Source organism: Salvelinus namaycush, chromosome 31 (genome assembly GCF_016432855.1).
Source record: "Salvelinus namaycush isolate Seneca chromosome 31, SaNama_1.0, whole genome shotgun sequence".
Lineage (NCBI taxonomy): Eukaryota > Metazoa > Chordata > Actinopteri > Salmoniformes > Salmonidae > Salvelinus > Salvelinus namaycush.
Window position 1 is genome coordinate 25446075 of NC_052337.1, and position 72089 is coordinate 25518163.

The 72089-nt window shown below is 44.2% G+C and overlaps 1 protein-coding gene and 2 long non-coding RNA genes across 3 annotated transcripts; 1 reads left to right on the plus strand and 2 right to left on the minus strand.

Moving 5' to 3' along the window:
* Positions 1–16245: 16245 nt before the first annotated feature.
* LOC120025678 (WW domain-binding protein 1-like) lies at positions 16246–24234 on the plus strand. The gene is made up of 4 exons (XM_038970238.1): positions 16246–16507; positions 17409–17511; positions 17761–17928; positions 18193–24234. The coding sequence occupies exons 1-4, from the start codon at positions 16445–16447 to the stop codon at positions 18672–18674; spliced, it is 816 nt and encodes a 271-aa protein (XP_038826166.1). The 5' UTR covers positions 16246–16444; the 3' UTR covers positions 18675–24234.
* Positions 24235–26158: 1924 nt separating this feature from the next.
* On the minus strand, positions 26159–29514 carry LOC120026050. Its single transcript, XR_005473057.1, has 3 exons — positions 29430–29514; positions 28259–28695; positions 26159–27852 (listed from the first exon to the last, which is right to left on the minus strand). It is a non-coding gene; the product is annotated as an uncharacterized LOC120026050 (long non-coding RNA).
* Positions 29515–29605: 91 nt separating this feature from the next.
* On the minus strand, positions 29606–32170 carry LOC120026049. Its single transcript, XR_005473056.1, has 3 exons — positions 32003–32170; positions 29843–29945; positions 29606–29716 (listed from the first exon to the last, which is right to left on the minus strand). It is a non-coding gene; the product is annotated as an uncharacterized LOC120026049 (long non-coding RNA).
* Between the last annotated feature and the right edge of the window lie 39919 nt (positions 32171–72089).

The window sequence follows — 72089 nt, forward strand, 5'->3', positions numbered from 1 at the left end:
CCCAACACAAAACAAGCCACCTATATATGATTCCCAATCAGAGACAACACAAAACACCTGCCTCTGATTGAGAACCATATTAGGCCAAACATAGAAACAGACAAACTAGACACACAACATAGAATGCCCACCCAGCTCACGTCCTGACCAACACTAAAACAAGCAAAACACACAAGAACTATGGTCAGAACGTGACATATACACTGATTTCACTGTACTTTGAGCCAGCCTACTAAACAGACAGCAGATTATCTAGCCACATCCTTGTGACATAGCTAATATCAAAATGTATTTAGCTTAGATACCTGAGCAGGTAACAATTATTAGGACTAGCTAAGTAAATTGAGAGACCACAGGTGACTCTCTGTTGGTTTAGGTTACCTTATTATTGCATGAATCAGATTAAGCAGTACTCATTGGTTTAGATAGCTGATTGCCAATCACAAGGTAAAAAATAGTGTCCATAACATTTGAAACATTGTTCTTAGCTAGCTATAGCAAGCCTATGCACCACAGTAGCACGACTGATATGATTTGATCTGACAGTTACAACACAGTAATGAGTGATTTGCTTGAATGGCAACAAACATATTCTGCCAGGTTCAAACCTTATTGGCAGGTGCAATAAGCTGTAGTTGGCTAACGTTACCAGTTAAGTACTGCGCTACCTAGATAACGTTTTTGTATTTTTTTATTGAACCTTTATTTAACGTTAGCTGCGTCTGTAACGGCTCTCGTTGGTAGAAGGAAGAGTGGACCACTGGAGGTCTGGAGCGTAGAGCTGGCACAACGCGTCCTGGCTGAATACCCCCTGTAGCACGGCAAGTGCAGGGAGCTGGCACAGGCCGCACTGGGTTGTGCTGGCGAACTGGGGATACCGTGCGTAGAGCTGGCGCAGGATATCCTGGGCCGAAGAGACGCACCGGAGACCAGGAGCGCTGAGCCGGCACAATCCGTCCTGGCTGAGTGCCCACTCTAGCACGGCAACTGCGGGGAGTTTGCACAGAGCGCACCGGGCAGTGGATGCGCACTGAAGGCACGGTGCGCAGAGCCGGAAAACGTGGCACTTGAACCGTGACCAACTCCTCATTGTATTTAGAGGGAGTTGGTTCTTGTTCACCCCTTAGTTCCGTTCGTTCCGCTCGCTCCGCTCGCCAACCCATGTGCCCCTCACAATTTTTTTTTTTTAAGCTGCCTATCTTGCTTCCGTCCTTGCCGTGACTCCTGGTATCGCCGCCGTTACTCCCTCGCTGCTTCCGCCTGTTTCCACGGCAGGCTCTCATGCCCTGCCATTACCTCCTCCCATGTCCATGATGTCCTCCACAGCGGGGCACGCTGCTTGGTCCGTTGGTGGTGGGATCTTCTGTTACGGCTCTCGTTGGTAGAAGGAAGAGTGGACCAAGGCGCAGCGTGGAAAGTGTTCATGATTTTTATTTTCAAAAACCACTCAAACAAAATAACCAAAGTGAAAACGAAAGCGAACAGTTCTGTCAGGTACAGATACGAAACACAAAACAAGATCCCACAAAACCCAAAAGGAAAATGACAACTTATGTATGATCCCCAATCAGAGACAACGATAGACAGCTGCCTCTGATTGGGAAACACACACGGCCAAAAACAAAGAAATAGAAAACATAGATTTCCCCACCCGAGTCACACCCTGACCTAACCAAACATAGAAAATAATAAGGAACTCTAAGGTCAGGGCGTGACAGCGTCACACTTACTTAGGGATAACTGGAGTATTTCTCCTGTCTTATCCGGTGTCCTGTATGAATTTAAGTATGCTCTCTCTAATTCTCTCTCTCTTTCACTCTTTTCTCTCTTCTCTCGGAGGACCTGAGCCCTAGAACCATGCCTCAGGACTACCTGGCCTGATGACTTCTTGCTGTCCCCAATCCACCTGGTCGTGCTGCCGCTTCAGTTTCAACTGTTCTGCCTGCAGCTATGGAACCCTGACCTGTTCACCGCCGGATGTGCTACCTTGTCCTGGACCTGCTGTTTTCGACTATCTCTCTACCGCACCTGCTGTCTCTAACTCTGAATGATCGGCTATGAAAAGCCAACTGACATTTACTCCTGATGTGCTGACCTGTTGCACCCTCGACAACCACTGTGATTATTATTATTTGACCCTGCTGGTCATCTATGAACGTTTGAACATCTTGGCCATGTTCTGTTATAATCTCCACCCGGCACAGCCAGATGAAGACTGGCCACCCCTCATAGCCTGATTCCTCTCGAGGTTTCTTCCTAGGTTCTAGCCTTTCTAGGGAGTTTTTCCTAGCCACCGTGCTTCTACACCTGCATTGCTTGCAGTTTGGGGTTTTAGGCTGGGTTTCTGTACAGCACTTTGTGACATCAGCTGATGTAAGAAGGGCTTTACAAATACATTTACATTTACATTTACATTTAAGTCATTTAGCAGACGCTCTTATCCAGAGCGACTTACAAGTTGGTGCATTCACCTTATGATATCCAGTGGAACAACCACTTTACAATAGTGCATCTAACTCTTTTAAGGGGGGGGGGGGTTAGAAGGATTACTTTATCCTATCCTAGGTATTCCTTAAAGAGGTGGTGTTTCAGGTGTTTCCGGAAGGTGGTGATTGACTCCGCTGACCTGGCGTCGTGGGGGAGTTTGTTCCACCATTGGGGTGCCAGAGCAGCGAACAGTTTTGACTGGGCTGAGCGGGAGCTGTACTTCCTCAGAGGTAGGGAGGCGAGCAGGCCAGAGGTGGATGAACGCAGTGCCCTTGTTTGGGTGTAGGGCCTGATCAGAGCCTGAAGGTACGGAGGTGCCGTTCCCCTCACAGCTCCGTAGGCAAGCACCATGGTCTTGTAGCGGATGCGAGCTTCAACTGGAAGCCAGTGGAGAGAGCGGAGGAGCAGGGTGACGTGAGAGAACTTGGGAAGGTTGAACACCAGACGGGCTGCGGCGTTCTGGATGAGTTGTAGGGGTTTAATGGCACAGGCAGGGAGCCCAGCCAACAGCGAGTTGCAGTAGTCCAGACGGGAGATGACAAGTGCCTGGATTAGGACCTGCGCCGCTTCCTGTGTGAGGCAGGGTCGTACTCTGCGAATGTTGTAGAGCATGAACCTACAGGAACGGGTCACCGCCTTGATGTTAGTTGAGAACGACAGCGTGTTGTCCAGGATCACGCCAAGGACCAGGACGACCGTGTAAAGGACAGAATGAATGGGGCCATATATCGTGATATTTTGAGTGAAAACCTCCTTCCATCAGCAAGGGCATTGAAGATGAAACGTGGCTGGGTCTTTCAGCATGACAATGATCCCAAACACACCGCCCGGGCAACGAAGGAGTGGCTTCGTAAGAAGCATTTCAAGGTCCTGGAGTGGCCTAGCCAGTCTCCAGATCTCAACCCCATAGAAAATCTTTGGAGGGAGTTGAAAGTCCGTGTTGCCCAGCAACAGCCCCAAAACATCACTGCTCTAGAGGAGATCTGCATGGAGGAATGGGCCAAAATACCACAACAGTGTGTGAAAACCTTGTGAAGACTTACAGAAAACGTTTGACCTCTGTCATTGCCAACAAAGGGTATATAACAAAGTATTGAGAAACTTTTGTTATTGACCAAATACTTATTTTCCACCATAATTTGCAAATAAATTCATTAAAAATCCTACAATGTGATTTTCTGGAATTTTTTTTCTCATTATGTCTGTCATAGTTGAAGTGTACCTATGATGAAAATTACAGGCCTCTCTCATCTTTTTAAGTGGGAGAACTTGCACAATTGGTGGCTGACTAAATACTTTTTTGCCCCACTGTAGATCATAAGTCAGACTGCCAGATGGTGAAGCATGATTCATCACTCCAGAGAACGTGTTTCCACTAATCCAGAGTCCAATGGCGGGGAGCTTTACACCACTCCAGCTGACTTTGGTATTGTGCATGGTGATCTTAGGCTTGTGTGCAGCTGCTCGGCCATGGAAACCCATGGCCGAGTCTCAATGTCAACAGTGAAGAGGCGACTCCGGGATGCTGGCCTTCTAGGCAGAGTTCCTCTGTCCAGTGTCTGTGTTCTTTTGCCCATTATAATCTTTTATTTTTATTGGCCAGTCTGAGATATGGCTTTTTCTTTGCAACTCTGCCTAGAAGGCCAGCATCCCCGGAGTTGCCTCTTCACTGTTGACGTTGAGACTGGTGTTTTGCGGGTACTATTTAATGAAGCTGCCAGTTGAGAACTTGTGAGGCGTCTGTTTCTCAAACTGAACACTCTAATGTACTTGTCCTCTTGCTCAGTTGTGCAGCGGGGCCTCCCACTCCTGTTTATATTCTGTTTAGAGCCAGTTTGCTCTGTTCTGTGAAGGGAGTAGTACACAGCGTTGTACAAGATCTTCAGTTTCTTGCCAATTTCTCGCATGGAATAGCCTTCATTTCTCAGAACAAGAATAGACTGACAAGTTTCAGAAGAAAGGGCTTTGTTTCTAGAAATTCTGAGCCTGTAATCGAACCCACAAATGCTGATGCTCCAGATACTCAACGAGTCTAAAGAAGGCCAGTTTTATTGCTTCTTTAATCAGAACAACAGTTTTTAGCTGTGCTAACATAATTGCAAAAGGGTTTTCTAATGATCAATTAGCCTTTTAAAATTATAAACTTGGATTAGCTAACACAACGTGCCCATTGGAACACAGGAGTGATGGTTGCTGATAATGGGCCTCTGTATGCCTATGTAGATATTCCATAAAAATCAGCTGTTTCCAGCTACAATAGTAATTTACAACACTAACAATGTCTACATTGTATTTCTGATCAATTTGATGTTATTTTAATGGACAACCATTTTTGCTTTTCTTTCAAAAACAAGGACATTTCTAAGCGACCCCAAACTTTTGGACGGTAGTGGATATATAAAAAAAAGTATTTGTATAATCTGTCATTTGTTGCACCGCCTATTTTTTAATTTTATTTAATTTCTATTACATTTTTTTATACTTTGTTTATTGAATTTTCAATACCAGCATTTAGAAAATAATTGCACTTGTAAGTTATTTGGTAGTAATTGTCACGTTCCTGACCTGTTTTCCTTTTTCTTGTATTTATTTAGTTGGTCAGGGCGTGAGTTGGGTGGGTTTGTCTATGTTTGATTTTCTATGTTGGGATGTTTGTGTTCGGCCGGGTATGATTCTCAATCAGAGACAGCTGTCAATCGTTGTCCCTGATTGAGAATCATACTTAGGCAGCCTGGGTTTCACGTGTGTTTTGTGGGTGTTTGTCTTCCGTGTAGTAGTTGTGCCACACGGGACTGTTTGTCGGTTTGATTTTCTATTTGTTATCTTGCTTCATATAGTGTTCAGTTCGATGCTAATAAATTATGGACACTAACCACTCCGCGTATTGGTCCGATCCTTCTCGCCTCTCCTCGTCCGAGGAGGAGGAATATGAAAGCCGTAACAGTAATATAAAACAACACATCAAAGACAACACTATAGCAAAACATAGAGAGACAGACATAGAAAATACAATAAATAAATAAATAAAATAAAATACAAAAGAAACAATAATACAAAAATAATAAAAAGGATAAATATATATTTCGATACAGTTATAGGTCAACTAGAACAGATAATACCGTCCTTAACATCCGAGATGTCGTGTATGCACATACCAGGCCTCTTACATCACCAATATATAAATATACATCACTCTGGAACTGCAGGGAAATGTAGTCATTTAACAAAAGAAAAGAAGGGAGCCCACATTGCATAGAATTTGTTTACAGACCCATTGAGTGTGTGTTCAATTTTTTCCAACTTTATGCAATTCAAAACGGATTTAATCCAAAGAGCATGAGAAGGGGCTGCAGAGGATTTCCATCTAAGTAAAATTAATCGTCTCGCTAACAAAGTGACAAAGGCAATTACATTCTTATTCATTTTGGTCAATTGTATTGTGGGTAAGGAAACCCCAAATAGTGCAATAAAAGGGTCTGGCTCGATCTGTGTGCCGCTTAATTCTGAGAGTATGTTAAAGATGTCTTTCCAGAAACCAACAAGAGATGGGAAACACCAAAACATGTGTACATGATTAGCAGGAGACTGATTACATCGTACACAAATAGGGTTCACATCCTTTGTGAACTGTTCGATCCTGTTCGTGTCCATATCTGACTATACCTTTGATGAGGGGGTTGGAGCGAAGTGCTATTGCAAGTGGTTCTATGGCGAGGGCAAACAGTAAGGGACTTAAAGGGCAACCCTGGCATGTCGATTGTTGCAAAGGGAAGCAATCTGATTGAGTGTTATTAGTCCTGACAGAGGCTTGAGGGGATGAGTACAGAAGTCTTATCCAAGTCATGAATTTAGAGACAAAAGCAAATTTATTTAGAGTGTAAAAAAGGTATTTCCATTCCACCCGATCAAACCCTTTCTCCGCATCCAGGGATATAATGGCTTCAGAGGTATTAATAATGATTATATATAATATTAAATAATCGTCGAAGAATGAGTGTCTATTTTTAATAAAAACCTGTTTGATCCAGAGAGATAATTGATGGGAGGACTGTTTCCAGATGCGTTGCCAGAAGTTTGGCTAGAATTTTAGTCAACATTTAGCAGGCTAATTGGACGGTATGATACGCAGTCAAGAGGGTCTTTGTTTTTTTAAAGAATAAGACAAATGGTTGCCTGAGTGAGAGTCTGTGGGAAAACACCATTTACAAATGCTTCATTGTACATTTCAATTAGAAATGGGGATATTTTGGAGATAAACTTTTTATAAAACTGTGCCGAGTAGCCGTCAGGCCCTGAGCTTCTCCCAGATTGAAGGGATTTGACAGCATTAGACAATTCTTCAACAGTGATTGGCTGCTCTAATTTTTTTACCAAATCCCGGCTGACCGAAGGCACAGCAAGTGAGTGGAAGAAATCATCCAATTCCAATGTATCCGCTTTACTTTCAGAAGTATATAGAGACTGGTAAAATCTCTTGAACTCATCATTGATCCCCCTAGGGTCTAATGATATCCCAGACGATGTACGAATTTTAGGAATCTGAAATGATGAGGATAGTTGACGTAACTTGTGAGCTAATAATTTACTGGCTTTATCTCCTTGATCATAGTAAGTGCTCCTAGACTTGACAAGCAGTTCAGTAACCTGGTCTGTTGATAATGTGTCAAATTCTGCTTGCATAGTTAAACGTTCCTTATAAATCTCCGGGGATGGTGAAACGGCATAAATGTAATCTAATTGGGCAATACAGCGTGTTAACATAGATAGCCTATCCCTTTTCAGTTTGTTCTCATGTGCGGTGTAGGAAATAATTTCACCTCTCATATAAGCTTTCAAAGTTTCCCAGAGAGTAGATGCAGAGATGTTTGGGGTTCTATTTGTAATCATGAAAAAGTTGATTTGACTCAAAACAAAATTGACAAAGTGTTCATTACTGAGCAGTTGAGTAGGTCGCAGATTGTCAACATTTTGAAAGGCTACTTCCATAGCAACAAGGGCGTGGTCAGATACAACAATTGGATTATATGAACATGACGATATGGAATGGAGGAGCCTGTCATCTACAAGGAAGTAGTCTATGCACGTAAAAGTGTGGTGAACCGATGAGAAAAAAGAGTATGCTTTTCCAGCTGGATTAAACATTCTCCATGGATGTGAGACTGTAAATTCAGACATAAAGGTTCGTGTTTCAGTATGATATGTTGGATAAAGGAATAAAGACAGACACCAATGTCAAGTTCAATAGCCTTGTTCATGCACTGTACAAATCCCCACACGCAGAGTCCGAGGAACAGTCCGGCTAGTCGATTACCTATCAACATCCGCCACCAACATCCACCAGGTAATAACGTTGTGCAACTCTCTGTAGGCACGTGCCCAGCCTCCAAAATCCTGTGTGGTCTCCAGGCAGCGGTTTCATCCTTATCGTTTCACCCACCTGCAGCTGGTAGGTCTCGAGCAGTCCGGTCGTAGAAGCACTTAGTGAGATGCTTTCTGTGACGCAGTTTGTCCGTGACGCTGACGCAGGGCTCAAGTAGCTTGTTAGCTACGGGGATGGTATGGTAGTCTTCAGACGTCTGGACAGAAGGTGTTGTGCTGGGCTGCTGTCCATGTTTGCGGTGGGTGTGTTCCTCCACTGTAAGATCGCTTTCCATGGGTCGTTGCTGTCACGCAAGGCCTTGCTTAACAAGTTTTTTGCAATCTTGACAGCTGATTCTGCCTTGCCATTTGCTTTTGGGTGTCTTGGAGAGGAGGTCACGTGGTCAAACTCCCATTCTGAGGCGAAATGCTTGAACTGTGCAGTGAATTGTGGGCCATTGTCCGTGATTACCTTGTCAGGCTGACCTTGCCTTGCAAACTGCGCCTTGCAGCGCTTTATGACCGTCTCTGCAGACAAGTCAGGGAGCAGTTCAATTTCCCAAAAGTCAGAGTAGTGATCAACAATGAGAAGATAGTCCTTTTGTCTGTGGCTGAATAAGTCCATGCTGACGATTTGCCAGGCCCTTGTGGGCAGTTCGTGTGACATCATGGTTTCCTTTTGCTGTTCATGAGCGTACTCGTTGCACATGCTGACAAAGTCTTTAATTTCTGCTTGCATGTTTGGCCAGTATAATGTTTCACGAGCCTGGCGGTAGCATGCGTCACCTCCAACGTGACTGGAGTGTATAGGTACGCATCTCTGGACGTAGTGATTTGGGAATAATGACCTTCTGACCTCTGAACAAGACGCCATTTTGCACGCTGATCTCGAAAGGTCCAGTATTCTCTCACTGTGAAAGGTGTCTCCTCTTTCAGGTATGGCCAACCTGCGAGAGCCATGAACTTCAGTGACTGTAGGTGTTCGTCCTTGTCAGTGTGTTGCCTGATCTGGGCTAGGCGGTGATCTGTGACGTTTAAGTAGTCTGCCTGATTGATCTGTTGAACATCTTGTTGTTCCTGCTGTAGTGAACAGATGGCATGCCGCTGATAGACAGTGCCTCTGCCTGTACATTGCCTGTACATTGTGCTGTTGCCCTGCTCAGTGTGTCGCTGATGTACATCTCTGGTCCTGGCTTGTAAATGACCTTCAGACTGTAGTTTTGCAGAGTCAGGAGCATGCTTTGAAGCCTCTTGGGCGTGTTAAGGAGAGGTTTACTGAATATGTCAATGAGTGGTTTGTGGTCAGTTTCAGAGGTGACCAGCTCTCGACCATATAAGTAGTGATGGAAGCACTGGCAGGAGAAGACGATGCTGAGGCACTCTTTCTCAATTTGTGCATAGTTTTGTTCGGTAGGGGTGAGCGCTCTCGAGGTAAACGCAACGGGCTGGCCTTCCTGCATAAGGCAGCATCCAAGTCCCCTTTGGCTGGAGTCGCACTGGATTGTGACAGGCTTCGGGACGTCGTAGTAGTGCAACACTGGCATGGATGAAGCCAGATATTTCATCTCCTGCACTGCGGCCTCGTGCTTGGTAACCAGTGCCATGGTGTGTCTTTGTCCAGCAAACGGCGCAGAGGCTCACAGCTTGCTGATAGGTGTGGCAAGAACTTTGCAAGATAGTTTGCAAAGCCGATGAGACGCTGTACTCCTTTTGCATCAGACGGGTTTGGCATGTTGAGGATCGCTCTGACCTTGTCTGGGTCCGGCTCCAGACCTTTTGCCGAGAGAATGTGGCCATGGAAGTGGACGTCTTTCACCTTGAACTGCAGCTTCTTCAGGCCAAGACGAAGCTTAACTGATCGGCAGCGCTCCATCAGTGCCAGGAGCTTCACATCGTGGTCGTGTTCTGCTTCTTCGTCTGTGTCACCACAGCCTACAATCAGGACATCATTGGCGATGGGTTCAATGCCCTTGAGCCCAGCCAGTAACTCGTGCTGCTTGCGTTGGTATACCTCAGGCGCCCCTGAACCACCAAACGGGAGCTTGAGCCAGCGTTTCCGACCCCAGGGGGTCCAGAAGGTAGTCATGAAGCTGCTTTCTTCGTCCAGCTTGCATTGAAGGAATGCATCTTGGGCATCCACCAAGGTGAAAATCCTGGCCTTGGGAAGCTTGCAGAGGACATCCTCTGGTGTCGGCATGATGTAGTGGGATCGTTTCAGTGCTTGGTTCAGATGCTTTGGGTCGATGCAGACCTCAGCTTCTCTGTTTTTTTCACTATGACCATATTGCTGATCCAGTCAGTTGGTTCAGTCACAGATGTCATGTGGTCATCGGCCTCATACTTGTCCAGCTGGGCCTTCACAGCCACTTTCATTGCAATGGGCACATTGCGAGCAGCACACTGGACTGGAGTGATGCTCACATCCACTTCAAAGTGTACCTCCCCGGGCACTGATTCAACGGGCATGTTGAATACATCGTCATATCTGCTGAGTAGTTGTTCTTTGGACAGGGGTCCATGCTGGACATGCTCCACAATGTGCAGGTCATTTGGTACAGTGAACTGCATCAGTCCAAGGCGTTCGCATGTAGAGCCTGAGGGGAGAGGATGTTGACTGTTTTTCACAATCTCAAACTCCAGCTTGTGTTTGCGTCCCCGAATAACACATTCGGTCTCAAAGGTGCCCATAGAGCTCATTAGCTCTCCTGAGTACAACTTAAGTCTAGTTTCGCTGGGCAATAGATGTGTGTCAGGTGCCAGATTGATTTTGTCTTTGTAGCTCATTACGTTGCATGTAGCACCGGAATCCAGTTGACATTGTTGTTGCTTATTGTGTAATCGTAGTGTCACAAACCATTTCTTCCCTCTTGAGTGTACAGCCCCAATGGATTCATGCATGTAAATGTCACTTTCACTGTTCAGCTCTGAACATTGAGTGACATCATCAACACAGTGAATCTTGCCCTCACTCACCCTTCTTCTGCTTTTGAGACACACTTTTGCAAAGTGATCATTAGTTCCACAAGCTCTGCATGGTTTTCCGTAGGCAGGGCAGTGCTCTTTGCCACGTGTGTATGTATTCCCACAGTATTTACATGCTACGGGGCTCTCTGTGTTCACCGTTAGTGTTGAATTACTCTGCCTCGATTGGTTTTGTCTATATGTCTGCCTAGCAACAGCGTGAACAGTATCAACGTCGGAGTGTGGAGTTTTGATTTCCATTGGTCTCATTCTCATGTCAGTGACTTCAGCAGTGCGGCACATTTCAATGGCAGTTACTAATGTTAAGCCTCTCTCTCTCCGTAGACGCCGGCGCATATCCTCATTTGCAATTCCCAGTACTATTTTGTCACGAATCAATTCATCTATCAATCCCCCGTATTCACAAGTGGCAGATTTTTCTCTCAAACGGGTTACAAAGTTGTGTACTGACTCACCCTCTTCCTGTTTGCAGCTTCCGAAACAAACCGCTCGTAAATGACGTTTCTGGCGGGTTTGAAGTAATTCTCCAATGCATCCAATATAGCATTTGCATCACACTGTTGTCGTGCTGTGAGGGTGAGATTGTGCAGGTAGATATGCATTCGCTGCCCATTAAACTCCTCAGAGTTGCCGCTTGTACCTCGTTGGGTTTCTCATGTAGACTGGTCGCCAGCGCATAGTCCTCGAATTCATCCCTGAAGTTGTCCCAATTAGTATTCCAGTCCCCTTTGAGAACCATGGGATTTGGTGGCGGAATGTTCGCTGCCATAGCGATGGAATAGGATATTTCTTTGCCTTCAGTCATCGAGGTAGGTAGTGATGCTAGCCAGCCAGCTAACAACGAGTTGATCAGTGTTGTGACTAGAAGTAGGAAACGGCGTGTGTTCGCATATGGAACGTAACCGCGCCTATACTGTACTTCGCTACAAAAATAACAAACGTGTGGTTTTCGAGCCACTTCTGATACTATGTTTCAGTATGATATGTTGGATAAAGGAATAAAGACAGACACCAATGTCAAGTTCAATAGCCTTGTTCACTCATTGTACAAATCCCTACACGCGGAGTCCGAGGAACAGTCCAGCTAGTCGATTACCTATCAACTAGACTCCGTAACAGTTCGGACAACTCTAGCTGAGGTTGATAAGGCAGTAGGTTTAGTGGAGGATCGATCCAAATGTGGGTCTAACCAACAGTTAAAGTCACCACCTAAGATCAACATGCGGGAAGACATATCTGGGAGTGTAGAGAAAACCGATTTGAAAAAATCACCATTGCCCCAATTAGGAGCATAAATATTAACAAGAAGTACCTTTGTATTGAGCAGCCTACCACTGACAATTATGTATCCACCATGGGGATCTGCGATCACATTAGAACATGTAAAAGGTACCGATCTGTGAAGTAAAATAGCCACCCCTCTTGTCTTACTCTGAAATGAGGAATGGAACACCTGACCCACACATCTGCACCTAAGACTTGAGTGTTGTGATACCTTCAGATGAGTTTCTTGGAGAAAGATGATGTGAGCTTTCAATTGATGAAGGTGGTGTGGCACCTTACTACGTTTAACTGGGTTATTTATGCCCCTGCAGTTCCAAGTAAGAAATTAAAGCCATTCCCTCCAGCTGGATGGGCTACACTAGGCTGAGTCATGTCTTAAGAGAGAGAGAGGACGTGTAAAGGACAAGGTACAATGTAAACTGAAGATCTTAGTTGAACCTAAAAGCGCAAATTTAAATAACAAAGACAAGTGACGAGGCACAAAAAACATATAAAAACTATATACAAATAAAGAGGGAAAAACTCCTTCCCTCACAACCTCCCTTGCCAAAGCATCTCCCCAACTGAGATGCAAGCAAAACCCTGAATACAAAAACAGTTTAGAGCAAAGCATGATAACTCTTACTCTGTGCTACCTGAGATTTGTGACCATTTAACTAGAGTAAGCCAAACATACATAGATTGGTCCCCAGCAGAGTCTAAGGAAAACTAACCTCGGTTAAGAGAGTTTTAACAGCAATACCGGTGGTAAAACTACGACTGAACCATGAAAACAGACGGATATTGGCATTAGAGGCGGCAACCTGGGTTGGAAATGAAAAAATAAAAAAAGAGAATGACATTCAAATGTCGATGAACCCAGCAAAGTTGGCTTCGCTAGCCAGCCATTCGGCCTGCTAACTAGCCTGCTAAGAAGACCAGCTAACCAACCATTTGTTCCACACCATGCAGTACAACAGCCGCTTTCACGTTCTTGTTGATGAAATCTGCCGATAAAGCCGGGTTCTCGAATCTGTGCGTGGAGCCATCCGGTAAAGTCAGTCTCAGAACCGCAGGGTAGATGAGGCCGAACTTCACGCTCGGGCAGGCGCGTAGCAGGCGCGTAGCAGCTCCAAAGCTAGCCCGCTTCTTAGCCACAGCTGTGGTGTAGTCCGCAAATATCGAGACTCTTTTACCCTTATAGAGGAGAGGGGATGCTTCTCCTGATCTCCTCAGTATGTCATTGCGGACGGGAAAGAAATGCACCCTGATGACAAATGGTCGCGGAGGTTCTCCATCCCGGGGTTGGCTACGCAGAGTGCGGTGGGCCCGGTCTAACAGTGGCTTGTCCTTCAGACCGAGCAGCTCCTGAAGCAGCTGGGCCATGGGGCCATGAACTCCGTGGGTCTTGGGCCCTCCACTCCCTCCAGTATTCACAGTAGACTAATGTTGTTCCTCCGCATTCTACTTTCCATATCTTCGCATCTATTGTTGAGGTATGCCACCTTAGCTGTTAATGAGCCAACGTTAGCCTCTAGCTCGCTAATGCGAGTGCTGTGGTCTGTAGCACCTCGCTCCAACTCCGATAAGGCCACTCCGTGTGCGTCGAGCTTATTCTGTATACTCTCAATTGATTTTTTAAGCTTGACTTTGACCATTGATATCTCTGACCTGAGATTGGTAGAGAGAGAGTCAAATTTGCCGAAAATAGCGGTTTTGAGGGTGCCTCTCACGGATTGTAGCATCTTCACAGTCAGTGTTTCCGTGGGGCCGGCATTAGCAGCATCCGGTGGCGGGGGTGAATCAGGAGAGGGCGCGGGCTTGCTGCGGCCTGCTCTTGCAGACTCCGTTTTTGGCCGGGTAGACGACATTACAAACTTACATTTCTCAAACTTGATCTGAATTGTTTAGACGTCTCTTCAGATGCCTGGCCAAACAGAAATATATACAATTTCGCAAGGTTAAATATATACATTTAGTTACTAACTCAGGAGAGATAGGGAAATGCGTTCTACATCCTTGGCTTCCAACAGCGCCCCCCCCCCCCCCCCAATATATTTTATTTATTTAACCTTTATTTAACTAGGCAAGTCATTTAAGAACAAATTCCTATTTACAATGACGGCCTACCAAAAGGCAAAAGGCCTTCTGCGGGGACAGGGGCTGGGATTAAAACTTAAAAATAAAATATAAATATAGGACAAAACACACATCACGACAAGAGAGACAACACAACACTACATAAAGAGAGACCTAAGACAACAACATAGCAAGGCAGCAACACATGGCAACACAACATGGTAGCAACACAACATGGTAGCAGCACAAAACGGTACAAACATTATTGGGCACAGACAACAGCACAAAGGGCAAGAAGGTAGAGATAATAATACATCACACAAGCAGCAACAACTGTCAGTAAGAGTGTCCATGATTGAGTCTTTGAATGAAGAGAATGAGATAAAACTATCCAGTTTGAGTGTTTGTTGCAACTCGTTCCAGTCGCTAGCTGCCTCGAACTGAAAAGAGGAGCGACCCAGGGATGTGTGTGCTTTGGGGACCTTTAACAAAATGTGACTGGCAGAACGGGTGTTGTATGTGGAGGATGAGGGCTGCAGTAGATATCTCAGATAGGGGGGAGTGAGGCCTAAGAGGGTTTTATAAATAAATGTAAACTAGTGGGTCTTGCGATGGGTATACAGAGATGACCAGTTTACAGAGGAGTTTAGAGTGCAGTGATGTGTCCTATAAGGAGCATTGGTGGCAAATCTGATGGCCGAATGGTAAAGAACATCTAGCCGCTCGAGAGCACCCTTACCTGCCGATCTATAAATTATGTCTCCGTAATCTAGCATGAGAAGGATGGTCATCTGAATCATGGTTAGTTTGGCACCTGAGGTGAAAGAGGTGCGATTATGATAGAGGAAACTCAGTCTAGATGTAACTTTTGCCTACAGCTTTGATATGTGCTGAGTGAAGGACAGTGTACTGTCTAGCCATACTCCCAAATACTTGTGTGAGGTCACTACCTCAAGGTCTAAACCCTCAGAGATTGTAATCACACCTGTGGGGAGAGGGGCATTCTTCTTACCAAACCACATTACCTTTTTTTGGAGGTGTTCAGAACAAGGTTACGGGTAGAGAAAGCTTGTTGGACACTAAGAAAGCTTTGTTTTAGAGCATATAACTCAAAATCCGGGGAGGGGCCAGCTGAGTATAAGACTGTATCATCTGCATATAAATGGATGAGAGAGCTTCCTACTACCTGAGCTATGTTGTTGATATAAATTGAGAAGAGTGTGGGGCCTAGGATCGAGCCTTCGGGAACTCCCTTGGTGAAAGGCAGTGGCTGAGACAGCAGATGTTCTGACTCTTTGAGAGAGGTAGTTAGCCAGCCAGGCCAAAGACCCCTCAGAGACACCAATACTCCTTAGCCGGCCAACAAGAATGGAATGGTCTACAGTATCAAAAGCTTTGGCCAAGTCAATAAAAATAGCAGCACAACATTGCTTAGAATCAAACGCAATGGTGACATCATTGAGGTAAAGTGCTCTTAGCTATAATTTGGTATTTTTTACATAGTAAGTATTTACTAATACCTATTATTTTGCTGAACTTTACTACAGCACTAGCATTTTTTTTTATATATATAAAGAACCCAAGATAGACCATAGCCTATCGTTTTCAATAGGCGCAAATGAATCATAGTGGGCAGAACAAGCAAAGAGGTGGCAGAGCCAAACACGAGCTAGCGAGATCCTATTGGCGCGTTCTAGCATTATTTGCATATTTCCGTTAGGGGAACGTCTACTCTGTGAAGTGCGCGTGGTCAATAACTACGTTTTTAAATACTTTGGCAAATGGTAAAGTCTACAAAACTTAGTTCACTCTGTTAGTAACATATTTTAGTTCTTGGGAGCAGAAAACTCTATTGAGATCAAATATTTAATCGATGAGAAAATTAGCAGAATGTCGGCCAAAATCCATATCGCTCAATCTTCTCTCACTGCCGGCCACTGGGCTTCCTTTCATGACCATATTTGGTGGTGAGTGGAAACGCCAACCGGATGCTTCAGATTGAAACATCTGGCTCATTGTTCTATCTCTGGTACTAGTTTAAATCGCACCAGTTGCACAAAAGTAATGGTTCTCCAGTTGGTGTTGTATGGACACAACACCGCCCTCAAGTGGCTGGTGCAAAATATAACTTCTTTTCTGGTTGAGAATTCAAACGCCTTTCGACAGGGACAAATTATGTCGCGTACGTAACGGTTTGAACTAGCTGTTCATTTCACAAGTTCTGGATCAACTGCTATATGATTCCCGTCGTGTTCTCGGCCAACAACGGGGAAAGATGCCACAGAAAACGCTGGGATCCATTGTAGGTCTGCTTTGCACCGGGACCTGGTTGGTACAGGTAAGCTGCAGTTTGCTTTCATAGCGCTGTAGGCGCTTTCGACCAAGACCGTGGATCGCAGCTGGAAGTAGGCCTTCTATTGTGCGTTTTTTGTTTCCCCACAAAGGAACTTGGGCATGGCTCGCTAGCAACTCCAACTTTATGTGACGTCAGTTTGGCCAAATCGAGTGTTTCTTGATATATTTACACAATGTTTATAGCTTGAAATACTTATACGATATTATCCGAAATCTTACCATCTACCAATTTAGCTGCAGCTCAACATCTTTCAAGACTAGCTTATAAACTAGCCACAGCTAAATATATCGTTAGCTAACGTTAACGCTTTCAAACATTTGTAGACAATACGGCGACATATTTTGTTATACAGTAAGTGGCCACAATTTGAAGTATATAAAACAAATAAATAACATCAATAGCTGGCTGTTAACTAAAACCCGTAAACAAACATAGCTAGCTAACATGCTAAATGACCAGTTAACGTTAGCTGGCTAACTGCGTTTTTCCTGTTATTTATTTGTTGGCAGTGATGCATAGCTTGCTGTTACCGTCGTTAACTACTGGCCAAACATGTTTAGCTAGCTTACCTCTGTAACGTTAGTACCTAGTTTAAAAAGGTAGTTAGCTAACATTTTAAAACTAATTTGTGAGGTCATTTGGCAGCTTCTACTATGACATGGTTGTATCATCATGAAATGTCACTTAGTTCAATGCAACACCTATTTAGATTTTCCAAACATTGAATGCGCTTACAATTTTCAGTCCCAGTGAAAGTAGGTGCAGCACATTTTGTGCAGTAAATGCCAATGTGAACTTATGTCAAACAGTTGTGTGTGCATAATGCATAGCTTTTCTCATTTGTGTTGTGTAGGATGTCACTGAATAACATGCCTGTGTTTAGGGAAAGGAATTCTGTTTTGGAGTGAACAATGAGCAATACCGGTGTGAGATGGGCTACTGCTGCGGGGAGACCGAGTGCTGCACTTACTACTATGAGCTGTGGTGTATGTTCAGTGTCCTTTATTCTCTCCTCTTCTGGCACCATTCAGTCCCTCTTCCCCCGTTCCCATATTTATTTTCTGATGATATTTCCATGACTTATTCTTCATGATAGTAATCTCTGAATGTGTCACTTTGTTTCATCGAGTCACTAATTTAACATGTTTTGGTGCTGAAATCAATAACGTTGAACCTAATTAACATAAGCTGAAATGATTTGATGGAGAATGTAACTATGTGATTGTTTTGTGTAGGGTTCTGGCTGGTGTGGACCCTCATCATAATGCTGAGTTGCTGCTGTGCCTACCGTCACCGTCGGGTCAAGATGCGGCTGCAGCAGGAGCAGCGCCAGCGCGAAATCAGCCTTATGGCCTATCAGGGAGCTTCTAGTTCTTTCATCTCCCCTCCACCCCTCAACTTGAGTGAGTCTTTTAAACCCCGCGGGACACTTATTGCCCCCATCTGCACTGGGCTGGATGCCTCCAGACCCTACAGCCCTGAAATTACTTCACCACCTCTCCCTCTGAGTTAACTGTTTACAGTAACTAGGCCTGGTAGTTGGAGATGGTTCTTAGCAGATTCAGAACCACATCTGACAATTAGTTAATTAGTTCAACACCAGCTAACCCTATCTAGACTGGTAAGATGGTTGACTCGTGTTTTTTTGTTGTTGTATTTACTCCCAGGGTTCTGGACAGACTGCAAGCTTCCTGACTATGAAGAGGTGGTGGGTCATCCCCCGACTCCCCCTCCGCCTTACTCCGAGATCCCCCCAGAGACCACCCCTCCCATCCTACTGCCCCCCATCCAATCAGAAGCTGCTGTGGTGCTGGAGCCCCCAACAGAGGACACTCCAAGAGAGGAGCAGGCCGCTAGTTCCTCAGCAGACCAGGAATCCGCATCTGCTCCCAGCCAATCAGAACAACCGGTGGAAGAAGAGCTGCTGACCCGGCGTAGGCATGTGACTGGCGACTCGGGGATCGAGGTGTGTGTGTGCCAACTGGACGAGGGCTCTGGGCCGGAAGAGGACGAGGAGCAGGTGTGTCAGGGGGCCAGGGGGGACTGCTGCTCTGCCTCTGAGCACCACCACATCATCAGACACAAAGAGAGAACCCCAGGGCCTCAGCCCAAGGGCCAGACCGCCAGCACCGGAGACCGCCTGGTCTGAGCTCCACCACCAACCACCCAGAGGCTGCTGCTGCTGCCGGATGTGCTCTTTAGGGAGGGAGAGCCCTTGTCATCATAACAATAACCCAGACACCACCAGCAAATGAAATGCCCCACAACGACTCACCAAATGAACCAGGTTGTCCTGCTCTTTGACATGCTTGTCAGTTATGATCCATAAAATGATGCCAATGATGACAAAAAAGTTTATTTGAAAGATGTTTCGTTTGGCTATTGGTTTAATTCTTTAATACCCATGGATGGTCCCTCGTCTGCTTTGTTTAGTTCTTGCAATGGTGATGATGAGAAAATGCCAACTTCTAGAGATCTACCAAGTGGCAAGGAGAGGTGCTGATGCTGGCACAGAATTGACTACATCTACCCACCCACTTGTCCCTCACTCTCCCACCCAACTGTCTGGCCTGGACATTTTTCCTTTGGTCCTTCTAACATTTCACCTCTGTGGGGACAGGGCAGGATGGCATACCACCATGGTCACCAATCCCTAGGCCCCAGCACATAGGGGCCAAAACATAAGATGATGCTACCAGACACAGTCCTGACCAGGGGATACAAACTGTTACGGATAGAACTCGTTTTGTTTTTGCAGGGGTTTGTGTGTGTACTGTGTAATCTAGGACACAGCTGAAAAGTGATGTCACCCCTGAGGTAATCTTAGCCTGCATCTGGTTTCTTTGTGGAGTGACAGCAGGGCTATTTGCATCCAGAGAAAAGGCTGGGAAGTGAAGATGTGCCTGTCTCTTATAGCGTCTCTCTCTGAACTGTGTCCCAATAACATCAGACTCCACCCCGCCTACACCCCCCTCTACCCATCCCTCATATCTCCACCAGTACTCCGGTCAACACTTGGCCAGACTGAAAGGTATTGAATGGACGTTTTGATGTGATCTCTTGTCTGACTGGCCAAGTGAACTGAAGACGTGACAATATCCCATCGCTGTGCCTGCAACTTGGTATCTATAAAAAGCATTGTGGTGGTCGACCGTGTATGTGTTTCCCAGACCGGCGGTGAAATAACGTGGCGTGTGTGTGGTGGGGTCAGCAGTATTTTGAAGGACTGACAGTCTCACCGAGCGGTAAGGGGTATGTTGTTGGGATTAAAAGTACAAACCAGAGGAGGGTGGGAAGACTGAAGGTTCAGCAGTGTAGTACTTTGTCCTGTATCATTTTCTTGTCTTTTTATTACTTCTCTAAAACCTGCTTTAGCTGAGGCCACTATAACCCACATCAATGGCAAAGAATCTCTTATCCAAGGGATGCTGTGAGTGGAGTAGTGTAGTCTTATTTAGTGTATCCTCAGTGTCCTGGCCCCCGGTGTAAGTTAGTGCACTCAACTCACCAGGCTTTAGACCACTTTTATATATATATATATATATATTTTAGAGGGCATGAGTAATTTGTGTAGATGTGTGTAGGTAGATGTGTGTTCTGATTCGTCCTGTCAGCAACGGTGTGTTTTCGGGCACGTGTTTCATATAGTCTACTACTCCCAGGCCATTGGCCCCGAGCTGAAAATGATGAATCGCTGCTGTTTTTACCCAGCAGCAGCCGGATGGTGGTACTCGGACGGAGTGAACCAACGTTTAAGTATAGACACCATGTATCTAGTTTCATCATGTTATGACTTTGCACTGGGCCTGCAATGTGCTGTTGCATACTCCCTTGGCTTGCAGTGGTGTGAACATTGTAGAAGCAATGTGACAGATTTGTGTTGGTATTTTCCATTCAGTGGGATGGGGTTGGCTTTGCTGTGTGTGCAGTGTTAGTGCAGCTGCACACTGTTATGATAAACCAGTGATGTGCGTTGCTTGCCCAGCATGTGTCGAAGCGTAGCCGTAGAATCGGGGAGTGTGAGTTTTATTCTTCCGTTCCACCTAAAATAAGAAGCACAAAAGTCCAGCTGCCTTGGGTGTGTGTTTTAAATGGCAGTGATAGTGATATGATAGTTTTATTTAGGGTATTGATTTGCTTTCATGCAGCACTTATTGATCAAGTAGGTTATGGACTGATGCACTGTTTATTATTTCACTGCTAATGAAAAAGGACAGACTCAAAGACATTAATTTCAACTATCAATCAATAAGTTGTCTGTCTTCAAGTGTTAAGTCTTGACACTATAAAAGTAATGATGGAAAGTCAGGATAGTCATGCACTCAAAGACTCACCTGCTCACATTAGGACACTAACATGTTTTTGATAAGACACCATAAGTTGCCTTGGTAGGTTGCTAGGGAACAGACATGACATGAGGCTCAAGGTGCACCACAACAGAGGGGTATCCTACGAAGCAGGTTTGAGGAGTTGGTGAGGTAACTTTGGTAAACCCTGAGTTCAACTCACGATATCCAGTCATACGAAAGTGGCTCACATAGAGATCCTAGTATTCTAATTCCTGATTCTATGGTGGCTCAACTTTGAGCCAGGTACATTTCTATGGCAACGAATCCTTCAGCACTAACCTGCTCTGGTGTAGGCTAACTCCACTTATCATGAATGAAATGACTGGGCTGTGAGTTGAGGACCATGAAATCAGATTCCCTCCCACTTGCAAAGATTGTGTCATCATCCCCTTCATTTGAGGGAGATGACTGATTTTAAATATTATCCATGGTCGTAGTACAGAGGAAGCCTGTGATGTAATGTGAAGCTGGTTAGCTTTAGAAAACCCTGAGTAGATCTAGCTTGCTTTGTAGGATACCCCTCAGAAGGCATATGAACACTCATTTTAAGTGCTCCTTCTGAGGCATAAGGAAATAAATGCCTTCCTGTGGCATGGTGGTAAAATGTAGTTAGGGACAGGTAGACTAAATGTGTTTTGGTGTCTTGTGTTTGAAGAGTAGGTGATTATATTCCAGACTTGTGCTTTGGAAGAAAGCTAAAATGTTTGAGCCCCCCCATGTTTGAAGCATGGTGTGCATAGTTTCTTCTAGTCCAGAGGAGTCCTTTTATACAGATGGAGTCCGAAGTGTAAAATTATCTCAGAGTCTGACATATCGATCGGCTCAACTTATTCTAGAATGTGGTTATGAGTTGCAAGAAATGTATCCGAGTGAAACCACAAGACGAGATCATATGTTGTAGAAACTGGCCTGTAGAATAGGCAACATTTAATAAGTCAGAAAGCTTGTGTATGTCATTTAAAAATGCCATCGGCTTCTCCCTGGTTATCTGTGGTTATATTGATCACTTTTTCTTTTTTTTTCACCCCCATTTTTCTTTAGTTATCATTATTTTTATTTCAATGATATGATCTAGATAAGTTTGATATTTGAACTGACCTGAAAGGATGTTAAATTAGTACCAAACAAAATGATGTTAAGAAATCCTTTGTTATAGTTTTTCTTGTGCTCATATGAGATGTTTGTTTTTTGAATGGTTGGGGGGGGGGGAAATGACAAATGTAGATGCTAAAGTGCATTTATTTTTATGCAATATAGATAAATTAAGATTATTATGGTGAGAGGGTGTTTCATGTTTCTGAATAAGAAAATGGGGACCCATAGTTTCAGTCCCATTGCTCACTACTTACTGGGCAAACTCTTGTTTGGCTTTCAAATGTTTACCTAGATAAAGGGCTATCAGTCAGTCATGGACAAACACCCATCCATTTCATTCATCTGCTCTGTAATTTTCCTCTTACCTACAGTTGCAGACACCGGCGATATGTGAACGTAATTCTTTGGACATCTGTAGTACTCGTGTGAATAATGGCCGATTTTGTATATTTTCAAGCATCTTTTGCCTTTTTGTTCCTTGTTCGCTTTTGTTTCAATGTTCACAGAGGTGTGTGAAGCTCTTATCCCTCGCTCGGTCTCTTCTTTCTCTCAAACCCCCCCCCCCCCCACCCAGTCCCCTATGGCCTCTCACCATATACCAGCACAGAGGGCACAAGCTAGGATCAGTGTCAGGTTGGGTATGTGGTCCCTGATGAGGTAACTAGCCCCAGGTGTGATAGTGATGGGGGCTTTAGCCATGGCTCATTGCATCCCTCTGGACCATGAGACACCACTTCCCCCCCCCGGGGGCTCGACCATACCGAGCGTGGTAACAGAAACTGCGTGGCAACCCACACCAATGTTTGTCTTTGAGGTGGGGTTTTGCCTCTGCATATATCATCCTTAAGATAATGCAGGAACAATTACCTTTTGAGATTGTTTGCCTGTACCTAAACAATTACTGTACTCAACCCACACGTGTTGTCTCATACACTCATACATGCGATCCTATTGTCATGAATAGAAAAACATTTTTTTTTAATGGGCATCAGTATTTGGCATCTTTGAGAATCTACCATTAGCACCAGTGCCATCAGTTGTCAGTTTCATTTACCTTGCTCACTACACCAAAGGCCTCCTTTCACCCTAAGTTGTTCCCCTCTTTTCTGCTCCATGCGCCTCTGTAATGTACTGTAACTGACTAGCCTATGCAAAAAAACAAACCCATTGATATATATGCTGCAATAACTCTTCTGTGTGGTTGCCAGTACAAGCAATATTACTCTCAGTACATGTCGCAAGTGTACCTCAGTTTATATTTTGTTTTTATTGCTACTATGGTGTGTTTCGTGTGTATGCTTTGAAAGTAAATGTGTATATCTACATGTTACCTCTTGGTGGGTTGGGGAGAAAAGATAAGCCATTCTAGTTAAATTTGTCTTTTGTTTCTGTTAGTCTTTAGTGACATGGATAGAAGTACAGTCTGCTGTCATTCTGATCTAAGAATATTACTCCTGCTTATTATGAAGAAAAAATACATCTGTTTAACTTTGTAAACTAAAGGTGTGTTTAGAATTATTTTTGTTGTATTAATGCTATTTAATCTCTCCTCAGACTAATATTATTCTGTTTGTCCTGTGGGTACCTTTGCCACTGTTCCACCCCTTGTGTATTGCGCTGTCATGGTGTATTTGTAAACAGTGACATGGCTTGTTTTTATTGTATTTGAGACATTTTCAGTGACTACTTAACAGTTGCCTTCTCTCCTTGATTGCCCAACCTTTTGATATAGAAGATAGTGAATGTGACCTTTTTATCAAGTATGGAAGCCAATCTAATCCCAGTGCTAGATAACCGAGTGGAGAAAATGATCAGGTCTCTTAAATGGGTTGTTTAGGGTACACCTCCGCTAGCCCAGGAGTTTGTTTTAGATGATCTCTCACTAAGGGGTGGGTTGCACTTGTAATCATACATCACCAAGGCAACAATGTACTCGCAACATAATCTAAGGATGCTCTGTTTAACCAACATGTAACCCAGATGTTTCTTTCATTTCTCCCTCAACCGTAGATAATGTCAAGCGGATGTTGTGGCTGATGCGTCTGTAGAAAGACTTTGCAAAAACAAACACCCACACTAGAGAAGGAAGCGGTCGACCACAATCAAACTCTTTCGTGTTCTTTTTCCTATTGAGATCAAGCCCCCCAAAAAATAAAAACACATTTGTGGTACATTTGAATGCTTTGGTTTAGTAGGGGGTCTGCTGTGTACTGTTGGGTCATTTGGATTTTATTTTTGTATAATAAAACAAACATTGGCACTGTTGTTTGGCTCTGACTTACCTTTGTTGAATGCTGTACTGTTTCTCAAGCCTATAGTGTTGACATTGATGGACTAGCTGAGGGCATAACCTACTCCCCTCAGCCGGAGGGGCCCCACCCAGGCATCTGAAGCAGTTGATATTGATCTGGAGGAGGAGCACAGAAGGGCAGTGTGAGATGATGCCGGAAGCATGCGGCTGTCATTATTGATGAGTACCCCAAGGCATGGCCTCTTAACATGCCCTTCTTTAAGGACAAAGACCGTCACAAATATAATAGTCCCACTTTGCCTGAAAGGCCTGGGGCAAAGCTTCAAGTTAAAAATGAGTGCAGAACAAGCAGACCTTGTGATAAGTAAACTAACCATGTGTTTTATCATGATATACAATCACATGACTTGTGAAGAGTATAATACTGGTATTTCCACTGCAGCATTACTAGACTTGTAGGGTTAAACATTACCTGCCATTTGGTTGAAATTAGGCCAATCTATCCAGAAAATACACTTATCTACACAGTACATCTCTGAATGGTCACTTCCATGTAAATAACCTACAGTACCATCTCCAGAGCAGAAGTCCAACAAGTAAGGAAACAATGACGTCACTAAAGGTCGTTCTTTAATGGCAACAAAAACAAGTGTACCATCAGCATAGTAAAAAATCTCCCGTATTTTACGTTCCTCAGTGGAAAGATGTCAAATAGCGGGCGCTTATATTTGTCCTGTTTCACACATGTAAAACATGTTTTTCTTTGCATAGCCCACTCCTGAGACACCCGTCGACAGCAACACGGGAGCAATTAAGTTTAAGTGCCTTGCTCAAGGACATTTGTTTTACCTAGTCGGTTCAGGGATTCTAACTAACAACCCTTCAGTTATTGGCCCAATGATCTAACTGCTAGGCTACCTGCCACCCCACACTGAGACAAGGTGGTTTAACAAGAGGGATAAAAGGCTGCATTGGCAATTGATAGCAGTGCACCAAGGTCTTCAAACGTTCATTTGGAGACAAAACACAGGGTTCAGTGTGAGGCTCAGTGAGTTTATATCTCAGAACATGTGGAATTATAATGGATTGCATCTACAGTATCCCATTTCCAAATTATCCCTTTCAGAGCAGGGATCATATCATTCCTTAAACTTATTGAAATGTTATTGGTTGCATTCTGAGGTCAGATCTGGGAGAAACTGCAATGTACACTTTGTTCTGGAATCCATACTACTGGCTAGGGCTATTTGGTAATATGACACAAAACAAAAAACGATACAGAAAAGCAAAGTGTCTGAACGTTTTGTCGACCACAGGAAGACATGAGATGCAGCAAAGCCTCACTTGTGCTCTCTTCCGCAGTATCAACCAACCCAATACTTTGTGGAAAGTCCCAAACTCAGACTCACCCTGTAATATATAACTATAGATAGCATGTGCAAGAACGTGAGGCATGTCATAAGTTACAAATTTGAGTATACAAAACATTAAAAAAATTAGAAGACACAGACACTGTAGACTAAGTTAAAACGGTAGTAGGAACAATAAAAAGTAACAGGCAACTAATTTAAATAAATTCCCTTAAGAACATGCAACCTGAAGGGAGAGGGATCGCTCACCTTTCCATTTCATACAGTCATATACACAATAATAAAATCAACAAACTACCTAATCAATCATGACAGAGTTAAAATGACTTCAATTACCTTCAGTAACTATTGTACATTGTTTGACAAGACACGATAAAACTCATTTACAACCATACATCTTTCAAGCTAACAAAATAAGGGAAAGCCAACTGAACGCCTTCAACTGTAAATGTGTCTTCAGCATTTAACACAACTCCTTTGAATCAGAGAGGTGCGGGGGGCTGCCTTAATCAACATCCACGTGTTCGGGCGCCCGGGGAACAGTGGGTTAACTGCCTTGCTGAGGGGCAGAACGTCAGATTTTTTACCTTGTCAGCTTGGGGATTTGATCCAGCAACCTTTTGGTTACTGGCCCAACGCTCTAACCACTAGGCTACCTGCAGCCCCCAATAGAGTATGAGACCGTCTGAACCAAATGCGTCACTGCACAAAGACTTACATTGATTGCAAGCGCCATAGAGTCAAATATGACATAACCATCCTAATGCTGTTTCTAGAGCGAAGCAGAAAAGTGACGCATCAATTGCCAGTGTTCTGCTAATGGGAGCTGGTCATGTGGGCTGTTCGAGTAAGAACACATCGGATACTTTGTCCCTTTGACATTCTCATCTGTCAGTATAAATCAATCTCTCCAGACCCTCAAAAAGACAAAAACAAAACCAGCAATGGCAGAGTCCAGTGTAGCCAGTGGGGGGAAAATGGTGTATTTTGTGATAAAAGACACCAAATTTCACACGCAGCTAGGGCATGTCTAAATAAGTATTTTTGGCTATAGTGTCATCGCAGATTTTGTCCATTACACCCCTGGCGGACAATTAGCCGCTGGACTATGACAACACAGGTCATTTACACGTTGTTAGTACATTTATGTGTAGAGTAAGGCCTGGTTGGTGAAGGTGGGGACAGGGAGTAAAAAGGTATCAGTCTATCTCTACTTATGGCAGGGGTCAGCGTGGTTTGTTGCTGTAGTGTTTAAATGCATCCATCTACTGCTCAGTCTTTCCCAGGATTCACTAGTGCTGTCCCAGGGGTACCACTGTCTGTCAGCATATTGGTTTACATTGAGGTCAGTTTCTGTCTTGTTCTCATTTTAGTGTCCCAGTGTCTTAGGAGTCTCATTTCAGTGTCCCAGTGTCTTAGGAGTCTCATTTCAGCCTCGTCAGTCATTTCAGTGTCTTAGTGCAGTTTTGTCCTTAGACTGCAGTAATAGAGGTTATGATGACAGGCCTCCCTCCCTCTCACTCTCAGTAGAAGCGTTTGTCTGTTCTCGTTACAGTGGCTGTAGACGATGAGGCCGACCACGATGAGCAGGAAACAGCCCAGCATGGAGAAGAGGATGGTGAAGAACATGGCAATATTACTCCATCCCTCTTCATTCTCACCCACTAACAGAGCGAAAGAGAGAAAGATGTTAGGATGGATAAAAAAAGGTAAACAATTGAGGTGACAAGAGTGACAAGAAGCCCTAAGCCTTGGAACCAGAGCAGCCCACAATTACACCCCCTGGACAGCTTGACATACAATTACACCCCCTGGACAGCTTGATGTATAATTACACCCCCTGGACAGGACACTAGTCTATCGCAGGCCAGAGCATCTCCAATCCATCTCCTTATTGCTGAGTGACAAGCAGAAAGACATTTTTTGGTATGATCGGGGATCGAACCCCCAACCTTCCAATCTCAGGGCAGATACTAACCATAAGGCCACTGAGTTGGTTAAGGAGCCCTAACAGTTTAACCTAATAATTTGATAGTATGTATTTGTAGTTTAGCTTTTCATCAAGAATAACTATGTTACCCAAATAGGGTAACGCCAATGAATGTGTATGTTCTTCTGTTTGTGTGAGAGGGGTAGCGATCCTTACTCCTTAGTAGGTCTATGTCATCTACACTGGGTAGAGGGATCTCATCTGACGGTGTTACGTCTCACTATGTAACACCGTCAGCTGGTACAGTTTCAGGGAGATCACATCGTGATTGTCTGTGAGGAACAGAATGTTTCTGTCATTCAAGGCATACTGCAGCAAAAACACCTCCAATGAAAAAAAATAAAAAATAAATATCCACAGAAATCCTACTATATTATTATTCTATATGTAATTCTATGCCAATATCTTATCTGCAGTCTATCTTTAGACGACATGCCCTCTGAATTTCACTTATGCATCACATGAATTTAATTCTGGGCAGTGTGGTCATAATGAGTTAATTAAATGTTTTAATAATCTGGGATTGCCACATCTCACTGGACATTAGACACCTCAATGAAACGCCATCAAGTAGGCAATAAATTAAAACTAGGTGATAATTCATAGGCAATAAAACAGTTAATGTAAATGCCATTTCATTAACACTACTATGTCAATCACAGTAGAGAAGAGTACTACCAGAGAGATCTCCTGTGATGGCAGAGGATCCAAAGTAGTAGCCCTGAGGCAACCGCACCCCCGGTATGTCCAGGCAGTCCCTCCATGTCAATCATAATCTAGTGGAGACAGAAATTGGGAGTATGCTCAACAGGGTATGCCAAGGCACTACCTAGTACAGTCAAGGCATCATATACCTGACATGTGTGTTGAAACAATTCACTTCAACATAACTGTTTTCTCAGACTCCAGAGTGACCCAATATGCATCATTATTATTTACATAGTTATTACACAATAACTTGGATAGTGATATTTCGTTGAGCCTTTAAAATGAGTGTGTGTGTATTCTCACAGTGGGCCTGCGGCGGACGTATCTGATGAAGATGAAAGTGTTGTGATTGTGGTTGCGCAGCATGGCGGTGCAGACACCATCGCCAACACAAAGGGGTAGATCCTCTTGGAAGGTGTGAAAAAATAAAGGAGTGAGACACAGAAAACAGTGAGAGAGAAGGAGAACAGGTAAAAGATACAGCAGTCACAACAATACAATACTGCTGGTACAATTTACCTGTTGGAGAGTCACCTTATCCTTTGCCTGATCCCCTAGTCATTCAAATGCTAATTATACTCAAGGTGCAAAGAATTGTTACTGGGTAATAAACAACAACATGGGGCAGCAAGCTCATTAGGGGTTGATGGGAGTGGCTAAGGAACGGGGTATGGGGGGCTTTTGGTGAGAGTTGGGTGGTCCAAACATTGGGTACCTATGTGCGTGTGGTGTACCTCATCTTCTGCACCTGTCTCCATAGGGATGCACAAAACAGAGGAGCACAACACAAGGCCATTTACACAGGTCTGTGAGCCCTGCCCAAGCAAGCGTTCCAACAAAACCTCATAAATATTCCACTGTATTGGCTTGCTTGTATGACGCAAGTCTGTATTGAGGTGGGAGGTATTGGGTGTCAGTTGTCTAAAGCCCCTCTCGGAGCACAGGAAGATCAGGACATGTTAATCCAGATTTGACAGGATATGACACAAACACCCCTGCCAGACAGTACAATGAGTGGGGGAAAAAACAGGAAGTAGTTGAGATAAGTCCTATTATATGTGACATAACATAGAACAGTACTGTAGCTACTGCTACCCTCCACAGAAACACATAGAAGAGGCCAGCGGATATATGCACATACCTCTAGGTGTTTTTCCTCATTGGGGTACGTGTCCACCAACACACCCAGCCCTGTGAAGAGGTCCTGGTTTCCAAACACAGGACCTACACAACAACATAAATGCATTTATACAGTTGCATTGCACCCACACAATGACATTTCTGTTGGAACTACATTGTTGGGACAGTACCTTCCTGCATGCGCTCCTTGGTGTACCAAATTGCCAGTACATCCCCATTAGGATTCTTCATTCCTTGGCTATGAATCTTAAAGTGCACTTGTAACTCCAAGGCCCTTAGGTGACAGGGCTGGACACAAACACACATAGATATGACCATTTAGACAAAGCCATGCAAAATGTGATATGCATAGAGAGAATAAGTATCAGTTATGTAGACATAATAACAGTGTGCAGTGTTCTGAAGGCTACTCACAATGCGGCTCCACACTGCCCCCTGCTTGCTCTGCATGTCAGATGTGAGGCACACCTGCTCTGTGGTTACCATGGCATCGCCCATCAATTCCCAATGGGAGGAGCTGGAGGAACCCACACATTAACACACAAACTCAGCAAAAATAGAAACATCCCTTTTTCAGGACCCTGTCTTTCAAAGATAATTTGTAAAAATCTAAATAACTTCACAGATCTTCCTTGTGAAGGATGTAAACATTGAATAAGCACGGGAAACAATGACCCATAAACAATTAATGAACATGCACCTGTGGAACGGTCGTTAAGACACTAAAAGCTTACAGACGGTAGGCGATTAAGGTCACAGTAATGAAAACTTAGGACACTAAAGAGGCCTTTCTACTGACTCTGAAAAACACCAAAAGAAAGATGCCCAGGGTCCCTGCTCATCTGCGTGAACGTGCCTTAGGCAAGCTGCAAGAAGAATGAGGACTGCAGATGTGGCCAGGGCAATAAATTGCAATGTCCATACTGTGAGACGCCTAAGACAGCGCTACAGAGAGACAGGACGGACAGCTGATCGTCCTCGCAGTGGCAGACCACGTGTAACAACACCTGCACAGGATTGGTACATCCGAACATCACACCTGCGGGACAGGTACAGGATGGCAACAACTGCTCGAGTTACACCAGGAACGCACTATCCCTCCATCAGTGCTCAGACTGTCCGCAATAGGCTGGGAGAGGCTGGCCTGAGGGCTTGTAGGCCTGTTGTAAGGCAGGTCCTCACCAGACAACACCGGCAACAACGTCGCCTATGGGCACAAACCCACCGTCGCTGGACCAGACAGGACTGTCAAAAAGTGCTATCCACTGACGAATCGCGGTTTTGTCTCACCAGGGGTGATGGTCAGATTCACGTTTATCGTCGAAGGAATGAGCATTACACCGAGGCCTGTACTCTGGAGCGGGATCGATTTGGAGGTGGAGGGTTCGTCATGGTCTGGGGCAGTGTGTCACAGCATCATTGGACTGAGCTTGTTGTCAATGCAGGCAATCTCAACGCTGTACGTTACAGGGAAGACATCCTCCTTCCTCATGTGGTACCCTTCCTGCAGGCTCATCCTGACCCTCCAGCATGACAATGCCACCAGCCATACTTCTCGTTCTGTGCGTGATTTCCTGTAAGACAGGAATGTCAGTGTTCTGCCATGGCCAGCGAAGAGCCCGGATCTCAATCTTATTGAGCACGTCTGGGACCTGTTGGATCGGAGGGTGAGGGCTAGGGCCATTCCCCCCAGAAATGTACTGAAACTTGCAGGTGCCTTAGTGGAAGAGTGGGGTAACATCTCACAGCAAGAACTGTCAAATCTGGTGCAGTCCATGAGGAGGAAATGCACTGCAGTACTTAATGCAGCTGGTGGCCACACCAGACACTGACTGTTACTTTTGATTTTGACCCCCCCATTGTTCAGGGACACATTATTCCATTTCTGTTAGTCACATGTCTGTGGAACTTGTTCAGTTTATGTCTCAGTTGTTGAATCTTGTTATGTTCATACATATAATTTACACATGTTAAGTTTGCTGAAAATAAACGCAGTTGACATTGAGAGGACGTTTCTTTTTTTGCTGAGTTCATAAAAAACAAGCCTATTCACTATAGATAGAATGATACTTTTGATGGAGTGGGAGGAAAGTATTAATCTTATGACCAACATTTAACAGTCAGTGTAACATTGTTGCAATGTCGCATGCACAATTATATTTTGATTATTGCTTGCATATTTGGTTGTGACCTTTGCAAATTCACTATTTTGGAAGCAGCAGACGTTTACTACAATGCTAACGCTCATTGATATAGGCTGTAGCAAAAGCTAGTTAAAGAGCAATTTTACTGGTTGAAGTGTTTAAGTATAACGTTACTTCAGTTGATTTGCGATGACATGAACATTATATTAAGCAGGAAATTCATACAAGGTTTACAAACCAACTATAATCCCAAAGTAGTGTGAAATTCACTTATAATCAATATGTAAAGAGAGGCTTTTTTTGCTGGCGCGCAATAACTCCCCCTTGTTCTGTCACCAACTTGCCCACATCGCCCTCGAGTCGTGCGGCAATTTTTGCAAACACAGAAAGGGGTCTATAATAATCCGGTGATCCTGCACAATTTAGCTACCTTGATAGAGCTTTGACAATGAATGCTCCCTTTTCAGAAACTCCTCCATTTCATAATGTCCATCTTCAGCAAAATATCGACCTGTTGCAATAAGAAGAAACACAAAAGTCCAATATAATTTTAGAGCCATAGTCTGACGAATAAAAGTATTTGGCAGTTCTTGTTTATCATGGCGGCCATCATCGTTTGCGACTCCACTCATTCAACCAAAGATGTTCTACTTGAACCACGTTATTCTTCTTCGATGAGGTTAAACGGCGGTTGGCATCCAATAAATGTTTCCTTACCGCCACCTACTAGACTGGAGAACAACTCCCTCATACTTTAATTTAAAAAATGTATACATAAACAAATACTCTACCATCTAACACTACAATCACACAAAGAATAACACCACCCTAAACCACTATTTAAATCTATTTAGTCCTACCTCAAGTCAACAACCTGAAAGGATGTGACACCACCACTAAACACACCCTGTACCTCTTCTGATGTCAAATCTCACACACCCAAATACCTCTCTGCAGCTGCCACCACAACCTCAATTTTCTGCGACTTACATTCCATCCCTGCAGTACAGTTGATAACCATTGTTATAAATGCAAGAAATCCAATCGTACTGAAACATATATCACTGTAACGGATTTCGTCTTCGTCTGAAGAGGAGTAGCAAGGATCGGACCAATGTGCAGCGTGGTAAGTGTCCATAATAGATTTTTAATAAATCAAAATGAACACAGAACAAAAATAACAAAACCGAAACAGTCCCGTATGGTGCAAACACTGAAACAGGAAACAACCACCCACAAAACACAATAGAAAACAGGCTACCTAAATATGGCTCCCAATCAGAGACAACGACTGACACCTGCCTCTGATTGAGAACCATACTAGGCCAAACACATAGAAATATAACAGAACAAAACATAGAAAAACAACATAGAATGCCCACCCCAACTTACGCCCTGACCAACTAAAATAAAGACATAAAAAAGGAACTAAGGTCAGAACGTGACAATCACTTCTTGGCCAATCCCTCTATACTGTACAGATCGACTACTCACACCACTCCTCTCAGGATCCCTCCCCCTTGACCCATCTTCCTCTACTTTCTTCACTGCCTCAGCATATGACTACTTCTGCACTACTCTAACCCTGGAAACCTCAACCTGCCTCTGATTTATTACAGCTTTTATTTATTTCATCAAATTCCCAGTGGGTCAGAAGTTTACATACACTCTATCAATTAATCACTCAATTAGTATTGGTAGCATTGCCTTTAAATTGTTGAACTTGGGTCAAATGTTTCGGGTAGCCTTCCACAAGCTTCCTACAATAAGTTGGGTGAATTTTGGCCCATTCCTCCTGACAGAGCTGGTGTAACTGAGTCAGGTTTGTAGGCATCCTTGCTCGCAGAGGCTTTTCCAGTTCTGCCCACACATTTTCTATAGGATTGAGGTCAGGGCTTTGTGATGGCCACTTCTATACCTTGACTTTTGTCACGCCCTGACCGTAGAGATCCTATTTATGTCTCTATTTTGGTTGGTCAGGGCGTGAGTTTGGGTGGGCATTCTATGTCTGGTGTTCGATGTTGTCCTTGTTTTGTATTTCTGTGTGTTTGGCCGTGTGTGGTTCTCAATCAGAGGCAGCTGTCTATCGTTGTCTCTGATTGAGAATCATACTTAGGTAGCCCGTTCCCACCTGTGTTTGTGGGTGGTTGTTTCACCTTTCAGGACTGTTCTTTTGTCGTGTTTGTTGTTTTGGCAAGTGTTTCATATTTTAATTAAATAGTATGAACACTTACCACGCTGCACATTGGTCCTCTTCTCTTTCTCCCGACGACGTGCGTTTCAACTTTGTTGTCCTTAAGCCATTTTGCCACAACTTTGGAAATATGCTTGGGGTCAATGTCTATTTGGAAGACCAATTTGAGACCAAGCTTTAACTTCCTGACTGATGTCTTGAGATGTTGCTTCAATATATTCACAATTTTCCATCCTCGTGATGCCATCAATTTTGTGAAGAGCACCAGTCCCGCCTGCAGCAAAGCACCCTCACAACATGATGCTGCCACTCCCGTGCTTCATGGTTGAGATGGTGTTCTTCGGCTTGCAAGCCTCCCCCTTTTTCCTCCAAACATAACGATGATCATTATGGCCAAACAGTTCTATTTTTGTTTCATCAGACCAGAGAACATTTCTCCAAAAAGTACGATCTTTGTCCCCATGTGCAATTGCAAACCGTAGTCTGGCTATTTTATGGCGGTTTTGGAGCAGTGGCTTCCTCCTTGCTTAGCGGCCTTTCAGGCTATGTTGATATAGGACTCCTTTTACTGTGGATATAGATACTTTTGTACCTGTTTTCTCCAGCATCTTCACAAGGTCCTTTGCTGTTCTGTGATTGATTTGCACTTTTCACACCAAAGTACGTTCATCTCTAGGAGACAGAACACATTACCTTCCTGAGCTGCGTGGTCCCATGGTGTTTATAGTTGCGTACTATTGTTTGTACAGATGAACGTGGTACCTTCAGGCATTTGGAAATTGCTCCCAAGGATGAACCAGACCTGTGGAGGTCTACAATTCTTTTTCTGAGGTCTTGGCTGATTTCTTTTGATTTTCCCATGATGTCAAGAAAAGATGCACTGAGTTTGAAGGTAGACCTTGAAATACATCCACAGGTACACCTCCAATTGACTCAAATGAGGTCAATTAGCCTATCAGAAGCTTCTAAAGCCATGACATCATTTTCTGGAATTTTCCAAGCTGTTTGAAGGCACAGTCAACTTAGTGTATGTAAACTTCTGTCCCACTGGAATTGTGATTTAAGTGAAGTAATCTGTCTGTAAACAATTGTTGGAAAAAGTACTTGTGTCATGCACAAAGTAAATGCCCTAACCGACTTGCCAAAACTATAGTTTGTTAACAAGACATTTGTGGAGTGGTTGAAAAACAAGTTTTAATGACTCCAACCTAACCTATATACAGCACAAAATCCATGTGTACGTGTGTGTATAGTGCGTATGCCATCGTGTGTATGCATGTGTCTGTGCTTATGTTTGTGTTGCTTTCTAGTCCCCGCTTTTCCATAAGGTGTTTTTTAATTTGTTTTTTTAAATCAAATTTTACTGCTTGCATGAGTTACTTGATGTGGAATAGAGTTCCATGTAGTCATGGATCTATTTAGTACTGTGCGTCTTCCATAGTCTGTTCTGAACTTGGGGAGTATGAAGAGACCTCTTGTGGCATGTCTTGTGGGGTATGCATGGGTGTCCGAGCTGTGTGCCAGTAGTTCAAACAGACAGCTCGGTGCATTCAACATCTCAATATCTCTCAGAAATACAAGCAGTGATGAAGTCAATCTCTCCTCCACTTTGAGCCAGGAAAGATTGACATGCACATCCAAGGGCCAGCCGTTATGCCCTGTTCTGAACCAATTGCAATTTTCCTAAGTCCTTTTTTGTGGCACCTGACCACACGACTGAACAGTAGTCCAGGTGCGACAAAACTAGGGTAGGTAGGACCTGCCTTGTTGACAGTGCTGTCAAGAAGGTAGAGCAGCACCTTATCATGGACATATGATAGTACATGACACAAGTACTATCTCCCCATCTTAGCTACTGTTGTATCAATATGTTTTGACCATGAACGTTTAAAATCCAGGGTAACTCCAAGCAGTTTAGTCACCTCAACTTGCTCAATTTCCACATGATTTATTACAATATTTAGTTGAGGTTTAGGGTTTAGTAAATGGTTTATCCCAAATACAATGCTTTTAGTTTTAGAAATATTTAGGACTAACTTATTCCTTGCCACCCACTCTGAAACTAACTGCACCTCTTTGTTAAGTGTTGCAGTCATTTCAGTCACTGTAGTAGCTGATATATATATAGTGTCGAGTCATTCGCATACATAGACACTCTGGCTTTCCTCAAAGCCAGTGGCAATTCATTAGTAAAGTTTGAAAAAAGTAATGAGCCTCAACAGCTGCCTAAGGGAATTCCTGATTCTACCTGGATTATGTTGGAGAGGCTTCCATTAAAGAACGCACTCTGTGTTCTGTTAGACAGATAACTCATTATCCAATATAGCAGGGGGTGTAAAGCCATAACACATACGTTTTGTCAGCAGCAGACTATGATCGATAATGTCAAAATCCGCACTGGAGTCTAACAAAACAGCCCCCACAAACTTTTTATCTTCAATTTCTCTCAGCCAATCATCAGTCATTTGTGTAAGTGCTGTGCTTGTTGAATGTACTTCTCTATCAGCATGCTGAATGTTTGTTGTCAATTTGTTTACTGTAAAATAACATTGTATCTGGTCAAACACAATTTTTTGCAGACGTGTTGCTGTGCGTTTTGTTGCTGTGCGTTTTGTTGCCAACCTTACTTTGCTAGCTGACAACTTTACGTTTTTTTTTTTTTTTTTCTTTTTACTTTTTAATTACCGTTTATATTTTTAGTTTTTCCATCACAACTTTTTTCCCTCATTCAACTTTTTCACTCCGGACGCTTTATCTGGACTTGGTTCGTCAGCACTTTCAACAGCCGAAGCTAAGTAGTAGCATTAACATGATCTCTTTTAATTGCAGTCGCTGTACTCATAATATACAGGAGAACGATCGCCTTACGGCGAGGATAGCTGTGCTGCAAGCCCAGCTTCAGACGCAATCGTTAGGCAAGGGTAATTTCAGTGTAGGAAAGGATGAAACAGCGTCTGTGCCACCAGTAAGTACAGATAGTAACGTTAGTATAAATCCCCCCGCACAGTCCCCGCAGCCGGACAACTTTCTCATGGCTTCTGGAGGGAAATGCTGTAGGAATGCTCAACTGGTGTCACTTATTCAGCCGACAGAAACTTTCAACCGGTTTTCCCCATTAAGTAGCGAGTCGGAGTCTGAGGCCGAGTTTTCTCTTGTCTCTACTCCTCCCGTTACGGGGTCTGAGACGCCGAAGGCTCCCACCATTAGCTCTGACAAATTGAAAACCCTAGTCATTGGCGACTCCATTACCTGCAGTATTAGACTTAAAACGAATCACCCAGCGATCATACACTGTTTACCAGGGGGCAGGGCTACCGACGTTAAGGCTAATCTGAAGATGGTGCTGGCTAAAGCTAAAACTGGCGAGTGTAGAGAGTATAGAGATATTGTTATCCACGTCGGCACCAACGATGTTAGGATGAAACAGTCAGAGGTCACCAAGCGCAACATAGCTTCAGCGTGTAAATCAGCTAGAAAGATGTGTCGGCATCGAGTAATTGTCTCTGGCCCCCTCCCAGTTAGGGGGAGTGACGAGCTCTACAGCAGAGTCTCACAACTCAATCGCTGGTTGAAAACTGTTTTCTGCCCCTCCCAAAAGATAGAATTTGTAGATAATTGGCCCTCTTTCTGGGACTCACCCACAAACAGGACCAAGCCTGACCTGCTGAGGAGTGACAGACTCCATCCTAGCTGGAGGGGTGCTCTCATCTTATCTACCAACATAGACAGGGCTCTAACTCCTCTAGCCCCACAATGAAATAGGGTGCAGGCCAGGCAGCAGGCTGTTAGCCAACCTGCCAGCTTAGTGGAGTCTGCCACTAGCATAGTCAGTGTAGTCAGCTCAGCCATCCCCATTGAGACTGTGTCTGTGCCTCGACCTAGGTTGGGCAAAACTAAACATGGCGGTGTTCGCTTTAGCAATCTCATTAGGATAAAGACCTCCATTCCTGCCATTATTGAAAGAGATCGTGATACCTCACATCTCAAAATAGGGTTACTTAATGTTAGATCCCTCACTTCAAAGGCAGTTATAGTCAATGAACTAATCACTAATCACAATCTTGATGTGATTGGCCTGACTGAAACATGGCTTAAGCCTGATGAATTTACTGTGTTAAATGAGGCCTCACCTCCTGGTTACACTAGTGACCATATCCCCCGTGCATCCCGCAAAGGCGGAGGTGTTGCTAACATTTACGATAGCAAATTTCAATTTATAAAAAAAAAAATGACGCTTTCGTCTTTTGAGCTTCTAGTCATGAAATCTATGCAGCCTACTCAATCACTTTTTATAGCTACTGTTTACAGGCCTCCTGGGCCATATACAGCGTTCCTCTCTGAGTTCCCTGAATTCCTATCGGACCTTGTAGTCATAGCAGATAATATTCTAATTTTTGGTGATTTTAATATTCATATGGAAAAGTCCACAGACCCATTCCAAAAGGCTTTCGGAGCCATCATCGACTCAGTGGGTTTTGTCCAACATGTCTCTGGACCTACTCACTGCCACAGTCATACTCTGGACCTAGTTTTGTCCCATGGAATAAATGTTGTAGATCTTAATGTTTTTCCTCATAATCCTGGACTATCGGACCACCATTTTATTACGTTTGAAATCGCAACAAATAATCTGCTCAGACTCCAACCAAGGAGCATCAAAAGTCGTGCTATAAATTCTCAGACAACACAAAAATTCCTTGATGCCCTTCCAGACTCCTTCTGCCTACCCAAGGACGTCAGAGGACAAAAATCAGTTAACCACCTAACTGAGGAACTCAATTTAACCTTGCACAATACCCTAGATGCAGTTGCACCCCTAAAAACGAAAAACATTTGTCATAAGAAACTAGCTCCCTGGTATACAGAAAATACCCGAGCTCTGAAGCAAGCTTCCAGAAAATTGGAACGGAAATGGCGCCACACCAAACTGGAAGTCTTCCGACTAGCTTGGAAAGACAGTACCGTGCAGTATCGAAGAGCCCTCACTGCTGCTCGATCATCCTACTTTTCCAACTTAATTGAGGAAAATAAGAACAATCCAAAATTTATTTTTGATACTGTTGCAAAGCTAACTAAAAAGCAGCATTCCCCAAGAGAGGATGGCTTTCACTTCAGCAGTAATAAATTCATGAACTTCTTTGAGGAAAAGATCATGATCATTAGAAAGCAAATTACGGACTCCTCTTTAAATCTGCGTATTCCTCCAGGGCTTAGCTGTCCTGGATCTGCACAGCTCTGCCAGGGCCTGGGATCGGGAGAGACACTTAAGTGTTTTAGTACTATATCTCTTGACACAATGATGAAAATAATCATGGTCTCTAAACCTTCAAGCTGCATACTGGATCCTATTCCTACTAAACTACTGAAAGAGCTGCTTCATGTGCTTGGCCCTCCTATGTTGAACATAATAAACGGCTCTCTATCCACCGGATGTGTACCAAACTCACTAAAAGTGGCAGTAATAAAGCCTCTCTTGAAAAAGCCAAACCTTGACCCGGAAAATATAAAAAACTATCGGCCTATATCGAATCTTCCATTCCTCTCAAAAATTTTAGAAAAAGCTGTTGCGCAGCAACTCACTGCCTTCCTGAAGACAAACAATGTATACGAAATGCTTCAGTCTGGTTTTAGACCCCATCATAGCACTGAGACTGCACTTGTGAAGGTGGTAAATGACCTTTTAATGGCGTCAGACCGAGGCTCTGCATCTGTCCTCGTGCTACTAGACCTTAGTGCTGCCTTTGACACCATCGATCACCACATTCTTTTGGAGAGACTGGAAACCCAAATTGGTCTACACGGACAAGTTCTGGCCTGGTTTAGATCTTATCTGTCAGAATGATATCAGTTTGTCTCTGTGAATGGTTTGTCCTCTGACAAATCAACTGTACATTTTGGTGTTCCTCAAGGTTCCGTTTTAGGACCACTATTGTTTTCACTATATATTTTACCTCTTGGGGATGTTATTCGAAAACATAATGTTAACTTTCACTGCTATGCGGATGACACACAGCTGTACATTTCAATGAAACATGGTGAAGCCCCAAAATTGCCCTCGCTAGAAGCCTGTGTTTCAGACATAAGGAAGTGGATGGCTGAAAACGTTCTACTTTTAAACTCGGACAAAACAGAGATGCTTGTTCTAGGTCCCAAGAAACAAAGAGATCTTCTGTTAAATCTGACAATTAATCTTGATGGTTGTAAAGTCGTCTCAAATAAAACTGTGAAGGACCTCGGCGTTACTCTTGACCCTGATCTCTCTTTTGATGAACATATCAAGACTGTTTCAAGGACAGCTTTTTTCCATCTACGTAACATTGCAAAAATCAGAAATTTTCCATCCAAAAATGATGCAGAAAAATTTATCCATGCATTTGTTACTTCTAGGTTAGACTACTGCAATGCTCTACTTTCCGGCTACCTGTCAGGGTTGTGTGCGGCGAAGTAGCAGAGTCAAATGCAGGACACAGGTGTTTGAGCGAAACACAAAACGTTTACTCAAAAATCACAGCAAAATTCCACAAAGGGAATAATTACAAAACATCATAAGAAATAACAACCACTAACGTAACAAACAATCACGGACAAAACAGAAATGAAAGCCAGAGGGTTAAATAGGGAACATAATAGGGGAATTGAAACCAGGTGTGTAATTATGCAGACAAAACAAAACGAAACAGAAAAATGGATTGGTGGTGACTAGAAAGCCGGTGACGTCGACCGCCGAACACCACCCGAACAAGGAGAAGGGCCGACTTCGGCGGAAGTCGTGACACTACCCGGATAAAGCACTAAATAAACTTCAGTTAGTGCTAAATACGGCTGCTAGAATCCTGACTAGAACCAATAAATTTGATCATATTACTCCAGTGCTAGCTTCCCTACACTGGCTTCCTGTTAAGGCAAGGGCTGATTTCAAGGTTTTACTGTTAACCTATAAAGCGTTACATGGGCTTCCTCCTACCTATCTTTCCGAGTTGGTCCTGCCGTACATACCTACACGTACGCTACGGTCACAAGACGCAGGCCTCCTAATTGTCCCTAGAATTTCTAAGCAAACAGCTGGAGGCAGGGCTTTCTCCTATAGATCTCCATTTTTATGGAATGGTCTGCCTACCCATGTGAGAGACGCAGACTCGGTCTCAACCTTTAAGTCTTTACTGAAGACTTATCTCTTCAGTAGGTTATATGATTGAGTGTAGTCTGGCCCAGGAGTGTGAAGGTGAACGGAAAGGCTCTGGAGCAACGAACCGCCCTTGCTGTCTCTGCCTGGCCGGTTCCCCTCCACTGGGATTCTCTACCTCTAACCCTATTACAGGGGCTGAGTCACTGGCTTACTGGTGCTCTTTCATGCCGTCCCTAGGAGGGGTGCGTCACTTGAGTGGGTTGAGTTACTGACGTGATCTTCCTGTCTGGGTTGGTGCCCCCCCTTGGTTTGTGCTGTGGTGGAGATCTTTGTGGGCTATACTCGGCCTTGTCTCAGGATTGTAAGTTGGTGGTTGAAGATCCCTCTAGTGGTGCGGGGGCTGTGCTTTGGCAAAGTGGGTGGGGTTATATCCTTCCTGTTTGGCCCTGTCCGGGGGTATCATCGGATGGGGCCGCAGTGTCTCCTGACCCCTCCTGTCTCAGCCTCCAGTATTTATGCTGCAGTAGTTTGTGTCGGGGGTCTAGGGCCAGTTGGTTATATCTGGAGTACTTCTCCTGTCTTATCCAGTGTCCTGTGTGAATTTAAGTATGCTCTCTCTAATTCTCTCCTTCTCTCTTTCTTTCTCTCTCTCGGAGGACCTGAGCCCTAGGACCATACGTCAGGACTACTGGGCATGATGACTCCTTGCTGTTCCCAGTCCACCTGGCCTTGCTGCTGTTCCAGTTTCAACTGTTCTGCCTGCAGTTATGGAACCCCTACCTGTCCCAGACCTGCTGTTTTCAACTCTTAATGATCGGCTATGAAAAGCCAACTGACATTTATTCCTGATTATTATTTGACCATGCTTGTCATTTATGAACATTTTGAACATCTTGGCCCTCTCTAATTCTCTCCTTCTCTCTTTCTTTCTCTCTCTCGGAGGACCTGAGCCCTAGGACCATACGTCAGGACTACCGGGCATGATGACTCCTTGCTGTCCCCAGTCCACCTGGCCTTGCTGCTGTCCCAGTTTCAACTGTTCTGCCTGCGGTTATGGAACCCCTACCTGTCCCAGACCTGCTGTTTTCAACTCTTTAATTATCGGCTATGAAAAGCCAGCTGACATCTATTCCTGATTATTATTTGACCATGCTTGTCATTTATGAACATTTTGAACATCTTGGCCATGTTCTGTTATAATCTCCACCCGGCACAGCCAGAAGAGGACTGGCCACCCCTCATAGCCTGGTTCCTCTCTAGGTTTCTTCCTAGGTTTTGGCCTTTCTAGGGAGTTTTTCCTAGCCACCGTGCTTCTACACCTGCATTGCTTGCTGTTTGGGGTTTTAGGCTGGGTTTCTGTACAGCACTTCGAGATATTAGCTGATGTACGAAGGGCTATATAAAATAAACTTGATTGATTGATTGATTTACAAAAGTTTACTCAGGGTTGGTAATAGGCTGATTGGTTGGCTATCTGAGCCAGTAAAGGGGGCTTTACTATTTTTAGGTAGTGGAAGGACTTTTGCTTCCCTCCAAGCCTGAGGGCACACACTTTCTAGTAGGCTTAAATTGAAGATTTTCCATCCAAGTTGTCATTGCTGATAGACAACAATAATTTGTTCACCTCATCCACACTACATTTAAGGAATTTAAAATGACTATGCTTGTCTTTCATAATTTGGTCAGATATACTTGGATGTGTAGTGTCAGCATTTGTTGCTGGCATGTTATGCCTACATTTGCTAATCTTGCCAATGAAAAAATCATGAAAGTAATTGGCAATATTAGTTGGTTTTGTGATGAATAAGCCATCTGTTTCAATGAATGATGAAGCTGAGTTTGCCTTTTTTCCCTGAATTTCATTTAAGGTGCTCCAAAGCATTTAACTATCATTCTTAATTTCATTTCTCTTGGTTTCATAGTGTAGTTTCTTCTTCTTTTTATTCAGTTTAGTCACATGATTTCTCAATTTGCAATAAGTTTGCCAATCGGTTGTGCAGTCAGACTTATTTGCCATTCCTTTTGCCTCATCCCCCTCAACCATTCAATTGTTCAATTCCTCATCAAGCCTCATCAAGATTTAACAGTTTTTACAGTCATTTTCTTAATGGGTGCATGCTTATTAGCAACTGGAATAAGCAATTTCATAAATGTGTCAAGTGCAGTGTCTGTTTGCTCCTCATTACACACCACGGACCAACAGATATTCTTTACATCAATAACATAGGAATCACTACAAAACTTCTTGTATGACTTATACACTATATTAGGCCCAGCCTTTGGAACTTTGGTTTTCCTAGATATGGATACTATATTGTGATCACTACATAAGAGGGATCTGGCACCACGCACCAAGCCTCCTGTGCGTCTCCAGAGCCCTGTGCGCCCTGTTGCTGCTCCCCGCACTAGCCTTAAGGTGCGTGTCCTTAGCCCGGTACCATCAGTTCCGGCACCACGCACTAGGCCTACTGTGCGCCTCAGCCGGCCAGAGTCTGCCGTCTGCCCAGCGCCGTCTGCACTGCCCGTCTGCCCAGCGCCGTCTGAACTGCCCGTCTGCCCAGCGCCGTCTGAACTGCCCGTCTGCCCAGCGCCGTCTGAGCCGCCCGTCTGTTCTGAGCCTTCAAAGCCGCCCGTCTGTCCTGAGCCTTCAAAGCCACCCGTCTGTCCTGAGCCTTCAGAGCCGCCCGCCAGACAGGAGCCGCCAGAGTCGTCCGCCAGACAGGAGCCGCCAGAGCCGCCCGCCAGACAGGAGCCGCCAGAGCCGCCCGCCAGACAGGAGCCGCCAGAGCCGCCCGCCAGACAGGAGCCGCCAGAGCCGCCCGCCAGACAGGAGCCGCCAGAGCCGCCCGCCAGACAGGAGCCGCCAGAGCCGCCCGCCAGACAGGAGCCGCCAGAGCCGCCCGCCAGACAGGAGCTGCCAGAGCCGCCCGCCAGACTTATTTCCTTTGTTTAGCCTTGTTTAGTTGGTCAGGACGTGAGCTGGGTGGGCATTCTATGTTATGTGTTTCTATGTTTGGTTTAGGGTTGTCAACTAGCCTGATATGGTTCTCAATCAGGGGCAGGTGTTTTACGTTTCCTCTGATTGAGAACCATATTAAGGTAGGCTGTTCTCACTGTTTGTTTGTGGGTGATTGTTACCGTGTCTGTTTGTTCGCCACACGGTACTGTTTTCGTGCGTTTGTTCCTGTTCGTGCGTTCATGTTTTTATATGTTCTCAAGTTCAGGTCTGTTCACGTCGTTTTGTTGTTTTGTATTTTGTCAATGTTTCTGTTTGTTGGATAATCATTAAAATTCAACATCATGAACATTTACCACGCTGCGCCTTGGTCCTCCTCTCTTCCACCTAACGACGAGCGTTACAACATGTTGTTGATTTAATTCCTGTGCTGTTTGTAACTACCCTGGTAGGTTGATTGATAACCTGAACCAGGTTGCAGGCACTGGTTACAGTTTGAAGCTTTTTCTTGAGTGGGCAGCTTGATGAAAGCCAGTCAATATTTAAATCACCCAGAAAATATAACTCTCTGTTGATATATAACTCTTCCGCAACGATTTTCCATTTCAAACAAGCACGCTCTTCCAACCATCATCCACCGTCTCGCTTCATGCGCTTCCCCACTACCAGATCCGTCTATAAGGAGACTGATGGAAAGACCAACCATATTATTATTTTTCTTTGGCATTATGGCGTTCCCCAAACAAATATTATAGGTGCATGCCGCCAACTACTGTATGGCTGTGTATCAGCCTACTGTTCTGTAGTATGAATTCATTACACTGTGAAACAATTGCCCTACCATCTAACCCTGCACCCATTGAAACCTCACAACTATTCCACTACTTTGACCCTATCTGATCCTACTCCAGGCCAGCAGCCTGGGAGGACGGGACACTATCGTTCAAAACACCTTGTAACTATCTGCAATAAAATCTCGTACACCGAAGTACTTTTCTGCAGCTGCCAACACAACATCTATTCTCTGTCATTTACATTCCATTCCTACAGTACAATTGACAAACATGGCAATAACCCCCCCCCACATTGTTTTTTTACTGAAGCACATGCCATTCCCATCACTCTTTATTGGCCTCAGCCTACTCACAGGGATCTTTTTAGGATCCCTCACCCGTTCCATAAGAACTACTAGCCACCAACGTGCTCACATTGCCCTTGTGCGGCAATGTTAGCAAACACAGAAAGGGGTCTATCGAGGGTCATCTTCCTCTACTACTCTCTTCACTGCCTCATTATACAACACCTTCTGCACTACTCTGATCCAGGCAACCTCAACCTGCCTTTCTCTCACCGGACACCTCTGAACTCCAGCATAATGGGTGAATTTTTTTTCTCCACCAATACTACATATTCCTTTGTCTCATGTCCTCCTGCACACTTCTCACATCTAGTAATTTCCCACTTACACACTGCTGCCACATTACAATAAGCTTGACACCTAAATGGAACTGCAATGGATTCGGGACAAAAGCTCTCACAGGATAACTGACATCCTAACTTGAATTTCTCTGGCATCAAAACTCAGTAGTACAGACAATGTCTTCTCTTTTTCACCACGCGTTTCATGAGGTCTGTGTCGCACCAAACGGTGGGCGTCACATTCACAGGGAATCTTCACAACTTCAGTTGATCCTCAACACTTAACGCCACCCCAGTTATCACTCCTTTCAACAACGGAAAGGAAAGCTAGACACAGTTCCTGTCCGCAGTTGCGTGAGGAGGAGCACACTCTCCCTCTGGATGGCAGAAACACAAAACATCTACACAATTCCACTTTCGAGTCGCTTTCTCCAACCAACCTGACACAACATATGGATCTGCCAGAAGGCAAGGATCCATTCTTTCCAAAAATCTCACTCCCACTTGGCCAGAATAATCTTTGTCATCATCAGGACGAGGCTCAAACCTGACTGTCTTCACAGCACCTGCCACCGCAGTTAATTCATCGTCAAGTTCAATTTCCTTCTGGAGCTCTTCCAAATGTTCTGTGTGATCCACCACTCTATATTCACTCAAAACATGTTACATTTTTCTCAATTTGTTTCCTGTTCGCCATCTTCTCCTTTGTCAGATATTTCAAAAGGATTGTGCAATTCCCCATTCCACATTTACTTATGTTCCACTTTTCCACTCTTACTCCTACCTCATGGCCACACTGGCTGCCAATCTCCCCATTCAATCATACAACATCCTGTGGATTGTGATTGGTTTGTAGGGTTGCATGGCATCTGGTTATTTGTTCACAAGTCTATCAGTCAAATTATACACTTTCCATTTCATATGATCTGACATTTGAGAGGTGGATTTCCCTTATGCATGAGAAAAACTATGTAATTTGTGTATTTCTTCCCTGTAAGGGCTTCCGTCGGTAGAAAGAGAGGAGGACCAAAATGCAGCGTGATGATAATCCATATTTTAATTAGGATATTTAAACAACGAACAAAAACAACAAACTGACAGAAGGAACCGAAAACGCTACAGTCCTGAACATGGGAACACAGAACAGATGAACACACGAACAGGAACAATCACCCACAAACAAACAGTGAAAACAGGCTACCTTAATATGGTTCCCAATCAGAGACAATGACAAACACCTGCCTCTGATTGAGAACCATATTAGGCCAAACAACAAACCCAACATAGAAACACAAAACATAGAATGTCCACCCAGCTCACGTCCTGACCAACTAAACAAAGACTAAACAAAGGAAATAAGGTCAGGAACGTGACATTCCCATAAATAATAATGTGACAGACAGAAGGACTGACTATCCATGATATCAAAATTATAGTTTTAACCACGTTGAGGCTATACAGTGTTCGTTTCCCTTTACTTTGTTTAAAAACATTGAAGTAAAATAAGCTTATATTTTGGGTTATGATGTGGTACGACAGTTTAACTAAGCTTCTGAGGCATTTATACATTATATTCATCAAGAATCAATGGGTACATATTATTCATTTATAATTTAAAAAGATAACCAAAATAAGATTATCAGATTTCATCTTCATTTACGGTCAGTGTTCTATTATAATTATGTCTTTGAAGAGGTGACATTGTGATGTTGATCAATATCAAGTCAATACTGACATAATAAATAGAAACATGCAGAGGTTGTTAAATCAGGTCAATATCTAGGCCTATGTATGATGCTACAGTCAGATAGGAAGAGGTGAATCCATTATCTCTGCCAGAGACGTAAGAGGAAGCGAGACATCCCACTCCCTCATTTTTTATGGTTGATATACAGTCAGTGAATTAAGCAGACTGTCACGACTTCCTCCGAAGTCGATCCCTCTCCTTGTTCTGGCGGTGTTCGGCGGTCGACGTCACCGACCTTCTAGCCATCACTCATCCATTTTTCATTTTCTATTGGTTTTGTCTTGTCTTCCTTCACACCTGGTTCCAATCCCATCGGTTCCAATCCCACATGTTGTGTATTTAACACTCTGTTTCCCCTCATGTCCTTGTCTGAGATTGTTTGATTGTATGTTTTGTGCAAGTAATGTGTCGGTGTGCGATACCCACGTTTATTATTTTTTGTATATTTTGGTTTTTGGAGTTTTATGAGCACTTATTAAACGACTCCGTTTATACCAAGTTCGTTCTCCTGCGCCTGACTTCCCTGTCACCAACACGCACTTTATTACAGAATCTCCGACCATAACTGTGGATTCGGCAGGAGAGGGTACCCCGGCCATTGAGGTGGAGGAGCGCGTCCAGGAGCATGCAGTTATACTTTACCATCTTGGCGCCGCCATGGATCACGTTGTCCAGAAGATGGACCGCTGGGAGAGACAGGGAGTTCTTCCAGCGCCTCCACCAGCACAACCGGGGTCTCCCCTGAGCGCCCCTTTCCCGCCTGAACCCAGTGGGATCCGTCTCTCCTTGCCCCAGGAGTACGACGGGAGGGCTGCGAACTGCCAGGGGTTCTTGTTACAGTTAGACCTCTATCTGGCCACCGTCTACCCGGCTCCATCGGACCGTGAGAGGGTGTCCGCCCTCGTCTCGTGCCTCACCGGGAGAGCCCTGGAGTGGGCCAATGCCGTGTGGAGAGAGGGAGATGCGGCGTTGGACCAGTTTGAGGAGTTCACCCGCCGTTTCCGGGCAGTCTTCGACCACCTGCCCAAGGGTAGAGCGGCGGGTGAGCGCCTCTACCATCTGAGGCAGGAGACGAGGAGCGCCCATGAGTTCGCCCTGGAGTTTAGGACCCTGGCTGCCGGTGCGGGATGGAACAACAGGGCCCTGATCGATCATTACCGCTGCAGTCTGCGCGAGGACGTCCATCGGGAGCTGGCCTGCAGAGACACCACCCTCACGTTTGACCAGAATATGCCGATTTGGCCCTCGCTTTCTACAAAAAGAAGGCGACTCAATCACCACCTCATCGACGGGGCGATTGTGCGATAGACGCTGCACTTCCCAGGAGTCACGTGTATCCCCTCACACAGGCGGAGACAGAGGCTATGGAAACATATGTCTCCGAATCCCTGCGTCAGGGGTACATTCGGTCCTCCACTTCACCCGCTTCCTCGAGTTTCTTTTTTGTGAAGAAGAGGGAGGGGAGTCTGCGCCCGTGTATTGACTATCGGGGTCTGAATCAGATCACAGTGAGGTATAGTTACCCGCTACCGCTCACAGCCACAGTGATAGAGTCAATGCACGGGGCGCGCTTCTTCACCAAACTAGATCTCAGGAGCGCTTACAACCTGGTGCGTATCCGAGAGGGAGACGAGTGGAAGACAGCTTTCAGTCCCACCTCTGGGCACTATGAGTACCTCGTCATGCCGTACGGGTTGATGAATGCGCCATCAGTCTTCCAAGCCTTTGTAGACGAGATTTTCAGGGACTTGCACGGGCAGGGTGTAGTGGTGTATATTGATGACATTTCGATATACTCCGCTACACTCGCTGAGCATGTGTCCCTGGTGCGTAGAGTGCTTGGTCGCCTGTTGGAGCATGACCTGTACGTCAAGGCTGAGAAATGCCTGTTCTTCCAACAGTCCGTCTCCTTCCTAGGGTATCGCATTTCCACTTCAGGGGTGGAGATGGAGAGTGACCGCATTGCAGCCGTGCGTAATTGGCCGACTCCCACCACGGTAAAGGAGGTGCAGCGGTTCTTAGGGTTTGCCAACTACTACCGGAGGTTTATCTGGGGTTTTGTTTAGGTGGCGGCTCCCATTACCTCACTGCTGAAGGGGGGCCCGGTGCGCTTGCAGTGGTCAGCTGAGGCGGAAAGGGCTTTTAGTTACCTGAGGGCTCTGTTTACCTCGGCTCCTGTGATGGCCCCTCCGGATCCCTCTTCTGCATTCATAGTGGAGGTGGACTCGTCCGAGGCTGGGATAGGAGCGGTGCTCTCTCAGCGCTCGGGTACGCCACCGAAGCTCCGCCCCTGTGCCTTCTTCTCGAAGAAGCTCAGCCCGGCGGAGCCAAACTATGATGTGGGGGACAGGGAGCTGTTGGCTGTCGTCAAGCCCTTGAAGGCGTGTAGACATTGGCCTGAGGGGGCTAAACACGCTTTTCTCATCTGGACTGACCACCGCAATCTGGAGTACATCCGGCCGGCGAGGAGACTGAACCCTCGCCAGGCAAGGTGGGCCATGTTTTTCACCTGTTTTGTATTTACCCTTTCCTACAGACCAGGTTCTCAGAACGTTAAGGCAGACGTATTGTCCCGGCTGTATGACACAGAGGAGCGGCCCATGGATCCCACTCCCATACTCCCGGCATCTTGCCTGGTGGCACCGGTAGTGTGGGAGCTGGACGCGGACATTGAGCAGGCGTTGCGTACAGAGCCCGCTCCCCTTCAGTGTCCGGCTGGGCGTATGTAGGTTCCGTCTGCTGTCCGCGACCGCCTAATCTATTGAGCCCATACGTCACCCTCTTCTGGTCATCCTGGTATCGGTCGGACAGTGCGCTGTCTTAGTGGGAAGTACTGGTGGCCCACTTTAGCTACGGACGTGAAGGTTTATGTTACCTCCTGCTCGGTGTGCACCCAGTGCAAGACTCCTAGACACCTGCCCAGAGGGAAGTTACAACCCTAACCCATTCCACAACGGCCATGGTCGCACCTGTGGTGGATTTCCTGACTGATCTTCCTCCTTCACAGGGTAACACCACGATCCTGGTCGTTGTGGATCGTTTTTCTAAGTCCTGTTGTCTCCTCCCTTTGCCCGGTCTCCCTACGGCCCTACAGACTGCGGAAGCTCTATTTACACACGTCTTCCAGCACTACGGGGTGCCTGAGGATATAGTGTCTGATCGGGGTCCCCAGTTCACGTCTAGGGTCTGGAGGGCGTTCATGGAACGTCTGGGGGTCTCGGTCAGCCTTACCTCAGGTTTTCACCCCAAGAGTAACGGGCAGGTGGAGAGAGTTAACCAAGATGTGGGTAGGTTTCTGAGGTCTTATTGCCAGGACCGGCCGGGGGAGTGGGCAGCGTTCGTGCCCTGGGCAGAGATGGCTCAGAACTCGCTTCGCCACTCCTCCACTAACCTTTCTCCCTTCCAGTGTGTATTGGGGTATCAGCCGGTTCTAGCTCCTTGGCATCAGAGTCAGACCGAGGCTCCTGCGGTGGACGACTGGTTCCGGCGCGCGGAGGAAACATGGGACACCGCGCATGTCCATCTTCAGCGCGCCATACTGTGCCAGAAAGTTGGCGCAGACCGTCACCCCAGTGAGGCCCCGGTGTTCGCACCGGGGGACAGGGTCTGGCTCTCGACCCGAAACCTGCCCCTCCGCCTGCCCTGTCGGAAGCTGGGCCCGCAGTTTGTGGGGCCATTTAAAGTCCCGAGGAGAGTGAACGAGGTATGGTACAGGTTACAGCTTCCCCCTGATTACCGCATTAACCCCTCGTTCCATGTGTCTCTCCTCAGGTCGGTGGTGGCTGGCCCGCTCCAGGAGTCTGAGGTGCGGGAGGTTCCTCCGCCTCCTCTGGACATCGAGGGGGCCCCGGCGTACTCCGTTCATTCCATACTGGATTCGAGACGTCGGGCGAGGGGCGTTCGTGGACTGGGAGGGACTGGGAGTACCTCGTGGACTGGGAGGGGTATGGTCCGGAGGAGAGATGCTGGGTTCTGGTAGAGGACGTGTTGGATCCTTCTATGCTGTGAGATTTCCACCGTCTCCATCCGGATCGCCCTGCGCTTCGCCCTCCGCGTCGTCCCCGAGGTCGGTGCCGACGCGCGGGTCAGGGGGGGTTCTGTCACGACTTCCGCCAAAGTCGCTCCCTCTCCTTGTTCGGGTGGTGTTTGGCGGTCGACGTCACCAGCCTTCTAGCCATCACTGATCCATTTTTCATGTTCCATTGGTTTTGTCTTGTCTTCCTTCACACCTGGTTCCAATCCCATCAATTACATGTTGTGTATTTAACCCTCTGTTTCCCCTCATGTCCTTGTCGGAGATTGTTTGAGTGTATGTTTTGTGCAAGTCATATGTTCGTGTGCGATGGCTTTTGTACCCACTTTTATTATTTTTTGTCTATTTTGGTTTTTGGAGTTTTATGAGCACTTATTAAACGACTCCGTTTATACCAAGTTCGCTCTCCTGCGCCTGACTTCCCTGCCACCAACACACACTTTATTACACAGACCAGAACTAGCTGCTATGGCATTGGTGTTTTTTGGAGAGACACCCTTTAAAGTGGCACTCCAGACTCCTTTTCACCTTACCTATTTACTCAACAAAAGGCACATCTCAATAGGTTCAGGTATGTAATGATATCTGTTCTCTATTGCTCCTCTATTGTTCCTCATGCAAGGGGGAGGCAGATGACATCATGGATTCCCATCAGACCAATTCCTTGAATGACCTACTTCTTGAAGTTTGCAGTTGTTTCTAAAAAACACTATTTTGTGAAAAACATATTTTTTAGTCTGTGTACTTTACTGTATTTATAATTGGGATATCACTTTTCAACAGTAAAAGTTTAAAAATTGTTGGTGGATGTCTGTAAGTAGTATTGAAACTGTTTGAGCGGATCACTTTTGTTAAGTCGATGGTCACCGCTAATACATTGGTATACAAGTGCAAATAACGGCACTATTTGAGTCTCTATTTCACTTATTGATTGTACAATGTAGGCCTACACACATACGATTTCAGTTTGTAAGTGTGTGATATGGGGGTTGGAGCCATGTTTATTTTTCGACATTATAAAGAAAAACTTTTATAAACAATTGTAACACTGCAATGTTGATCTGAGCCTTGCTGTTGGAAAGCCACATTATAGTGTCAAACTTTCAGCTGTTGCAGATCCACCTCCCCCGACTTCACTCTGACTTTCGTCTACAGTCGGTTGCTTTTGCCTTACCAATCAAACATGCGACTAGTGACTAGGATATGGTTTCAGTAGTTTGCCAGCTTGTAGTCCTAAAAAACAGAAATGAGTTACCTCTGGTTCGTTCAGTCATTCCTATGGGGTTTTGGGATAAACGCCGAAAATAAGGTCTAAGGTTGACACAGGCTTAGGAGATCTTAAACATTTTGTTCTATGAGATAATATCAGTCAGTTAACATGAACTTTAGTAATGATGAAACCTTTATGTGCTTTTTTCATTACATAAAAGTTTCAAAATTCACAAAAGGTGATGTTAGCTGATGAAGATTATCTCATTATCTCATCTCCTAAGCCTGTGTTTACCACAGACCTTATTTTCCGGCATTTACCCAAAAACCATACCATTTATTTATTTATTTCCTCATAGGCAATTCAGCCATTCTTGAAAGTCAGGACAAGGATCCTGCAAAGAAACATTTTTATAGTTGAGAAATGTATTTTTTAAAACAGTGGCCATTTAGAACTAAATGTGGAGTGTAGCTTTATAGTTATGTGATGACATCATGTGCCCCGTGTACCTTCGTCAATCATAATTCATTAGAAAAACACAGTTTCCATCATCATTTGTTGCAATGAAGAAAGTTAGACAAAACAAAAATCCACCCCTGTCGAATGCATACAAATTTTGTTGATCTTTAGATCATTTCTTCTCTTCTCTTTCCATTACACATCACAATGAGTTCTTCTTCTTTTTCAAGATATTGGCAATTGAACAATTTAATGTGCATCCCGCCACCTACAGTGTGGGATGGAAACAGGATTCCCCCCAAAAACGGAATGTTGTGGAAATTCTACACATGGGACACTCAAAGTCAATCTTAAATGAATCATTGTTTATTAACAGCAAGCTGGAGAGGTAACAGTCAAACTTTAATGCATAAAGTACCAGTCTGAAGTGAGCTCTACCGGGGCAGTCCCATTAGTTCTCTTATATACTGCTTACACAGACAAGTTATATCTGCATGATTTAGCTAATTTATTATTCATAATTAATTAATCATTAACGTTTGGTTCATGCATGTTACCGACCAATATTGGTTCATGCATGTGACAGACCAATACCTCATGAGGCTTCTTCTCTCCAAGCTGAGACCTTGAAACTGAGATATCCCTTTCATTCTCAAAACAAAGTTCTGGGCGTACTGACAAATTGCAGATACTGATAGTGAGGATTCCTCCCAGGCACGTTCAATCAGTCACTTGCATGAGCACAGAAATTGGTTATTACTTAACAGAGGAGTAAGTAAACAAAATCAACGCATAAAACCAGACACTTTCAAAACCCTTCATTCTGGGTTGTAAACAAAATCAACACATAAAACTTCATCCTTTCTAACCCTTCATTCTGGGTTGTACAATCCAACTTGTAAAACCATTGCAGTCAAATGTTTTAATTTAAGTCCCCCCTGCGCGACGGTTGAGCTAACGTAGGCTAATGTGATTAGCATGAGGTTCTAAGTAATAAGAAATTTCCCCAGGACATAGACATATCTGATATGGGCAGAAAGCTTTCATTTTTGTTAATCTAATGGCACTGTCCAATTTACAGTAGAAATTACAGTGAAAAGATACCACGCTCTTGTTTGAGGAGAGTGCACAGTTATGAACTTGAAAATGTATTAATAAACCAATTAGGCAGATATGGGCAGTCTAGATACAACATTTTGAACAGAAATGCAATGGTTTGTTGAATCAGTCTAAAACTTTGCACATACACTGCTGCCATCTAGTGGCCAAAATCTAAATTGCACCTAATCTGTGATATTACATTTTGGCCTTTCTCTTGCATTTCAAAGATGATGGGGAAAGAACGGGGGAAAAAACACATGTATTATCTTTTACCAGTTCTAATGTATTATATTATCCTACATTAATTTCACATTTCCACAAACTTCAAAGTGTTTCCTTTCAAATGGTATCAAGAATATCCATATCCTTGATTCAGGTCCTGAGCTAAAGGTAGTTAGATTTGGGTATGTCATTTTAGGTGACAATTTAAAAAAAGGTTCCGATCCTTAAGCGGTTTGACCTTCGCTTCATACAGTTCCACATATGCTTCATTACACAATTTAATTGATGGATTCTGGCAATGACATTTCAGCTGGAGCATTTGTCACGAGTGGCATGTTAATGGCAGATCGGTATCTCAATGCATTTCTAGTCTAAATTACTATAACCTTTGCAATGTGCAGACCTCCACAATCAATCTGATACCCCAAATAAACCATTTTGGACAAGCCTAAATCAATTACGGGCACGGTTGACCCCCTCCTTCATGGCACTCATTCTTCTGGCGTTTCTTCATCAGATGTTTTTCAGTTCGTCCTCCGAATGGCACACATGTTCATAGTGGATGGCCCTTGATAATGACCCAATTATAATATCTGGGGAATAATCAGATTTTCCCAAGCAGACAAATCTCTCACCTGAGCCACCACTGTCCTTTACGGTCCATTATGTCTTGTCCATTTTACTACCAGTACACCAGCAGCATGTAAGAAGTTTGGACGGGATCTCTCTCCATGCTCACTCCACGTGGACTCATGTTGCACTCCTGAGAGAAATGACATGAGAGAAAAGGCAGTTGATAGCTTCGACTGGATGCTGTGTACACGTTGCTGGCTCGGAACTCAGGTCTCACGGTTGAAGTGTTGAAGGAGCATAGTGAACGCCATTGTCGCCATTACTTCAGCCGGTTAGAGGGGGTGGGGCTCACACTGTTCTTGGATGAATTATCCCTTTCATGCATCTAAATACCTTCTGTGGTCACTGTGGTGGTTAACCTCTCTGGGATATGTGGGACGCTGGCGTCCCAACTGGCCAACATCCAGTGAAAATGCAGAGCGCCAAATTCAAATAAATTACTATAAAAATTTAACTTTCATGAAATCACACATTCAATATACCAAATTAAAGCTACACTTGTTGTGAATCCAGCCAACGTGTCAGATTTCAAAAATGCTTTACGGCGAAAGCAAACGATGCTATTATCTGAGGATAGCACCCAAGCAAACAAACACAGACCATCATATTTCAACCCTCCAGGCGCGACACAAAACGCAGAAATAAATATATAATTCATGCCTTACCTTTGACGAGCTTCTTCTGTTGGCACTCCAATATGTCCCATAAACATCACAAATGGTCCTTTTGTTCGATTAATTCCATCAATATATATCCAAAATGTCCATTTATTTGGCGCGTTTGATCCAGAAAAACACCGGTTCCAACTCGCGCAATGTGACTACAAAATATCTCATAAGTTCCCTGTAATCTTTGTCCAAACATTTCAAACTACTTTCGTAATACAACTTTAGGTATTTTTTAACGTAAATAATCGCTAAAATTTAAGACGGGATGATCTGTGTTCAATTCCGGAGGAAAACAAAGTATAGCGAGCTTTCAGGTCATGCGCCTCTAACAAAGAGTACGCTTCTCTCTACCCTCATTCTGAACAGTGTTACTTCTTCATTTCTCAAAGGAAAAACCTCAACCAATTTCTAAAGACTGTTGACATCCAGTGGAAGCGATAAGAACTGCAAGAAGGTCCCTTAGAAATCTGGATTCCCAATGAAACCCATTGAAAAGAGAGTGACCTCAAAAAAAAAAAAAAAAATGTCCTCGGGGTTTCGCCTGCCAAATAAGTTATGTTATAGTCACAGACATGATTCAAACAGTTTTAGAAACTTCAGAGTGATTTCTATCCAAATCTACTAATAATATGCATATCTTAGCTTTTGGGCATGAGTAGCAGTCAGTTTAATTTGGGCACGCTTTTCATCCAAAATTCCAAATGCTGCCCCCTATCCTAGAGAAGTTAATTTCTTTACTATCATATGAGGAAAGACAAACTTATCACACAAGTCAGAGTTATACTTAAACTAAATCTTTATTCGCTTATTAATAAGGGAGCAGGTCAATACAACACACACTTATAAAGCGATCGATTGAGTGCTCTACGTTAATGATGGCTGGTCGATGAATCACGCTCAGATGATTCGTTGAGAGCCCCGAGACAAAGGTACAAAGGTATTTTATAGCCAAGATACACCCCCTTCAGTCTACATGACGAACAACAGATGTATGGAATTGGTCACAAGGTTAAGATTTGTATGAAAGATACTTACAATTCACAGCAGACAGTATTTGCTGTAAAAACAGTTATCTTTGTGTAGAGACCAAGGTCTGGCCCTGGGGTCATCTCTCCCTGGTATCCTATAGAACAGAAACATTAACTCATGCTCTGGAATGCGGTATCACCCAAAGACATTGTAAATCTTCCAGAGGCCCATCCTCAGTAAAACACACACAGATGAGCGTTCTATCAACCCCTTATTCTGTTGCATAAAACAACCATTTGATGGAATAACAGCATTAAAACATAATCTTGTAATTTCCACCATATCACCTTTGCCATAACCTCGAGAGAAGACAGCCATGAACAACACTTCAGAAAATGTAATTTGTGTGCCCTTTAAGGTGCATCCTTTCCTCAGGAAGCCATTCAAAGGGAGAGATACAGAATCATTGGTAAACATGGTAGCGGACATTCCATCCATCCTGGAAGAAAGAAAATAAACAATGACTTAGTTTGCACATCAAAATCAGTCCTAAAAATTCTTAATCTTAATCAAGTTTACTGCATCTTGGGCAGGAAGTCTTGATAAAACCATGCGTATCCAGAATTATATTTCAGACACATCAGATGATACAGTGTCCTGTTAACCTTTACTTAACACCCATCCCGGATCCGGGAGCATCCTCATCAGTAAAAGCTGACTAGCATAGCCTAGCATAGCGCCACAATTAAATAATAGCATATAAATATCATGAAATCACAAGTCCAATACAGCAAATGAAAGATAAACATCTTGTGAATCCAGCCATCATTTCTGATTTTTTAAAGTGTTTTACAGCAAAAACACAATATGTATTTCTATTAGCTAACCACAATAGCCAAACACACAACCGCATTTATTCACTGCATAGATAGCATTCGCAAAAACCAGCAAAAGATATAAAATTAATCACTAACATTGACCAACTTCATCAGATGACAGTCTTATAACATCCGGTTATATAATACACTTATGTTTTGTTCGAAAATGTGCATATTTAGAGCTGCAAACCGTGGTTATACATTGTGAATATGTAGCATCGATTCACCAGAATGTCCGGAGCTATTTTGGACACTCACCTAATCTGACCAAAGAACTCATCATAAACTTTACATAAAAATATTTGTTGTATGGCAAATGAAAGATACAACCGCCGTGTTAGATTTTTAAAATAACTTTACCATAACAAACAGCTTGCGTTATTGCGAGACAGCGCCCGCCAAAACGGCAGAGAATAGGAATCAACATTTTCCACAGAAATACGAAATAACATCATAAATTGTTCTTACTTTTGCTGAGCTTCCATCAGAATCTTGTACAAGGTGTCCTATTTCCAGAATAAATCGTTGTTTGGTTTTAGATTGTCCTTTTCTCCTGTCGAATTCGTGCCACAATGCTAGCCAATGTTGATGACGTTCCCAGTTTCTCTCAACGCAAAGAACGGAAAACTCCAAAAGTCCCAATAAACGTTGAATAATCTGATAAAACTCGGTTGAAAAAACATACTTTACGAAGTTATTATCACATGTATCAAATAAAATCAGAGCTGGAGATATCCGCCGTGTATACCGAACGCTTTTCAGAAGCCAATGTCGACGTACTTCGCGCGCCAGAGAAGACAAAGAAATTTCCAGACCTGTCACTCCAAAAGCTCTTGTTCGGCCTCAGATCAAGCTAGACACCCCATTCCACCTTCCACTGCCTGTTGACATCTAGTGGAAGGCGTATGAAGTGCATGCATATCGATAAATATTAGCCAATTGAATAGGCAGGCCCTGGAACAGAGCATCGTTTTCAGATTTTTCCCTTCCTGTATGGAAGTTTGCTGCAAAATGAGTTCTGTTTTACTCACAGATATAATTCAAACAGTTTTAGAAACGTGAGAGTGTTTTCTATCCAATAGTAATAATAATATGCATATTGTACGATCTAGAATAGAGTACGAGGCAGTTTAATTTGGGCACAATGTTTTCCAAAGTGAAAACAGCGCCCCCCTATTGACAAGAAGTTTTAAGCGGAATAGGCACCTTCTAAAGTAAACAATCCCAGAGCCCCTGTTTTGTAACCTTATAATTTTGACCTGTTGCATTGACATATGTCCCTGTGACATCAACTAGTCAAAATATGAAACCTGTTGTTTTACAAATCTGCTAGAACCTTAAAAAATGTTGGTGCTGGCTTATCAGCTCAATATTCAGTACTAAAAACATTTACTCTGATCTACTTCAATTCTGGACACAGTTCCACGTAATGGAACCAGATTATTGTTTTAGATGACATTACCTTCTTACTTAAATCACTGGTATTATCCAAACTATAGAATTGAGTAATAATGATTGGAAATTGTCAAAACGTCTCTTACTCAATTATTCTTACCTCTGTCCCAAATATTCCCACTGTGTCCCTTACAGACTGTTTGAGTTCAGTGAGTACTGGCAGCTATCTATTTATCCACAGGAAGCTTATTTCTAACCCAAACCACAGATGGCGGCCTCTAATTTAATATCAGTCCCAATGCTCACTCTGTTCGTCATGTGATCTTGTATTGAAACATTTACTTCTTCAAAATGCTAAGACATTGCATTATTAGAGTGCTATCTGAAAGCCACTAATATTACCATTCACTTTGTTACTTTCACTAGTCTCCATATCTGTTTCCTTCAACTAGGACTCCCTTCTTCCCAATAGGAAGACCATCTCAATCACTACTGCTAATACACACGTCTCACTCTCAAACAATGTTCTGCCTTCACACCTATTGTAAGGTTAAAAACAAAACAAATATGATAACTTTCTCTGTATTGGAAGGCTTTGTTTTCATTTTAGTCTATCCTAACAATGTTACTCTGTATATTTATTACCAATTTCTGTTGGATATTCACTCTATGCTTTACACTTATTACATGTCTATTATTTTGAGATTCATATGTAATGTGCCAAAATTATAAAATACATTGGCCAATTCAGAAGGGAAGAGATAAACTTTCTGCGATCAACATGCTTTAAAACTGGGCTGGCAATGTCTATCAGTCCCCTGTAGATGGCGTGCTCTATCCATAATAAGCCTCTACTGTAATATTCATATGTGTAAACATACTGAATTATAATTGGATGCATTTTACCGCCATATCATACTGTGCTATGATTGGTTAAGACCACCCAAATGGTTAGGTCATGGTCAGTTTGATCCTGGTTGGCGATACGTGAACATGACAGTTATAGCTAGCTAATAAAGAGCTACGTTAAGAAATATCCTGTAGTACTGCATTTTATTATTTTGTACAAAGCGTGCAAAACAAGACATCTACCTAGCAAGTTAAACTCTAGTAACCCATTATACATTCATACATTGTTCATACAGTCTGGTATGGTAATCTGAGTGTGAGGAGAAAAAGCAAACTGACCAGAATAGTAAACACAGCCAGCAAAGTAATTGGTCGACCACAGGCACAGTTGAGCATTCTGTTCCATAAGGCAACCAAAAAGAAGGCACTGGCTTTTGTTGGCGACCCCTACCACCCTCTACACCCTCAGTTGGAGAGGCTTCCCTCTGGCCGGCGCTTCAGAATGCCCATGGCCAAGAAGAATGTGTTCAAACATTCATTCGTTCCCTGTGCTGTTGGAATACTAAATGCAAAGTAAATTGTATCGGTATATGTACATATCTATCTAGTGCAGTTGGGACAGTGGTCGTTGTGTTCATGTCCTCTATGTTGTTAGTGTATACAATATGATGGACTGACTGGTTTAAATGTGTATGATGTGAGAATGTATTTGTATGTGATTATTTTAATGGAAGGTGAATCTAAAGAAAAATGTCCATCCTGGATGGACAAGAAAGTTTTATTCTATTCTATAACTTTATCAAATCTAGTAACCCATTATACTATTAATTTCTCTTAATACTTTTTACACCACTTACCTATGTCTACGTGTGGGTGTGCAAGTTGTATATTATTATGATTTTTTCCATTGTTACTTCATCAAATCTCTAGTAACTGATTATATACACATACAATTTAATCTCTCTTTTCATATCTTCCCACACACACACCAGGGTTCCATTCACACATACAATTTGCCTACCTCTATATAAGGTTATAAATGAACTTCCACACCACCAGCAACGATCACAGCGCAGCCAGCCCGAGAGGTAGTGTTCGGGGGCATCAATGAACAGCCCTTACCCATATAAGTTGTTACCCTCTCAAACTCTTATTATCCAAATTTCAATCAGCTTAACACGTCTTTTCCACACTCACACAACTCTCACATCTACATTCATTTAGTTCTATTCCCAAACACACTCAGTAATCTCCCTTACTACTCCTTATGCATCTTCAACGATTCTCTTGTCGTTACCTCCTATGCATACATATGTATCTTCTGCGGTTCCTCTATAGTGTCTACAGTCGCCATAGACTCTACAGTATCTATAGTCTCTGAGTAGCATTAGTCCCAATAACATCATAGTCCCTACAGCATCCATAGTCCCTCAGCATCCATAGTCTCAACCAGCCTGGGGTTCTCTCAGTTGGACAATAGCGGCTCAACAATCCTGCGTATTGCCTCCCCATGGCAAAAGCGATGGCCCACCGTCTTCAACGGCATAGGTGCCCTGACTACATTCACACCTAAGCCCCTCCTCGACCCTTCGGTGACTCCAATCATTCAACCTCTACGTCGTATTCCACTGACTTTACGTGAGGAGGTCACTAAGGATCTACACAAGCAGCTGGAGGATGGATTCATAGAGCCGGTGGATGCCTCCCATGGGTGTCCAACTTGGTCATCACTAAAAGGAAGTCTGGAGAGCTGCGGGTCTGCTTGGAACTGAGAGCTGCCAATCAGTTATGTTGACCCAGAGTAGGAACCTGACAGCCTTCGTCACTCATATCGGGGTAAAAAAAAGTTAGGCCCCCAGCTGTTTCCAGAAGATAATGCCCACAATCCTTGCCAGGGTCTCTGGAGTGCCTGTCTACTTGGACGACATCGTCCATGACCAACGTCTGCAAGCAGCCACCGCAGTTCTCAGTCAACACATCCTCACACTCAACACTGAGAAGTGCTTGTTAGTGCCAGAGATCGACTTTGTCAGGTACCGTGTATCAGCCCGAGGGCTCTCGCCGCTGCAGTCAAACATGGAAGCCATACATTGTGTCCCAGAACCGTCATCTGCTACACAACTTGCCTCATTTCTGGGAATGACCAGTTACTACATACGCTTCCTGCCCCAGTACTCCGCCATTCCACTCTGTGTCAGCTGTTGAAGAAGGAGGTGTACTAGGCCTGGACACCCGACTGTGCACAGGCTGTCCACGCTCTCAAAGAACTGCTGACCACTTCACCTGTCCTGGCCCACATTAACCTCCCCAGCCTAACTCTGATCACCTGTGACGCGTCAGCCACTGCAGTGGGAGTGGTCCTCTCCCAGCTTCAGGACGGTGTTGAAAACCCGGTGGCTTTCATGCCTCGCACATCGTAGCCCCACCGAACCAAACAGTGGAGGCTGCTGAGGGGAGAACGGCTCATAATAATGGCTGGAACTGAGCAAATGGAATGGCATGAAACACATGGAAACCAAGTGTTTGATGTATTTAATACCATTCCACAAATTCCGCATCAGCCATTACCGTGAGCCAATCCTCCCCAATTAAGGTGCCACCAACCTCATGTGGAACAGAAGTACTCCGTTAGAGAGAGGGAGGGAGGCACTGGCATGTGTCTGGGCCTTCAAGCGGTGGCACATTTACCTCCACAGACATTCTTTCATCCTGGTCAGACCGCTTCCAGCAGTATAACTTTAAGCTGCAGTTTACGACGGGCAGGGACAATGTGGTGGCCGACCTCCTTTCGCTCTGTTCTCCCAGACTCCACCTGTGCCAGGTTGACTCAGAGGAGAACCCCATCCAGCTCCTACACTCACCTCTCCAGGACACAGTGTTGCTCAAGGAGCTGACCCAAGAATCAGCCAATGACCTCATCTTCATGACGGTGGGGGAATACGTAGCCAATGGCTGGCCAGCACAGCTCCCGTCGGAACTCCAACCATATGCCAGGTTCAAACATGAGCTGTCATGCTGGACCGACACAGCTGGCTCGCGGAAACTGCACTGCCAAGCAGCCTCAGAGTAGGAGTGTTGGCCACCTTGGCATTTTGAAGCTGAAGCTCCTTCACTGAGTCATTGTCGCAAACTCTGCTGCACTACAGAGCTGCTCCAGTCATTACCACGAGCCCGTTCTCCCAAATGAACGTGCCACCAACCTCCTGTGAATCCAAGTGAGGGATTGGGTCAGGGTACAACGACCACACCGTACAGACAAGCACCGCACCTTCTTGTCAACACTGTGTCAAGTTCAACATTAGCTGGGCCCAGCAACATTTCAACTGACTGACGGCTCTCGCTGGCATGGCAGCCAACTGAGGAAGGTGCCATATCCTGCATGTCCCCACTCTGCCATTGATGCCACCTTGAGTTGTTCACTACCGGTGGCACACACTCCCTTGGCCCCAACTAAAGTACAAGTGCGAGGTGCACAGGCACCTGTTGCTGTCGCTGCAGCACCCATCTTGCGGCCTGTAAGGGTGTGCTCCCGCCCTGCTCATCTTCATGACTTTATTACCTTCTTTTATGCCTAGTTTAAAAGAGGAGGGGGAAAGATTGTGTTGTGTTCAGCACTGATTGTTTAGTATAGCACCCATGATTCATATAATTGATTGGACAGTCTATTTTGTTGATATGTTTTTATCGGAAATGACTAGGTGATTTGGTGGTTCTATCTCCGTTGTATTTTGAGATGCTACTTGTTGAGATAAACATCAGCCTCAACTGAGAACAAGTGTTTGTTTGTTAAAAATAAATAAATAAGATGTAAAATCCTTAAGCCCCAAAAATGTTTCTACCGCAGCAACATTAATGTCCAGTTTCTTAGACTTCTTTGAGATTTGAGCCATGGTCACAATGATCTTGTTTGTGACATTGCTTTTGTCAAATAAACCTGGGTCAGTGGAAACCTGCCTAGTGAGAGACACAGACATAGTCAACTCAAAGTAGTCAAAGATTGTCTATTATATTGACAAGATATTTGAGTGACCACTACAAATGGAAATACATGTCCTCAAAAATGTAAGGTAGGCAGGAGGATGCGGGATCAGGTGGGACCATTCTAGCCAATGAGAGGGCAGATACGCGTGTGAACAACAGGCCATAGCGATAGATAGAGGACTCTTATTTGTAGCTGTGCCATATAGCGTCTGTGACAGCATGGTCAGCGTCATTGAAGCTATCTCCATTTTAAAGTAGTACATTTTCCTCTTCTTCATTGGCTGATTGCTCCCAACTCATAGGAATCCCCACCCAGTTGACGACTTTAAAATGGTGGAAACCCTCAATGGCAATGTTCATGCTAAACTGGGTTATATCCATGATGAAGTCTTCTATCTCTACGTCAACAGGCACAAGGCTGAAATAAAGTAGTTTTTTCCCCAAAGTTGCCGAAATGCCACGTGCTTCCACTTATATCAGTGCATTTATAACAACCTAACCATTACGAAACGTCTATTCAATCAAATAAGGCTCACATAGCAAATTAGAAATGTAATGTTTTGTTGACCAAATTCGACACTTTCTCATTGACCTTACTTTGTTGTCTTTGTTTTGTGGACAGATTTTGGGCGGGTTAAATCTCTCGCTTCACCTCTTTCTCTCTGGTTGAGCCCAACCTGTGCACATGCCTGCTGCCTACTTTATCCGCTTTAATAAAAAAAATAGATAATAGTAGCTAGCAATAAGGAGATCACTGTGGTTATTTGTAATGAGTGCATTTCAGAAGTGGCTAGTTTGCACCAACTACATTAACTAAAACCACTGGAAAGGTTTTGCATCGTAACGTAATGTCATGTCTATAGAGCGATTTCAGTGCCAACAGAATTGGATTTGAATTCCATAATTTAGAATTTGTATTTAGAATTTGAAAATCATATTTTTTAAATAATTTTTTATGCACAAATTGAATCATTGAATTCATAAATTGAACTGGTATTTCACGATTTCAAACTGAATTGAGTGAATATTGCATTCCGTTTTAAAATTCTATTTCAATTTAGTTTAATATTAAAATTAAATTATATATTTCACCCCTCTCCTAATTGGAGAAAACGAATTAAATATATTTTCCATCTTTATTATTTTACCCTAACCCTACTTCCCCTCCCCTAATTGGAATAAACTAATGGACAACAATTCTTAGGCTTCCACTAACAGTTTATACATACAAAATACATTTCACAGACAGTATATTTCACATTAGTTATCTTTTGTTTGTTTTTAGTCCCAGCCTTCAGCTACTCTCAACCTCTCCCATCTATCTCTGAAGACAATCCAGATTTGATTTCTAGCTGCCATATATTTTTTTCCACTGTGCTGTGATGTTTCACAAAAGTTCTGAACCTTTCTATTCTCATAGTTTCTACAGATTGTAGATTAAAGATAAAAAACTTTGCTAAGAGTATTATATTATTGCTCAGTTGACTATGAGTTATCAAATCACCCAGCAGTGCTATTTGCAGAGTTAGCTCCAAGTAAATGTTAAATTGTTTCAGCCATTCCTGAAACTGCGACAAAAAACAAGCTACAGTTGAATTCGGAAGTTTACGTACACTTAGGTTGGAGTCATTAAAACTTGTGTTTCAACCACTCCACAATGTTCTTGTTAACAAACTATGGTTTTGGCAAGTCGGTTAGGACATCTGCTCTGTGCATGACACAAGTAATTTTTCCAACAATGGTTTACAGACAGATTATTTCACTTATAATTCACTGTATCACAATTCCAGTGGGTCAGAAGTTTACATACACTAAGTTGACTGTGCCTTTAAACAGCTTGGAAAGTTCCAGAAAATGATGTCATGGCTTTAGAAGCCTCTGATTGGCTCATTGACCTCATTTGAGTCAATTGAAGGTGTACCTGTGGATGCATTTCAAGGCCTACCTTCAAACTCAGTGCCTCTTTGCTTGACATCATGGGACAATCAAATGAAATCAGCCAAGACCTCAGAAAAAGAATTGTAGACCTCCACAAATCTAGTTCATCCTTGTGAGCAATTTCCAAACGCCTGAAGGTACCACGTTCATCTGTACAAACAATAGAACGCAAGTATAAACACCATGGGACCACGCAGCTGTCATACCACTCAGGAAGGTGACGGGTTCTGTCTCCTAGAGATGAACGTACTTTGGTGTGAAAAGTGCAAATCAATCCCAGAACAACAGCAAAGAAGCTTGTGAAGATGCTGGAGAAAACAGGTACAAAAGTATCTATATCCACAGTAAAACTAATCCTATATCGACATAGCCTGAAAGGCCTCTCAGCAAGGAAGAAGCCACTGCTCCAAAACCGCCATAAAAAAGCCAGACTATGGTTTGCAACTGCACATGGGGACAAAGATCGTACTTTTTGGAGAAATGTCCTCTGGTCTGATGAAACAAAAATAGAACTGTTTGGCCATAATGACCATTGTTATGTTTGGAGGAAAAAGGGGGAGGCTTGCAAGCCGAAGAACACCATCCCAACCATGAAGCACAGGGGCACGGGGGTGGCAGCATCATGTTGTGGTGGTGCTTTGCTGCAGGAGGGACTGGTGCACTTCACAAAATAGATGGCATCATGAGGATGGAAAATTATGTGGATATATTGAAGCAACATCTGAAGACATCAGTCAGGAAGTTAAAGCTTGGTTGCAAATGGGTCTTCCAAATGGACAATGACCCCAAGCATACTTCCAAAGTTGTGGCAAAATGGCTTAAGGACAACAAAGTCGAGGTACTGGAGTGGCCATCACAAAGCCCTGACCTCAATCCCATAGAAAATGTGTGGGTAGAACTGAAAACACGTGTGCGAGCAAGGAGGCCTACAAACCTGACTCAGTTACACCAGCTCTGTCAGGAGGAATGGGCCAAAATTCACCCAACTTATTGTGGGAAGCTTGTGGAAAGTTATCCGAAACGTTTGACCCAAGTTAAACAATTTAAAGGCTACGCTACCAAATACTAATTGAGTGTATGTAAACTTCTGACACACTGGGAATGTGATGAAAGAAATAAAAGCTGAAATAAATCATTCTCTCTACTATTATTCTGACATTCAAACATTCTTAAAATAAAGTGGTAATCCTAACTGACCTAAAACAGGGAATTTTTATTAGGATTAAATGTCAGGAATTGTGAAAAACTGAGTTTAAATGTATTTAGCTAAGGTGTATGCAAACTTCTGACTTCAACTGTATATATAACATTCTATTGGTTGCAAGAATCTGGTATAATAATTTAAAAAGAAAAACTCTAAGTTTTGAATCCAGCGTCATTTTGTGTATCAGTTAACCATGTGCCATGGAATCGGTACATCGACAATCTCCTCCCAACTATTTTGCAACCTGTTTGGTGCGTTATCAATTTTTTGGTCCTTAAATGAAGCTGGTATACTGTTATGAATTTTATGAATAATGACTAAATGATGTATACATTTAACGTAGAACTATAACTAACAGAATTCTACCCTGTCACTGTATGATTGTATGAAATTTATTAGAATCATAAATCTATAAATCTGATGTGTGTAGTTTTAGTCAGAACTAGAACAAGGACGTTTTGTTCCTTTTTAGTATGTAAGCAGGGTGCAAGTGTGAGATAATGTATGAGATAAGAGGAGCTATCGACAGACAAGCTGTACTACTGTGTTCCTTTCAGGACATTCTGTCCCCACCCAGGGAGGGGAGAAACCTTGGGCTTGTAGTAGATTGTATAACAGGTGGCAGGCAGTGTATGAGAAGGAGAAGACTTGTGAACTATATTGTCATTGTCTTAGAGGAGGAGGGACAGTTATGACAAAATGAGAAGTATATAAACCAATGTACATGTAAGGATGGGCAGAGCTCTCGCAAATAAACATTCTGACTATTGTAGACTGGCCTCTGTCTGTTTCATTTCAACAAGAACCTTACAAATTCTTGGTAACAGACCGAGTAGTTTAATTGAAGTTCAGTTTATGAACATTGAGAACATAATTATCATAACATATACTTTTTTAATTATCACAATTTTCTAAAGACAATTTTGATCTTTAATGCAGGGCCAACAGACCAGTACCTTACCTTCTCCTCTTTCCACTTGCCTCCTCCATTTTTGCAGTAATGCTGCAATCTGTTGGTTGTAATTTTGGCTAGAGCAAACATTTCCAAAGGTTATACCGTTTAAAAAAATATATATATTATTTTTTTTATTTTTTTTGATCAATTAGTATATTTCAGTTTAACCATAATATTTGTTCTGTTGTTTCTGGTGGATTAAACTGAAATTGCAATCTGCTTTCTATTGATTGTTTTAAAAATAGTGATATTTTGGAGATTATTTCATTTTCAAATAACAAAAAGTGAGAGGCTGTAATCAGCATGACTAATCTGAACCTTCGTCCCAGTCTGAGGATCTGGAGCAGGTTTTTATCAAGGATATTTCTGTACTTTGCTTCCTTCATCTTTCCCTTGATCCTGACTAGTCTACCAGTCCCTGCCGCTGAAAAACATCCCCACAGCATGATGCTACCACCACCATGTTTCACTGTAGGGATGGTGCCAGGTTTCCTCCAGACATGACGCTTAGCATTCAGGCCCAAGATAATCTTGTTTCTCATGGTCTGAGAGTCCTTTAGGTGCCTTTTGGCAAACTCCAAGTGGGCTTTTTACTGAGGAGTGTCTTCAATTTAGCCACTCTACCATAAAGGCCTGATTGGTGGAGTGCTGCAGAGATGGTTGTCCTTCTGGAAGGTTCTCCCATCTTCACAGAGGAACTCTGGAGCTTTGTCAGAGTGACCATCGGGTTCTTGGTCACCTCCTTGACCAAGGCCCTTCTCCCACGATTGCTCAATTTGGCTGGGCGGCCAGCTCTAGGAAGAGTCTTGGTGGTTCCAAACTTTTCCCATTTAAGAATGATGGAGGCCACTGTGTTCTTGGGGACCTTCAATGCTGCAGACATGTTTTGGTACCCTTCCGCAGATCTGAGCCTCAACACAATCCTGTCTCAGAGCTCTACAGACAATTCATTCGACCTCATGGCTTGGTTTTTGCTCTGACATGCACTGTCAAGAGTGGGACCTTATATAGGCAGTCTGTGCATTTCCAAATCATGTCCAAACAATTGAATTTACCACAGGTGGACTCCAATCAAGTTGGAAACAGGATGCACCTGAGCTCAATTTCGAGTCTCATAGCAAAGGGTTTGAATATTTATGTAAATAAGGTATTTCAGTTTTTTTTTAAATCTAAAAACCTGTTTTCGCTTTGTCATTATGGGGTATTGTGTGTAGATTGATGATGAGAATGTTTCATTTAATACATTTTCGAATAATGATGTAACGTAACAAAATGTGGAAAAAGCCATGGGGTCTGAATACTTTACGAATGCAAAATCCCATAGGACTGAGCTCAGGGCAGTCATGGTTGCTGTGTCCCTCCATCCCCCTCCAGGGAAGTAGAGGCAACACCCAACACGGCCGTCCCAACCTGGTTGTCGGCAGCTACGTTGACTCGATAGTACCTAGCAAAAGTGCTAGATGATGCCCAACTGGCCGAGGAGCTAATTTCATCAAGGGGAATTCCTCGGAGCAGGGCCCACGATGTATCTACTCCTCTAGTAGAATGTGCCACCATAGCAGACGGCAAAGGCCGGCCGGCCAGCTGATATGCTGTAATAATAGTGTCCACATTCCAATGTGAGTGTCTCTGTTTAGATAGGCTCTTCCCCAGAACTCTTTGACCATAACCCACAAACTGCTGTTCCGACTGTCATATTGTCTTCGTCCATGTAACGTAAGTGTCTAGCACCCTCACCGGGCACAGCACACTTGGGGAAAAACCCAGCCCCCTCGCAGCCATGGGAGGTGCGTATGTGGACAAATGTAAGGGCCGTTTCACATGTCTGTCAGACAGGACCTTCAGCATGAAAGAGGGGTTAGGCCAGAGGATAACACTCCGCTTGTCTGCACGCATTCGGAAACATTCAGCGCTCACTGAAAGAGCATGACGTTCACGGACCCTCTTAGTGGAGGTAAGAAGCAACAGGAATTCCACCTTCATGGATAGGTGCTTCAAAGGACGCTAACCCCAGGGGCTCGAAGGGTGGCCTAGCAAGTGCTGACAGCACCAATTCAAGATTCCAGTTTAGCACAGAACGGGCATTCATTGGACGCAGACGTCTAACTTCTTTCATAACTTCGGAGAGCAATGGGTAGCCACTCATGGGTCCCTCCGGGCCATTGTCATGGCATGCCAAAATTGTGGCCAAATACACTCTCAAAGTAGATGGCACTCGGCCAGCATCAAGCAGTGTTTGTAAAAAGTGTAAAACTGTTTGTACATCACACAGCCCGGGGGCAACATTATGACGCTCACACCAAGCACAGAATATGCCCCACCGTATTTGATATGATTTGTTGGTGGAGGAATCCCTGGCGATCGGCAACGTGATTTTTCTGATGCCTAGACTGGCCCGTTTACGCCTCTCAGGGGCCAAGCTAGAGACGGCGTGGGTCCAGATGCCAGAGCGCCCCCCCGAGTCTGAGAGAGCAGGTCAAGTCTCAGTGGCAGCTTCCATGGGGTCCCAGAGAGGAGGGACAACAGGAGGCTGAACCATGGTCATCTCAGGAGCAGGCGGTGGCTCTTCAAACTGACCCTGATTAGCGTAGCTGTGATCAGGGGAAATGGTGGGAACACATAAAGTGTTGTTGCCGGCCAATCGTGAGCAAGGGTGTCCAAACCCAGAGGGCCTGGAGGGTCCGACATCGAGAACCAGCTGGGACAATGAATGTTCTCCTGAGATGCAAACAAGACTACCTGCGCTCTCCCGAACCTTTGCCACAGCTGTAACACCACCTGAGGGTGTAGACTCCAGTCCCCCTCTGGTTCTCAAAAGCATGTCCACTGCCCAGTTCAAGACCCTGGGGATGTTACATTCCGCATTGATGATAAGCGGCTCTGAGCCTACAGTAAGCGCTTCCGAGCCATTTCATGGAGGTGCCGTGATCTCAGTCCTCCATGGTGACTGATATACGCCACTACCGTGGTGTTGTCTGACCAGGACATGCTTTCCCTCCAAGTATGGCAGGAACTGTTGGAGTGCCAGGCGAACTGCCCTGAGCTCCAGCACATTGATGTGCTTGCCACTCCATGGGGGGCTATAGCGTCCGCTCGCTGCCATGCCTCTGAACACTGCCCCCCAACCCGCTAGCGAGCATCGGTGCACACGAGCTCCCTGCAGTAGACTCTGTTCAGTATAACTCCCTCCAACAGGAAGGAGTGATAGTGCCATTTCAACAGAGTCCTCATACATGCATTTGTCACCGATAGCTGACGATGTCTGTGTTGTCTCTGGTGTAGATGGTGAGAGTTGAACCATCGCTGGAGTGGCCTGAGGTGAAGAAGGCCCAGCGGAATCAACAGAGAAGCTGACGTGAGTAGGCTGAGTAACTTCTGGCACTCTAATACGGATATGGCTCGTCTAAGCCGGAAATGATCAAGGTAGGCCTGTATCTTCTCCGATCTCACCTGAGGTAGACGTGCTCTCATAAGAGTTGAGTCGATCAACGTCCTAAGGAAGACCACCGGCTGTGAGGGAGTCAGGTTGCTCTTCTCCTTGTTTAGGGTGAGGCCCGTGTTTTGAATGTGCTTCAAGATTATGTCTGCTGTGTGTCTGCTGTAGCTTGCTCTCTTGAGTACACACCAGCCAGTCGTGCAGGTAGTTCAGCATTAGAATTCCCTGGGACATGATAGGTGGTAGGACTGTGTCCATGCACTTTGTGAATATATGCTGCGCCAGTGAGAGGCCAAACGGGAGGCCTTTGAATTTGTAAGCCACTCCTTTGAAGGCAAACCGGGGGTACTTCCAGTCATCTCGATGAACAGGAACGTGGAAATATGCATCCTTCAGGTCGAGGGTGGTGAACCATTGGCTGCTTGAGACTGCCTGCAACACCCACGCGGGCGAGAGCATCTTGAACTTGAGCTGATCCAGGCCGCGCAGGTCCAGGATCAGCTGAAAGCTGCCGTCCTTTTTCATGGAGTAGAACCCACTTAGTCGTTCGAGCGGCTCTACCTTCCTGATTGCGTCCTTGTGCCGTTGGCACATGCCATGTCCGTCTGGAGCATAGTGAGCAGCCTTGACACCTCTGTGGCCTCCTTAAGAAACTCGTCACCACCTCCTGGGAGGCAAGGGATCAGCAGGGTGAAGTAGGATTTCAGCATCGTATTCGCGTTTACAAGGCGTGCCATGATGGAGAGGGTCCTGAAAGTTCTTTCCATCCGTTCATCGCTTACTCTTCAAGGTCCTGGTATGAGGCGAGGCACCTTGCCAAGATCTCCTTGTCAGGGAGGATCATGGCAGCCACCATGTCATCCATCACCGGATAGTGGTCTCACACCAAGGACTCTGCATCCATTAGGAGAGTGCACAGCCTGGTCTGGCTTTCGCAATGGAAACGCCCTCCCATATTGCTCCAGTATTCACAGAGAGCCAAAGCGAACTTGGGGCAGATGGAGATAAGGAGCTGCTGAGATGGTGCTTCTTACAGCTTGATACCAAGGGCGGTAGCCACTCTTGCTAAAAGCTCCTGTGTTGCTTCCGTCACCACTGGGGGTGCCTCCGTAACGGTGCTCCGAGCTACAGATGGCACTGTGGA

Excerpts from the sequence above, each read along its gene's own strand:
- LOC120025678 (XM_038970238.1), top strand. The coding sequence starts at position 16,445 with ATGCCACAGAAAACGCTGGGATCCATTGTAGGTCTGCTTTGCACCGGG. Across the intron at positions 16,508-17,408 it reads CCGGGACCTGGTTGGTACAG|GGAAAGGAATTCTGTTTTGG; the intron begins GTAAGCTGCAGT and ends GCCTGTGTTTAG. Across the intron at positions 17,512-17,760 it reads TTACTACTATGAGCTGTGGT|GGTTCTGGCTGGTGTGGACC; the intron begins GTATGTTCAGTG and ends TGTTTTGTGTAG.